The 68,065-nt window shown below is 60.7% G+C and overlaps 3 protein-coding genes across 3 annotated transcripts; all 3 read right to left on the bottom strand.

Moving 5' to 3' along the window:
• Positions 1-26,753: 26,753 nt before the first annotated feature.
• On the bottom strand, positions 26,754-50,578 carry ZSWIM4 (zinc finger SWIM-type containing 4). The gene is made up of 14 exons (XM_044995675.1): positions 50,210-50,578; positions 46,452-46,653; positions 37,119-37,475; positions 36,545-36,693; positions 36,067-36,217; positions 35,574-35,753; positions 35,011-35,325; positions 34,634-34,771; positions 33,307-33,573; positions 32,982-33,117; positions 31,873-32,030; positions 30,774-30,937; positions 30,237-30,318; positions 26,754-29,444 (listed from the first exon to the last, which is right to left on the bottom strand). Exons 1-14 carry the CDS (start codon positions 50,366-50,368, stop codon positions 28,579-28,581), a joined length of 3,324 nt encoding a protein of 1,107 aa, XP_044851610.1. The 5' UTR covers positions 50,369-50,578; the 3' UTR covers positions 26,754-28,578.
• A 6,336-nt stretch (positions 50,579-56,914) lies between these two features.
• On the bottom strand, positions 56,915-62,120 carry C20H19orf53 (chromosome 20 C19orf53 homolog). The gene is made up of 3 exons (XM_044994346.1): positions 61,960-62,120; positions 61,573-61,628; positions 56,915-57,808 (listed from the first exon to the last, which is right to left on the bottom strand). Exons 1-3 carry the CDS (start codon positions 62,051-62,053, stop codon positions 57,665-57,667), a joined length of 294 nt encoding a protein of 97 aa, XP_044850281.1. The 5' UTR covers positions 62,054-62,120; the 3' UTR covers positions 56,915-57,664.
• A 693-nt stretch (positions 62,121-62,813) lies between these two features.
• MRI1 (methylthioribose-1-phosphate isomerase 1) lies at positions 62,814-66,435 on the bottom strand. Its single transcript, XM_044995089.1, has 6 exons — positions 66,129-66,435; positions 65,150-65,391; positions 64,903-65,072; positions 64,329-64,505; positions 63,269-63,493; positions 62,814-63,101 (listed from the first exon to the last, which is right to left on the bottom strand). Exons 1-6 carry the CDS (start codon positions 66,258-66,260, stop codon positions 62,968-62,970), a joined length of 1,080 nt encoding a protein of 359 aa, XP_044851024.1. The 5' UTR covers positions 66,261-66,435; the 3' UTR covers positions 62,814-62,967.
• Between the last annotated feature and the right edge of the window lie 1,630 nt (positions 66,436-68,065).

The raw sequence follows: 68,065 nt of genomic DNA, 5'->3' as shown, positions 1-68,065 counted from the left end.
CATTGACACTGATGGGAGCTGGAGGACAAGCCTCTGTGGCCGCCCTGTTATCATCCTGGTCACAAATGCATCTTCAAACGAATTAGGGGGTTTGTCCCCACAGCCCATTCCTTGCAACCAGTTCCCCCGGTCTGACCCTGCCGCCTTGAAGGAAGCCACCTTCCCCCCAAGTCCCCACCCCTCACCGTCGCCGAGAACGTTCAGCGCAGGTACGACCTGCTGGCTGGGCCGATCGAGGGTTTGCACTCGACCGACCGAAGCTTGCCGTGGGGAGAGGCGGGTTCTGCAGAGCGCCTCACCCCACCCAGTGGTCGTCCCATGGCAGTTTCACTATCCTGGCTACCAGCCACTTCTCCAGCCAGTGAAGCCGGGGCAGACGCAGATCTGAGACCCGAACGGAAAATCTGTCCCCTCATTTTTAAATAGTTTTTGGGGAAATAACACAGCAAAGAAACAGTTCAACCAGTGACATCATCCCTGAGAGAGCTTCATGATGACAATCAGATGCACCTATCTACTGTGGAGTGAGTGTCACCACCACAGGACTGCACTCTGCAATCATCTAACGCCTTACAGGGCTCAGAAACCAGTGACCGGGGTGGGAGAAAAGGTTATTTAATCCTTAAAAGCTCCATCCCGCCAGTCTCCCCTGAGATAGGTCAGGATTATCCCCATTTTACAGGTGGGGAAAACTGAGGCATAAGCTGGGCAGTGAGTTGCTGCATGAAGAGGTGGATCAGGGGATCCCGATGGTCAGCCCCCTTATTCTAACTCACTAAATTGCCTCCCCTCCCAAAGCTGGGGGCAGACCCAGGAGTCCTGACTCCCAGTCCCCACTGCACTAGCCACTAGAAACCACTCCCCTCCTAGACGCCTGCAGTTCTGACTCCCAGCCCTCCGTTCCAACCAGTAGGCCTCACTCCCTTTGCCAAGGCTAGGGATAGAACCCAGGAGTCCTGGTTTCCGCTCCTAGGCTCGAGCTCGCCCTGTTCCAGTCCCGCTGGCGTTTCAAGGGAGCACACACAGGTTTTCCCAAACAAGAGGCAATAAAACTTTTATAGCCCCCCCGGGCACCATCAAACATTTTGTTTAAGCAGCTGAGTTTGTTCATTGTTTATCCATGTTTCTTCGGTCTCCTTCCACCCTTTCCCCTTCAAAGTACGTTAGTTACTATGGATACAGTGATGTCACTGGGGAGGGAGGAGCTTAACTAGATCCAGAATGGCAGGCTAACATCGATCTGGGCCACATGACACGTTTCTTCCAGGAGCTTCTGCAACTGATGTGTAGACAGGATCAGGCAGTGGTTAGCGCAAAGGGCTGGGAGTCAAGACTCCTGGATTCTGTTCATTACTGTGGAAGGGAGCTTGGCCTAGTGATTAGAGGTGCAGCGAATCCGGACTCTTGGGTTCTGTTCATACTTTTTCCAGTGACTCACTGTGTGACCTTGGGCAAGTCACTTCCCTGCTCTGTGCCTCAGTTTCCCTGTCTGCAAAACAGGGCTATTGGCACAGACCCACCTCTGCAAAGAGGTTGGAAGTCTCCTGATAAAATATACCGCGTGAGCAAACACTAGGGCAACCACATCGCCTGTACACGTGAGGCTGTGCTCCCTCTCCATGCGTGTCAAAAGTTAATAAAATGACATTTCTAAGGGCAAAAAACAACCAAAAAAACCCTCTTTTCACTTTATACTCAAACACAGCGGACCCAGTTTTGCTCAGAGTTTCCAAAACAATTCACCCCCCTCGCAGAAGCTTGAGGTGGAAGGATTTAGCCTGAAGGTGAAAGTTATAAGCAGTTGGAAAAGATCCTTTAGAATGGAGTCACTTAGGCAACCTTAACTAATACTTCGCTCTTACTTAGCGCTTTCCAGCAGTGTATCGTGAAGCCCTTTACAAAGGAGGTCAGTATTGTTATCCATGTTATACAGATGGGGAAACTGAGGCTCAGAGATGTGAAGAGACTTGCCAAAGGGCACCCAGCAGGCCAGTGGTAGAGCCGGAAACCAGGTTTCCTAAATCCCAGTCCCGTGCTCTTTCCACTAGGCTGCACTGTCTCCTATAGAGGTAGCTGTGCACTATATGTATTATGTGAGTGTGTGTACCATATACCCGGGTCAGGGCTGTCTACACAATCTGGTATCAATAGTATATGGACCAGGACTGTGTATATATACCCATATATGGGACAGGATTTACTATAGTTGACTAAAGATTTTGAGGGGCCAATCTGAGATGCCTTAAAGGGACCTGATTTTCAGAAAGTACAAAAGGCCTCTGAAAATCATCAGCCTCCTTAAAGGTGTCTCCATTTGGACACACTAAATTGTGGCATGCAAAATCAGTCGTCACTTTTGAAAACCATGGCCCTGCTAAACACCCTCCCCCCACACACATTTGTGTATATATAACAACAAAACACCCCTGCCACATGAAGACACGTGCATGATAAATACCAGCCCATGCAATTATGTACTTGTGCTTTGTTGATCATGTTCCTCTAGCTGAAAAATACTAAGGCAACATCCCTGGTTATTAAGGCCTCGACTCAGCATGTGCTTATGTGCTCTGCTGAATCAGGGCCTAGGGGAAGAGATCCCCAGTCCTCTTTAGAAGCTGTAGCTTCTGGCGTATATAAATTGGTTGTAATAATTCCTGCTTAGCTCCTACATCTACACCGTTAGATTGTCAGTCCCACATAATCTGCAATGCAGTGAAATCTCTAGTAGCGGAGACATTTGCCGCTTCCGTTGGCTGATCCCTTCTCTTGCAGTGTTGGTGGACTTGACTTTTCGTTGACTTGGGAGAGTGGAAACAGTCAAAGATCCTTGAAGTTCCATTTCTCCAAAGTGCCATCAGTTCTGGGGTGCTGGAGGTGAGGAAACCTTGCCCCTGATTTGCAGAATGCTCTCAGCACCTGCAGCTCCCACCGGTTTCAGCTGGAGCCGCAGCGCTCAGCCCTTTGCTTAAGCTGAGTCTCGAGTTGGGGCACCCAATAGCAACAGACACATTTGCAAATGTTGGGCCCAAACCTCCCAGCCTGCAAGCCGAGCCTTATATGGGTGATTGGCCTCTTAATAATGTCGTTCGCTTGGGTACTGTTCAGCGAGGGATTCCAAAGCACTTCACAAAGGAGGTCAGTAGCATTATCCCTGGTTTACAGATGGGGAAACTGAGGCCCGGAGCAGGGCAGTAACTTGCCTAAGGTCCCAAGGCGGGTCACTGGCATTGGTGATACCTTTGTCTCTCCCAGTGACACACAGTTTAGTTTTCTGAGGCCTGAAATGGGTTCAGCCTAACTAAAGTTTTTGGGCTCAATATCTGGATAAAAATGAAGGCCTGGAGGTGCGCACAGGCTTGGCAGAATTTGATTTTTTAGACATATATAATGGGGGGGGGTAACTGATGTTTATTTTTAAGTATTTTTTTCAGGTTTGGGCTATTTACATTTTAACACTTGTGCAAAATTCTGGATTTGAAGCTTTTTTTATTTTTATCCATTTCAGTTTTTACAGTTGTGGGAAATTCTGGGGGTCAGCCAATAATAACGTAATGACAGGAGGCGTTTGAGATTCAAAGAGTGGAAGCTTTAGAACTGTTACAACACAAATAGTCGACATCACGTCAAAATATAGAAAGTAAATAGCCTCCAGTCAATCTCTAGTTCGCAAGCAGCATTTTTCCTTCTTTGCCGGTCTGTAAATTTCAGTTATAATCCATGGGAAAATTTTCCTATTGGTTTGTGTGTGCATGGTGAAATTGCCATTTACCAATACAAATCGAATCCTTCCAAGCCTAGTTCTAGAGGAGGTCAACCTCGCCGATCTAAAGGTCGTTTCCGGCTTTAAACTTAAACTAGGAACAAAGCCCAGAGTCCTGGATCTACTGTTCAGGAACCTCAGATAAGAGAGAGTCAGAATGTCTCTCAGAAGGAAATTGATAAGGGTTTCAAGGTTGTTCAGGTTGTGAATAGAACTGGTGGAAAAATCCAATGTTATTTCTTTGAATTGATTTGAGAGAAACTATGCTGATCAAAATTTTTGACTGCAATATCCATTGATTTTTTTTTCAAGAGAAACATTCAAAATGAAACTTTTGTGCCAATTTGTTTTGAATGGAAATTTTGCTTTTTGAAATCTGACAAATGTCAGTTTGGAGACCTGGGGGCATTTTTATGCCTTTAAAAAAGAAACATTTTCCCCCTTTTTTTGACTGAAAAAGGGAGAGACAATAGAAGTCGGGGTCCAGAAAATGGATTTTTTTTCCTGGTTTTTGCAAACCCAAATGAAATGAAAATATCAATTTAGGACTGAGATGCAAATTCCAGTTTCATTTTGTTTTGATTTTTTTTAATCAAAAAATTGGAATTGAACCTTTTCAACTGAGACAAAAAACTTCATTTTCAGATGGGGGGAAAAATGCTTCTTTGAAAAACTTCAACCAGGTCCAGTTGCAAGAAAGACCTTGAAAAGCCAAGGAACCAAGGGGGTCAGATTTCCAGGATCTAGGTAAGAAGTTGGGTTGCAAATCTAAAATTCAGACTAAAGTTTGCAAACCCCCAGTGTCAGGGAATCCTGAAGATCTTGTTAAGTCTCGGATGGGGGTTTTCTTAGATAAATCAGGTTAAAACACAACAGATTCCATTGAGTTTTGCTTTGATTGTTCGAAAGATCAGGGACCGAGTGAGTCAAGGGGAGTGAGGCGCTATCTCCCTTTGAGGACCCGGACGTAAGGTCCCCCAGGAGATCTGTGGCAGAGCGGGGAAGGGGATTGTGCTGTTCCTCCGCTCTCATTCATTTGGGTTTGCAGATCCCTGTGGAAATCTCACTCTCTCCCTCCCGCCTACCCGGGGCTAAGCTTTATCTGGCCAGTGAGACTAGAAAGCACAATTCTGATCAGATTTCTAGCAGTGTCGCTCCACTGACTTCCCTGGAGTTACTCCACATTTACAGGTCAGAATCTGGCCCGTACCCTTCAAACAGGAACATGCTTTCAGGCGAAGGGCCCGCTTCTGATCTTGGTATAAATGTGGTGGAGTCGCCGCAGATTTATACCAGCGTGACCCAGATCGGCAGTCGTGAGTCAATATTTGTAGAAGCGATTTCCTCTGAAACAGATCGTCCACACTCGCGCTGCGAAGGATCGGGCGAGGCCTGGCGTCCGGAGAACAATCCTCCTCCGGCTTTGTCATGGCTACAATAAATAACACTGCAGTTGCTAAGTCATCACCTTCTGTCACTCTCGTCCCCCAAAGGCCAATTATTATTTAATCAAAAATTGCTCCTCCTAGTGGACAGAGATGTAACTGCCGCTAAAAAAAATCCTCGCAGGTGAATGAAAGTTGTAACAAACTTTGCCTTGCTCCTGAGCGGGAGTATCCAAGGCATGTTCCCCATAGACTGGCACCTTCAGGTGATCTGCCTGAGCCCTCAGTGCACGCAGCTTTGGTCGTGCCTCTTTCTGAAGCTGGCCCATTAGCCCTGGGTTCCCCCAGAGGCCAGGGGTGTACAGAACGGGGTGCTGCTCATTGGCTCAAACGGCCGCCTTCCATCCAGAAAGAACCATTGTTTGCTCCGGACTCGGCCACGTTTTCTCATCTCTTTAATTTACCTGCTTGCTCATTTTTGGCAGCTCTGCTTTGGGGGAAGGATATCGAGGGGTTCCCCCTGTCACAGCCATGGCTGTTATCTTCTCAGCTGTCTCTGCAAAGGCACACTCCGCGGCAGGAGCAGAAAGAGAACCCAGGAGTCCTGAGTCACAGCCCGCCCTGCTCTCCTCACTTGAGCCAGCTCCCCTCTCCAAGTGAGGAGTAAAACCCTGGAGTCCTAGGTCCCAAAACCCCCCCGCTAATGCACTAGACCCCACTCCCCTCCCACAGCTGGGACGAGAACCCAGGAGCCCTGACGCCCACCCAGCGCTAACCACACAACCGTGCCACATGGCAGAGCTTCGACCCCGGGCGAGGCGTTCCCTGTGGTGTCAGTGTACCATGCCGCGCACTGTAGCTCTGCCCGTCTCCTCCTGTTAGCTCTTTGCTGCTTGAGGCGGGAGGGCAGGTTTCACAGTGGAGCTGACTTTGCATTCCTGCCCCATCGTGTATTTCCCAGCGGTATCGTTCCCCCGCTGGCTTCCCGGCTGGCCTGGCCCCAGACTGCGGCTCTGGCGGGAGCTGCACGCTCGAGCCCCCAGCCCTACGATTTTGGGCCCAGGCAATGCAAGGTAACACCCCGCAAGGCTACGCCCGTTCACAGAGCAGGGCTGGTGGGGGTGGGCTGGAGACTGGCAGGACTGGATCCCCTGCCGGGGGCCAGATCTCTGCATAATGAGACGGGGGAGCAGACTGAGCCTCTCCACGAACAGGGGGAGAGGGACCCCACCCCCCCGTGCAGCTGCGTGAGGCCAGCCGCCTGCCAGGGAAGGCCAAGGGGCTGGCAGCCGTGGGCCGAGCCTTGAGGGAAGGCGGGCTGGAGAGCAGCTTCATGCATTCTCGACACCACGTGGCGCGAGGCCGGCCTGGGGTTATTTTTACTAGGGCTCCGTTAGTACCGTACAAGGGGCGGCCCCGATATAGACACGCTGGGGCCCGGAGGGAGCCGTCAGGCTATGACCCGGCCTGACTTGGCTGCTGTGTGAAGGCACATGCAGGCCTGGGAAAGCAGGGCCAGCGCAGGAGATCCAGAAATACCAGCAGTCTCAGCTGTGTGTTGCCTGCCCCCTACGTGGCCACCCGAAGAGAGGGGTCTTCTGATCAACAGCCATGACGGGGCTGTGCAGCTGGGTAAGAGCTTCCAAGCCAGGCCAAAGCCAGGGGTAGAACCCAGGAGTCCTGGCTCCCAGCTCCCCCACTCTAACCGTTAGCTCCCACTCCCCTGCCAGCTCTACCCCCAAGGATTTCCCCCGCACAGCAGCTAAGGGTGGTGCCCGGCAGCGCGGAGGTGCAAGGAGCCACCTGGCAGGGCTTTGCCAGTGCTTGGGGAGCAGCCCCTGCTGCTCATGGTCCCAGCCCTGCCAGCCTGTGGAGAGGCCGTTTTCCCGACAGAAGCTGGAGCAGAGGATAAAGAGGCTGGATCCCCACTGGGATCGGAGGGGAGGAATTGAAGGCACCAGATCCCTTAAGAGTATAAATCGCAGACCCCATGTGCACTGACTGGAGATTGCTGGGCAGGGCTGGCTCCAGGCACCAGCACGCCAAGCGCGTGCCTGGGGCGGCATGCCGCGGGGGGCGCTCTGCCGGTTGCCGGGAGAGCGGCAGGCGGCTCCGGTGGACCTCCCGCAGGCGTGCCCCGGGACCAGCGGACCCTCCGCAGGGATGCCTGCAGGAGGGCCACCGGAGCCGCGGGACTGGCGAGCGGCAGAGCGCCCCCCTTGGCGTGCCGCCGTGCTTGGGGCGGCGAAATTGCTAGAGCTGGCCCTGCTGCTGGGTATGCTCCCTCCCACAGCAGGGAATAGGGGACTGAGAATCAGGGCTCCGGGGTCGGCCCAGTGCTGGGGCAGTAACTGGGCTGGTGTGAACCGGGATTCTGAGCGCCGGGGAGGCGAGTGGGCTGGTGTGAACCGGGATTCCCAGCGCCGGGGAGGCGAACGGGCTGGTGTGAACCGGGATTCCGAGCGCCGGGGAGGCGAACGGGCTGGTGTGAACCGGGATTCCGAGCGCCGGGGAGGCGAACGGGCTGGTGTGAACCGGCATTCCGAGCGCCGGGGAGGCGAACGGGCTGGTGTGAACCGGCATTCCGAGCGCCGGGGAGGCGAACGGGCTGGTGTGAACCGGGATTCCGAGCGCCGGGGAGGCGAGTGGGCTGGTGTGAACCGGGATTCCGAGCGCCGGGGAGGCGAACGGGCTGGTGTGAACCGGGATTCCGAGCGCCGGGGAGGCGAACGGGCTGGTGTGAACCGGGATTCCCAGCGCCGGGGAGGCGAACGGGCTGGTGTGAACCGGGATTCCCAGCGCCGGGGAGGCGAACGGGCTGGTGTGAACCGGGATTCCGAGCGCCGGGGAGGCGAACGGGCTGGTGTGAACCGGGATTCCGAGCGCCGGGGAGGCGAACGGGCTGGTGTGAACTGGGATTCCGAGCGCCGGGGAGGCGAACGGGCTGGTGTGAACCAGAACTCTCGGGTTCTATCCCTAGATCTCCCACTTTGAGGCTGTTTAACTCCAGGTGAGGAATTCTCAGGCCCGTTTGCCCAGCGTCCTGTTTCTGACAGTGGCCACAACCAGTGGAAGGGGCATCCTAATATATTGTTCTTTAGTAGGTGTATTACGGTAGAGCCTAGGAGCGTCCCGTCCCAGAGGAGGACCCCGTTGTGCCAGGCGCGGTACAGACAGAACAATTCCTGATACTTACAGACTGGCTCTAGTCCTGAAGCGTGAGGTTTAACCTCCCTTCCAAAAGGCCTGCTTGCATTAACTCTTATAACCCTGGTTAACCTTACCCTCCATTTCTATCTCCAGTCCCTCTTGGAACCTGGCTGAGTTCTCGGCTTCAGGGCCATCCTGTTGCAGGGAGTTCCACAGTCCAAGAGTGCGTCGGGTGAGCAAGGGAATTCCTGCATTGGTTTTGAATTTGCTCAGGGACTAGAGATCAGGGTGATGGGTGTAAATAGAGCAGGTTGGCTCTGGGGCGTAGTTGGGGGAAGGCAATTTCTTTGCACCTCTGGCAGGACTAGAAAGGCGCTCTCCCTCTCGGTGTGTGTCTGTGCACGTCTCTCACTCTTCTCTCTGCCGCTGCCTCTGCCTCTGGGAAGCTTCCCCTATTTATACAGCAGGATTCACTCCCTTCCCCACCCCCGCTTGTGACTAGCACCTTCCAAAGAAATAGCAGAAGCAGAAAATAGCTGGGTTTTATTTGCAAGTGCTTTGCACGCAACCGGCAGGAGCCCAGTTTCATCTGGGAGCTGAAAGGGGATGTCGGATCCAGTCCAACCCCCCTTGCACTCCGCTACTTTCTATGTGCACTCTCAGCTCAAAACCTCGCTGGTCCCCTCCCCACCCACCCGATGATCATCTCCTTCCCATCAAGAGCCAAGTCACTCCAGGGGACTGAAATTGCAGCCAGCCGCCCCGGGTGAAATCCCTCTTCATGGGAGTAAATTTCACAGCTCCTGCTGGATCACAGCTTAAAGCCCTCTGTGGATTTTAATCCAGCAACCTCCCAGAACTTGAAATCCTGTGGCCCCCCGACCCCCCACCCCCCGGGAAGCCTGCAGCTCAGCCATAACCCCCCCACCTCTGATGGGACTTGACCGCCAGGCTCCTCTGCTCTGGATCATGATGATGAAACCCATAGAGCGCCCAGATGCTCCCCATTGTGGCATGGAGAGATGGGATGGGGGAAGCAAAGTCCTCTAAACTCTGCCCACGCAAGTTGCCAAAATGAGGTGCTGATCATGGTAGATTGCGCAGCTATTTGGATGTGATCCTACTCCACGGGCTGTTCCTCGGTGGGGCTTGAGCTTGTCCGTGGGCTCAGTTCTTTCCTGCCTGGAGAAAAGAAATCAGCGGTGGCATCTCCCAAATGACACCCACTGTTGGCACCAAAATGAGAGGTGGTTCTCGGTGAACGGGGCCGATCTGCCAGCCCCCCTACAGGAGGGATGAAATAGTGAGCAGTTGTTGACTTTTAGCACTGTGGCATCGGCGTTCCTCTCTCCCTGAGTGGAATGGGGCAGTTCACATCTCTCCGAACTCCCATTCCAGGCTCTCGGCAGACTCAGGCAGACATTGCTTCCACTTGAGTCACATTCCTGAGGTTTTCTTTGTGACCACGACCTCTGCTTTTTAAAAAAAAAATGAAAAGGGAGATTTTGGAGAACAAGAGAAATGCCAGCGTGCCATGTGGGTGGGTTTCTGAGCCCTGGAGCCAGCTCCCCAAACGTTTCTCCGCTCCTTCCCCATCGCTGTAACACAAACAATAAACATTTTTGAAATGAAAGCTGAGATTAGCACAGGGGTCGGCAGTCTTTCAGAAGTGGGGCGCCGAGTCTTCATTGATTCACCCTAATTTAAGGCTCCGCGTGCCAGTCATACATTTGAACGTTTTTAGAAGGTTTTTAAAATGTTTAAGAAGCTTCATTTAAAATTAAATTCAAATGCAGAGCCCCCCGGACCGGTGGCCAGGACCCGGGCAGTGTGAGTGCCACTGAAAATCAGCTTGCGTGCCACCTTTGGCAGCCGTGACATAGGTTGCCTACCCCTGGATTAGCACATGACTCCAGGAGCTGGGGCTTGAAGTAAAACACCCCATAGCATGAGAATCGGCAAGGCCACACCTCTCCCCTCCCGGCTCCCCATCTCGTTGCCCATCGTCCCTTGGAGCTGGTTTTCTGTCCCGCTCGGGGGTCGTTCTCCCTCCATGAGCGTTTCTGTCTGAGGCCGTTGGACGGGATTAGGGGGAGGGGTATTGTGGGACAAAATGAAGCTCTGCTTGTAACCGTTGTTACTTTGGGACAGATTGTTCCAAGATGGCTCAACAAGCTCCGGGGCTGAGGACAATTTGGCCATAGGAGACACAACCCTCACGGGGCCTGGGCTGCAGCTGGAAAATCCAAACCTCATGCAGGCCCTAAGACAGCAGCCGGGTATTTGGGGATAAATGGCCCTTGAGACCCTGGGAAATCCTGACTTGAAGAGTAGTAATCCCTAGCGCTGGGTTCTATTACTGGCCTCACCACTGGCCTGCTGGGTCCCTTGGGCACGTGACTGCCCCGCTTCGTGCCTCAGTTTCCCCATAGGTATGCTGGGGGTGATGATGGTGAACTCCCTTGTAAAGCACTTTGAGATCTGGGGTTGGAAAGTGCTAGCTATTGTCATATTTTTCAAATACAGAGAAGGAAATCAGGTCCGTGATAGAGCAGGGGGTAGAACCCAGGAGTCCCCAGGGAAATTCCAGCCGGGAGGAAGGACCCCCTGGAAGTTCAATTTTAAAACAACTTGAGATGAATTGGCTCCATATGGAACTGCCTAAATCCCCACCCCTTGAATCCAGGCTGGCGGCGCTTAGTCACCTGCCTGCGGTAGCAGCACCTGTGCTTGTGATGAGCTCACTTCTCACGCGTTCAAACAGAGCCAGGGCCGACTGGTACTTGAATGGGTGAAACCTTCCTGGAAAAGCCAGCGGGGAGTCCGTGGTGCGTGGGAACTCAGCAAGGGGCACTCTCAGTGAGCAAATCCAGCGCCCAGCGGCACCCAGGGGACCCGGGGCTGCAGGAGATGCATCCCTTGGGTGATGCCAACTTTAGTAAAATATCCTGTTGTCCAAAGTCGGACCCCGCTAATCACGTTCTGACCCCTCGCGTTTTCAGTCGGATACAGATTCTTTTTCACTTCCTGTCCCATTCCTGTGCCCTGCAGTATTGCTGTGTGGCAGTCAAACAGCTGCCATTTTCCGTCCCAGAGACGGCTGCATCTTAGTGCTGAATTGGCAATCCCTGTGCAGCAGCCTTGCCGCGGCGCTGGTTAAAAAACTGTTGTGCCCCACCTCCGAGGTAGCTACATTTTGGTGCTGGGTGTACAGTCCTTTTGTAACATGGCTGTGCAGTTTTTAAACTGCTCCACCTCAGAGGTGGCTGCATCTTAGTGCTGGGTGAAAAAATTTATATTCAGCAGGCCGCTTACTAAATCAGACAGGCTGGAAGTTGCTATAAAAAGACTTTTTTTATATGAAATTTAATTAATTCTGGGCATTCGTTTCCTGCTGTTTTCCTTTTAAAGGAATCACCAATTTCCAAGTGGTGGAAAAGAATGCTCTGAATGGTGGAGAATTTGGTCATTTTAAATTATTGTTATTATTTCATTGTCTCTCAGTTTACATTGTTTTTCTCCAGAACCCCTGGAGATGGTTGGAAAACACACAAAACGATCTGATATTTTCCAGCCCCGGGGAAGTGATGGAAAATGTTTCAGAAAGAGCTTAAATAACTTACTGGAGGATCTTCCTGTTCTCAGATCTATCGCTGAAGCCTAGTGAAAGGCCATTGTTTGAGAGGGGAGTAACGTTTTCCTGGTATAACCTCTTCCAAGCAACATTGGATCCATTCTCCCTCAGCGCCGATATTTACGAATTCGAAGTCGGGCTGAGGATGCGCTGCTTCCATGTTCGGATAGCTGCTCATTTGGTCACATGGAGCCGTTTCTGCTTCCTCGCTGGTTGACTCGCTAACACCACGACCCCACTGGCTGCTGTACTTTGGTTATTATGGATTCACTGCTGCGCCCTCGGGCCTGTTGCCTCTTCACGCCCCCTAGAACTGGATGCCCGCTGGGAAGTCTGATCCATGTGAGTTTGGGTTTAAAACCAGATGATGCCATCGGAATGCAATAGTGTGGTCTAGTGGGTAGCGCAGCATACGGGGAGACAGGACACCCGGGTTCTAATCCGAGTGGGAAGCTGAGTGAGCGGGGCCTCAGTTTTCTCCCACCATGGGGGAGTTTAGATTGTAAACTCTGTGGGGCAGAGACTGCCTCCGACCCCACACAACGGGGGCACCGATGCAGCGCCTGCCATAATGGGGGCCGAGTTCTCGGTTAGGATCTCCAGCAGCATTGTAATGGCTAGAATACCGACCACTGGCAATGCCAATGTAATAGATAGACAATAACCCCACGAGGGGATGGGAGCCAGCTGGACCGATGTACTGGGTTCTGGCAGGGGCATGTGACCAGCCCTGTGGGGAAGGAGCTCCTTCTTAACTCAGGGGTCTGTGCTGAAATGTCCCCAGGTGGCTGGCGCAAGAGTGTCACCTTGCTGATTAATTATTAGGTGTTTTACGGTAGCACCCAGGAGCCCAAACATGGAGCCACAGTCCTCCAAATGCCGTTAAGCTGAGTCCGGATCCTGCTCTGTTCTCCTCCGTAGGGATCATTAGTTACGATCCGTCCATGTCCCTGTTCGGCTGGAGAGTCCCTGTTATTGCAGCCCGCCCAGGTCACACTCACCGGCCTGTGAGATGCCCCCGGGTTGACCCGAGGTGTCATGTGCTCTGGGGCGGGTTCCCGCCAGCATGCTCACCTCTGGCCATGTGGTCAAGAGAGAGGCACCCCACACGCACCCTGGGCTGGGGGAGGACACAGGCAGGTGAAGGAAGGGGGCCTGGCAGCGTGGCCTAGTTGGGGGTGGGGCTGGAAGCCAGGACGCCTGGGTTCTATTAGCAATGGAATCGGTGCACCCTGCTCTTACAGGCATTTTCGGTGCCCCATCAGCGTAGGATTGAGTCACCGTTCTGCTGCTCAGCTGTTGAGTCACAGACGCCTCTCACTCCTGACCCCCAGCTCCCCATTATTCCCCCCCTGGACACCCCAAACACACAGTTCTGCCGGTGCCCCTCACTCCCGACCCGCAGCCCCCTGCTAGCCCCGCCCTGGGCTCCCGCAGCCCCCCCCTCTGCCAGTGCCCCTCACTCCCGACCCGCAGCCCCCTGCTAGCCCCGCCCTGGGCTCCCACAGCCCCCCAGCTCTGCCGGTGCCCCTCACTCCCAACCTGCAGCCCCCTGCTATCCCCGCCCTGGGCTCCCACAGCCCCCGCTCTGCCAGTGCCCCTCACTCCCAGCCCCCTGCTATCCCCACTCTGGGCTCCCACAGCCCCCCAGCTCTGCCGGTGCCCCTCACTCCCAACCTGCAGCCCCCTGCTATCCCCACTCTGGGCTCCCACAGCCCCCCAGCTCTGCTGGTGCCCCTCACTCCCAACCCGCAGCCCCCTGCTATCCCCGCCCTGGGCTCCCACAGCCCCCGCTCTGCCAGTGCCCCTCACTCCCAGCCCCCTGCTATCCCCACTCTGGGCTCCCACAGCCCCCCAGCTCTGCTGGTGCCCCTCACTCCCGACCCGCAGCCCCCTGCTATCCCCGCCCTGGGCTCCCACAGCCCCCTAGCTTTGCTGGTGCCCCTCACTCCCAACCCGCAGCCCCCTGCTATCCCCAACCTGGGCTCCCACAGCCCCCCCTCTGCCAGTGCCCCTCACTCCCAGCCCCCTGCTATCCCCACTCTGGGCTCCCACAGCCCCCCAGCTCTGCTGGTGCCCCTCACTCCCAACCCGCAGCCCCCTGCTATCCCCACCCTGGGCTCCCGCAGCCCCCCAGCTCTGCCGGTGCCCCTCACTCCCGACCCACAGCCCCCTGCTAGCCCTGCCCTGGGCCTCCTGAACAGAGACAGCCCATCTTGCCCTACTCTGACCTTCGCTCTGTTCAGTTTCCCATTCATCCTTCGCTGCAGCCAGGCAGCATTTGGAGCAGACCAGGGCTCTAGAGCAGAGAGTGGTGGGGGAAGAGGATGCCCCAGCGCTGGGCTTCGGCGCCGATCCTGGTTCGGGGCCCAGTCAGGCCATCGCAGGCCCAGCTGGGAGGGGCCCCGGGAGCTCGTCCTGTTTGATACATACGAATAAGAACTAGCTCTGACAGGATGGCTGGAAACAGCCGAACGCCCAGGGCCCCACCCTGCTGAGACAGGGTTTCCGGAGCTGCCACTTAATCTCAGCGCTTTCTAAAATCTATTTTTAGGGTCGTCTTTAACTGCTCCAGAATCAAGAGGCCGGCAGTTCTGGGGGCCGAGGGGCAGGGGAGGGCTGGGTCCAGGGGGTGGCTTGGAGGGCGAAGCGTCAGGTTTGGCTCTCCGAGCTCCTGGTCTCAGAGCAGACTCAGCTCCAGGGGAATCTTCCCAAGGAGGCTGGGGTTTAGGTGGGGGGGCTTGGGATGATGTGTGGGGGGTGCTGATCAGCTGGGGTCTCTGATTGGATGGAGCAGGAGGGGGGTCTCTGTTCAGATGGGGGTCTCTGATTGGATGGAGCAGCAGAGAGATCTCTGATCAGGTGGGGGTCTCTAATTGGATGGGGTCTCTGGTTGGAGCAGGAGGGTTCTCTGATCTGATGGGGCTCTCCGGTTGGAGCAGGAGGGGGTTCTCTGATTGGATGGGGATCTCCGGTTGGAGCCGGTGAGGGTCTCTGATTGGATGGGGTCTCCGGTTGGAGCAGGTGGGGGGTCTCTGATTGGATGGGGGTCTCCGGTTGGAGCAGATGGCGGTTCTCTGATTGGATGGGGGTCTCTTATTGGATGGAGCAGGAGGGGGTTCTCTGATTGGATGGGGTCTCCGGTTGGAGCAGATGGCGGTTCTCTGATTGGATGGGGTCTCCGGTTGGAGCAGGTGGGGGGGTCTCTGATTGGATGGGGGTCTCTGATTGGATGGAGCAGGAGAGAGGTCTCTGATCGGGGGGGGTCTCTGATGGGATGATGGGGCTGGGGAGAGTCCCTGATCAGATGGGCTGCCGCTCACCTTGCCTTCCCTTCCTCCCAGCAGGTGTAGGTGGATCTGCCCCCTGGGGACCTGACCTGACGCGGTGAATCCAGAAGAGACTGGGCCCCCCCTGCCCCTCCAGACAGCGTCCATGTCCCTGTTCGGCTGGTGAGTCCCGGTCAATGCATCCCTGCTCCGCCAGGTCACACCCACTGGCCTTTGAGATGCAGGCTGGGTGCAGCCAGTGCCGCTCCTCTAACTAGTCCCGGGGCGGGGGGAGCGATGCTGAAAGGGCTGCTGCCTGGCCTGGGGCCTGAGCTGCCCGGGGCCTGAGTAGCTGAGACTGGGACTTGTACCCAGCTCCCCCATGTAGCAAATCCCTCCCTCCTGTCTCCGTAGGCACCAGGAACAGGGAAACAACTGCCCCCGGGTGGGATGAGCAACCCCCAGGCAGCATTGCTGCGTTGTGATGAAAACAGCTGCCATGCCCTACCCCAGAGGCAGCTGCATCTCGGCACGGGGGCGAGGGATCCCTGTGTACCCAGCCCCCGCGCCGCACCCCAGAGGTGGCTGCGTTTCTGTGGCGGGTGCGTGTTCGCTGCGTACAGAAAGAACAGGAGTCCGGGTGGCACCTTAGAGACCAACAAACTGACGGTGAGAGGCTTTGGGGGGAAGCACTTCCCCACCCCCAGCGGAGACGTGGCCAGGCTGCGGATTTGCGTGGCTGGCGGAGTGAGCTGGGGGGTGGCAAGGCAGGATGCTGGCCGACGTGTCTGTGCCTGGAGAGGGAGAGGGTTAAGCCCGCAGCACTGCCGGGCAGAGGGGGATGGGCTTGTGGTTTGACGGGCGGGCGCCGGCTTCTAGGAAACAGCGTCAGCCCAGCGCAGCGGGCGCAAAGTCACTTCCTCACGGTGGGCACAACTGCGAACTTCCCCTTGGCGCCCGGCCCAGCCGGGTCACGGGGCCGGCCGGGCCTGCAGTGGGGACGGGGCAGGGTCCCAGCCCCGCCGCGATGCTGGCGAATGCTGGGGCCAGCCCCCACTGCCCGTTCCCTCTGCTCAGCGTCCGTACCCGCTGTGCCCGCCAGCCGGCCCCCCCCCACTGGCCATGGCCACGGGGCCGTGTGTGAGAGCGCGCGTGCCACGCTGCGAGGGAACGTGTGTGTGCGAGACGACACGCAGGTGTGAGCCTGTGTGCCCGTCTGAGCGAGTGTGGGGGCTATTTCCGCGTGTGCGGCTGGGAGCTGCCTGGGGGGCGGCGGGTTTGGCTGGATGCACCTGGGGCAGTGTGACGAGCGTGGGGGTGGCTGGGATCTGCCTGGGGGGCGGCGGGTTTGGCTGGATGCACCTGGGGCAGTGTGACGAGCGTGGGGGCGGCTGGGATCTGCCTGGGGGGCGGCGGGTTTGGCTGGATGCACCTGGGGCAGTGTGACGAGCGTGGGGGCGGCTGGGATCTGCCTGGGGGCGGCGGGTTTGGTGTGGGGGGGTGTGGGGCAGTGTGACGAGCGTGAGGGTGTGTGTGCCCGTCTGAGCGAGTGTGGGTGCGATTTCCACGTGTGCGGCTGGGATCTGCCTGGGGGGCGGCGGGTTTGGCTGGATGCACCTGGGGCAGTGTGAGGAGCGTGGGGGCGACTGGGATCTGCCTGGGGGGCGGCGGGTTTGGCTGGATGCACCTGGAGCAGTGTGACGAGCATGGGGGCGGCTGGGATCTGCCTGGGGGGCAGCGGGTTTGGCTGGAAGCACCTGGGGCAGTGTGACGAGCGTGGGGGCGACTGGGATCTGCCTGGGGGGCGGCGGGTTTGGCTGGATGCACCTGGGGCAGTGTGACGAGCGTGGGGGCGGCTGGGATCTGTCTGGGGGGCGGCGGGTTTGGCGTGGGTGTGGTTTCTGTATGCGTGTGCATGTCACGAAGCGCAGGTGTGACGTGTGTGTGTGTGTGCGTGTGTGTGTGTGTGTGTGTGTGTGTGTGTGCGTGTGTGTGTGTGTGTGTGTGTACGAGGAAGCCCGGTGCAGTCACCAGCAAGCCGCCGGAGAGCCGTGGTGTGCAGCAGCGCCCCGTGCCCCAGGCCTGCAGCACTCGCTGCTCTCTGGCCTCGCAATCCGGGGCAGCTTGGTCGGGGGCCCCTCGAGCCCCCCCTTCCCACTCTAGCGGGCCCTGGGCGTTTCCCGCCTCCCTGGGGCTGCCTGGTGACCGAGACCCTCTTGCGTTTGCTCGCCCCACCCCAGGGTGCTCAGACACAAGCCCCCCCCCCTGCAGCGGAGGCTCAGAGGCCCAGCTGGTGCAGGACCCAAAACCAGCAGCAGCCTCCTCTTTACGCTCCTTGGTCCCTCCTCTCCCGCCCCCCAGGCACTGCAGCGGGTCTGGGCCCCTGGGAGGGAGGGGCAGGGAGAGGGGCGCAATTTTCCAGCCAAGAGAGATGCCGACCTGGCCTGGGGCCTGACTGGCTCCATCCCCACGGCTGAGGCAGGAGGAGATGGGGAGGGAGAAACTTGGAGCCACCTTTTTGCCCCCAATATCCTGGGGGATCTTGCCCGGCCCCTGGGGTAAGTCAGAGCAGCCTTGGGGCTGCTGGAACTTACGTTCTGCCCCCCATGGCCCCTGGGAGGTGGAGAAGGGCCAGAGTTCACCGGCCCTGTCCCCAGGCCTGTCTGCAGCCGGCGCGGGGAGGCCCCTGGCCAAAGGGGTTCGCAGGGGGCTGGTTCCCCTGAATTTAAGCTGTAAGACATGCGCCTCGCGGTCAGCACTGGCCCCAGTGCTGCACTAGGGGGCGCTGTGCTGCATGGAGGTGGGCCAGCTGAGGGATCCCTGTATGAAAAGCCCCCACCCCAGAGCCAGCTGCATCTCAGCTCTGGGCGAGGGATCCCTGTGTAAACAGCCCTCGTGCCCCATCCCACAGGCAGAGCAGGTGAGGGATCCCCGTGCCCCACCCCAGAGGTGACCGCATCTCAGCATAGGGCGCAGTGCTGGGGGATGGAAGGTGCTATGGAACTGTGTGTCTGCCCTGCTCTTTGCTCAGCAATCACCAGAGACCCCAGGACACCTCCCCAGATGCTGACTCCTTCCTCTCTTGTCTTTTCAGCAGCTGGATGGGGCGTGGGGTCCCCCCAGACTCTCCCACCCAGCGGGGACAGCAGCCAGGGCGGCTTCTCCTGCCCCTGCCAGCTGGGGTTCCTGGTGATGCGATTTTTATCCTACCACCCAAAATCACATTGCCAGGGATTTCCAACGGGCAGCGGGCCACAGCGCCCAGGAGACCGACTGGCTAAGGGGGTGGGGGGCCCACCCCGCCCTCTGCTGCCAGCTGCACGAGCCCCGCGCTGGAGAGGAGCAGCGCACCCCCTCACGGTAACTCAGCCCAGAGCCAGGTACGGGGGGCGGTTCGGGGACGGGACGGGGAGCTGAGGGCAAGCAGGGGGGCCAGGGCGAAGGAGCGGTGGAAAGGGGGCCGCAGAAGTGGGGAGGGAGCTGAGGCTGGGGGGTGTAGCCAAGCCCGGAGCTGCCCCCCCAGCACTGCCCGGCGCTCGCCCGACCCCGGGGTGCAGGGCTTAGCTCACCTGTGAACAGAGTTCGCACCCGTATCGTGTTCACAGTGGCTAAGTTCCGCCCCCCTGGAGTCCATCCCTTGGGGCTCGGGGAGTCAGGACTCCTGGGTTCCGTCCCCAGCGCTGCTGCTGTCTCCCGGGGGCCCTGCGTGCCGCGCTCCCGGGCTCTGCCTCCTGTGCCTACTGAGCTGATACTCAGTTGCTTTGGTTAAACTGGCTCAGTTCAGCAGGAACAGGAGTCCGGCTCCAGCCTCGCGCCGGCCAGGAGCCCCCGCTGCCGAGAGAGGGGAGCCCCGAGCCTCGGGGGGGAGCCCTGCGCCGGGCCGGAGAGCACCGGGACCAGCTCATTCTTCCACGGCCAAGGGGCTCATCCTTCCTGGGGGGCAGGGGAATCCTGGGCCCCACCCCTGTTCCCACCCCTCCTCTGCGCCTTCTCCATTCCCTCCTTCCACCCCTCCTCTGCGCCTTCCCCATTCCCTCCTTCCACTTCCTCTGCGCCTTCCCCATTCCCTCCTTCCACCCCTCCTCTGCGCCTTCCCCATTCCCTCCTTCCACTTCCTCTGCGCCTTCCCCATTCCCTCCTTCCACTCCTCCTCTGCGCCTTCCCCATTCCCTCCTTCCACCCCTCCTCTGCGCCTTCCTCATTCCCTCCTTCCACTTCCTCTGCGCCTTCCCCATTCCCTCCTTCCACCCCTCCTCTGCACCTTCCCCATTCCCTCCCTCCACTCCTCCTCTGCGCCTTCCCCATTCCCTCCTTCCACCCCTCCTCTGCACCTTCCCCATTCCCTCCTTCCACCCCTCCTCTGCACCTTCCCCATTCCCTCCTTCCACCCCTCCTCTGCGCCTTCCCCATTCCCTCCTTCCACCCCTCCTCTGCGCCTTCCCCATTCCCTCCTTCCACCCCTCCTCTGTGCCTTCCCCATTCCCTCCTTCCACTCCTGCTCTGCGCCTTCCTCATTCCCTCCTTCCACCCCTCCTCTGCGCCTTCCCCATTCCCTCCTTCCACCCCTCCTCTGCACCTTCTCCATTCCCTCCTTCCACTCCTGCTCTGCGCCTTCCTCATTCCCTCCTTCCACTCCTCCTCTGCGCCTTCCTCATTCCCTCCTTCCACCCCTCCTCTGCGCCTTCCCCATTCCCTCCTTCCACCCCTCCTCTGCGCCTTCCTCATTCCCTCCTTCCACCCCTCCTCTGCGCCTTCCCCATTCCCTCCTTCCACCCCTCCTCTGCACCTTCCCCATTCCCTCCTTCCACTCCTCCTCTGCGCCTTCCCCATTCCCTCCTTCCACCCCTCCTCTGCGCCTTCTCCATTCCCTCCTTCCACTCCTGCTCTGCGCCTTCCTCATTCCCTCCTTCCACTCCTCCTCTGCGCCTTCCCCATTCCCTCCTTCCACTCCTCCTCTGCGCCTTCCCCATTCCCTCCTTCCACCCCTCCTCTGCGCCTTCCCCATTCCCTCCTTCCACTCCTCCTCTGCGCCTTCTCCATTCCCTCCCTCCACTCCTCCTCTGCGCCTTCCCCATTCCCTCCTTCCACTCCTCCTCTGCGCCTTCCTCATTCCCTCCTTCCACCCCTCCTCTGCGCCTTCCCCATTCCCTCCCTCCACTCCTCCTCTGCGCCTTCTCCATTCCCTCCCTCCACTCCTCCTCTACGCCTTCCCCATTCCCTCCTTCCACCCCTCCTCTGCGCCTTCCCCATTCCCTCCCTCCACTCCGCTGTTGCTCCCAGTGTGCCCGGGCGACCCCGTGGAATTGGCGTCAGTGGGGTGAAGTACCCGGAGTGGGGGTGGGGGGGGTTGTGTTGCTGGACGCTTTGAGCCCAGCCCGGTGCTCCTGGAATAAACGCTGCTGACCAGTCGGAGCCTCCGAGCCATTTCTTGCGGGAGGTCCTGGGGGGCGGGGGGCGGGAGAGTGGTGGAAGTGTCATGTGACCTCGTGGGTTGGGTGGGGAGGGGCTGGGAGCCAGGACTCCTGGGTTCTGGTCCCAGGAGAAGGTAGGGCCTAGTGGTTAGATTGGGGGGGGGAGGGGAGGCCTGGCTTCTGGTCCCATCTCAGGAATGGGAGTAGAGCCTAGTGGTTAGAACAGAGGTGGTGGGGGGATGGGAGTCAGGCCACCTGGGTTCTGTCCCAGTTCTGCCCTGATTCTTTGTTCAGCAGAGCCGGGGGGGGCGGGGGGAAAGGCCCCCGGCCCGACCGCCCAGCCAGCCGCAGAGTTTAACTGGCGGGGAGCTCCCCTCCCTGCCAGGCAGCCGGGGCTGGAGGGTTGGTGCTTACAGGGACACCCACTGGGGGCTCTCTGCTGTCAGGGGGATGGGACCCAGCTGCCCCCCCCGCGTGGCTGGGACAGCCCCTGCTCAGAGCTCGGCACACGGCTCGCCACCCCCACGGCCTTAGCAGAACACTGCCCAAGCCAAAGCTGTGGGGGGCTCTCCCCTGGCAGCCAGTGCCAGGCCCCAGGGTGGCATTAGGGGGTGCTGTGCTGCGGAGGGAGGGCGGGGGGGGCGCTCAATCGGGGTGCTCTGCCCTCTGAATCAATGCTAACCCGGGTGCCCAACCACACGTTTTACAGCAGGGATGAAAGAGTTAACAACGTGGCCATTTAAATGAGCCTCTGAGTCCATCCCTCCCTGAGCTGAAGGCAGCAGGTCCCACCTCTCTGGGCCAGGCTCAGGCTCTCTGCAAACTCAGGCAGACCTGGGGGCCTTTGTGAGGTCGTCTCCGCGAGCGGCGCAGCGGGAGGCTCCTTCCTGTTACTACGTTTGTGAGGCAAGCTGAGGTTCTGGAGAACAAGCCGGCAGCTTGAGCCGGACCCCGGCGCGCGGGGTCTCCGTGGGCTGACCCAGTCTGAGCGGTGGCTGCAGACCTTGTCCGTGCAGCCGAGCCGCGTGGGTTGGGAATCCGATTCCCCACCTGAGCTCCAGGCCATCCAGCTGGGCCGGAGGCTGCGCCCATGGAGACCCAGCCCTCCCGTTGGGTGTTTCTCCAGCACCTTCTCCCTCGGATCTGGGCAGAGGGGAGCCACGGGAGGGCTGGGTTCCCTCTGCCCTGGGGCAGGATGAGGCGGGGAGGAGGGGAATCGCTGGGGATCCCCAGAGACCCGCCTGCCACTGGCCCAGCATGGCACTGGAATTGCTTGCCAGCCATCCTGCTCTTCCCAGCTGCCCAGGATAACGAGAAGGAATTGAGGGGTGTTTCCCACGTCCCCCGGCAGGCCCTCAGCAGCGCAGCAAAGCCACAGCCCGGCAGTACGGCCTCAGCCCTGCATCCCGGGGGCGGCAGGGGGTGGGGTGGGGTGGGGTGGGGGGTATCGGTTCCTCCTTTACAGCGCTGTTAAGAAACCAAGTGGTGGGAGGAAATGTGCGGTGGCCATGTCCTTCTCCACCCTCCACATGGAGCCTGATCAGAGGAGACCGTTGGGAGACCCACAGGCTTCCTGGAGTGGCCTCTTACAGGAACGCGGAGCCGCAGGGCTATTGTGACACAGGGAGAAGGGACGGGCAGCACCCGTGGGATTGGGGGGGGGCTCAAAGGGGGTAGGGCCCAGTCCCCAGCACCAAGATGCAGCCTTCTCGGGGGGCGGGGGGGAGAACACGGCAGATGTTCAGCTGTCACTTCATGCTGCAGGAGGAGCGCTCACCTGGCACTGAAATGTAGGATGCAGCCACCTCTGGGGGCAGGTACAGGGGCTCTTTACACAAGGATTGCTCACCCAGCGCTGAGCTGCAGCCACCTCTGGGGCAGGGGCATGGTAGCTGCGCTGCTGCATAGCTCTTTAGGACAGGAAGTGAAGGACAAATCAGTCACCTCATGGGAGGCAGAGCAGGTATTAGGCAAGGCTGCTGCAGCTAACACACTGACCATGTGACCTTGGGGGGGCAGTCACACATCTCCCTCCTTTTGTGCCTCAGTTTCCCCCTCTGTAAAACAGGGGTGATGATTCTGCGCCCGCTCAGCTGGCAAGCACTAGGGGCAGGGTGGCCACCACTCAGCTGCAGGAATGCTCGACTCCCCGTGGGCTCTGCCGCTGAACAACGTGACGCCCGTGATTGCAGGCGTGCGAAACAAGCCAGGACAGGGTGTTGCACTGAACGAGACACATGCCGCTGAGCCCGGTACCCGCCCTCCCGGCTCAGCCCCGGCCCACGCAGTCCCTCCGGGGCAGCCCAGGGGCGAATTCCTGGCCCAGCGCAGCGCAAAGCAACATTTCTCAGCAAGTCGAGGCCTCATGGGCAATTAGCGGCTTAAGGGGAGCGGATCCCACCCACTCTGAGTCACTGGCTGGTTGGCGCCTCGACGAGTCTGGCCTGCCCCCCACGCCGCGCGAGGCAGGAGGTGGCAGGGCTGGAATGCTCATGCACAGGGTGGCGATGCAACGGGTGGGTGGGGGGCACATGCCAGGCCAGCAGATGCCCATGTGGCCTCGCCCGGTAACACGCGGTGCCGTGGCTAGCTGGCGGGGGCGGGGGGGGGGGGGGAGCGGGGTATGGAACCCGTCTGGGTCCCAGGCTTGCTAGCCCTGCCTGGCTGGTTGCTGCCCCCTCTGCCCTGCATGGGGTGAGTTTGAGGGGGCTCGGCATAACCCCTAGCAGGACACGTGCCCACGTTATAAAGCCAGGGAGGGAGTGTGGCCGGCGGGGGGGCGGGGGGGAGGGGGGCGTGGGGCGCTTGCAGAGCTGTGCCTGAGACACCCGCTCCGGTTTGCTACAGCGGAGCCTGAATTCAATCACTCTTGGTGCTGCCTGAGAACTGTGCTTGGGCGAAGGCAACAGCCCCACCGACACAGGGGAAACTGAGGCATGGCAAGCAGGGACTTCCAGGCGGCCTGACTCCCACGTCCCTCCCAGACCTGGGACTGGGCCTAGGCCCCAGGTGTCCAGACACTCAGCCCCTCCCCACCCTGCTCTAAGGACTAGACCCAATGCCCAAAGCTGGGGCTAGAACCCAGGAGTCCTGCCTCTTAGACGCCACGGCCCTGCGCCCACTCGAGCCCCGTCCCGCCCAAATCTGTCACCCGAGGCCTCCGCACTGCATCTGCACCCACCCGCTTCCTGCCCGGCTGGGTTCCTGTCCACCACCCCTCCCCCAGCCCACCCACCGGGGGGGCACTCAGTTAGAAAGGGGTGTTTGAGCTTGTGCCAAGTACTAGCTACAACACACACCCACACACAGACACACACACACACACACAGACGCACATGCACCCAGACACACCCACACACGCATACACACACAGACACACACACACACAGCTGGTCGGTTGGGGAAGCTGAGTGGGGGGGCTGCGGGGTCACCCTCCAGCCGTTGATAAAGGCCTGTCAGGAAGTCGTTGTCTGTCTGGGCCGCTTTGATCTGAAATGTCAGCTAGAAATAGCCCCAAAGGAAATGGAGCCATCCTGAAACTGTATCCTGGTCAGCCCCCCACGCCCGCCCGGTCTCCAAGCCCACGGCCTGCGCCTGCCAAGAGCCCATGGCCTGGGTGATGGGGGGAGGGGGGGTGTAGGGATGGGCCTGGATGCCTGGGGGCTATTCCCAGCTCTAGGAAGCGGGCGGGGGGGGCGGCTAGAGGAGAGGATCTGGGAGTCAGGCCTCTGGGTGAGACGCTCTGGCCTGTGTCTACAGCAGGTCCGACTGGCTGAGCATTATAATCCCGGTCTCACTTTACCGGCTAGGAAAAGTTCTCCGGCATCTCCCAGCACAGACAAGGCTGGAATAGCCCTTTGGGGGTGTGTGGGGGGGTGCATCAAAACCAGCCCCAGCCCTACTAGCCCCCCAGCCTCACCCCCTCCCACACACACACACACCCCCCTCCATGGCGCACACATGCCATTTTGGGTCAGGCGCATTTAGAGGCCTCTGCCTGGGCGGAGCCGCGCCCGTGCAAAGCCGCCAGGGGAAAACCCTGCTTAAACCCTGGCATGGCTGCTGCCTTGCAGGGCTGGGGTGGACACTGCTCCAGCCACTGGCCCGTCGGAGCCAGCCCCAGCCAGACAGCATCAGGCTGCCCCCCCGCCCCCGCATCTAATCCATCTGCCCAGGCAAGGGGGGGGTGCTCAATGCCTAGTATTAGGTATATTACGGTAGCACCGAGCAGGCCCCCCCCCCACACCAGGCAGGGCACAGACCCTGCCTGATGCCCCATTGCGCCAGGCGAGTCCCTCCCGCGCGCACACCAGACAATGGAAGGCTCATTAGCTCCACTGTACAGGTGGGGAAACTGAGGCACGGAATGTGCATGCCCACGAGGCCATGAGTTGCTCGGGCTCACCCACGGCCACACCCATGCACCCCTCCCCCACCCCCACTCCCGGCACTGACTCACTCAAGCCCCAGGCGCCCAACCCCCCCCTGCCCTCGCCCCCGGTAATTACAGGCCGGGCCGGGCAGCCGGGCCGGCCGCGCTGGGTTACGCCTCTTCCCATGAGGCTGCCACAGGAATCGGTCACGTGCCCCTCCTGCCGCCTCGTGGCGTTTCTGGCCCTGTCGCCGGCTCCCCGGGTTGGCAGCGGCCGCACGTGGGCCGGAGGGGGAAACTGAGGCACGGGGCCGGGGTGGGGTGGGAAGGGCAGCGCCAGAACCCAGGCGTCCCGGCTCCCAGCCCTAGGCCGGGGCGGGGCCTGGCAGGGCCGCGTGGGCCGGCGGTGCAGGCTCCGGGAACAGCCCCGGAGCGAAGCCCGGCCGCCGCCGCACGTAGCTCACGGGACTGGGCGCTGCCGGGCGCCCGCGGGCTGGTCGGTGGGCGGCGGGCGCCCCCTAGCGGCGCACGCGGGGAAGGAGCCGCTCGGCTTTGCGAGCGGGCAGGGCCCGGGCTGAGCGGGGCGAGGCGCAGGCGGCAGCGGGGCGGGGCGGGGCGGGGCGGGGCAGAGGCGGCCGCGGCCAGGCTCACAGGAGGCTACACCGGCCGGCACAGAACCCAGGCGTCCTGACCCCCCCCACAGCTGGGCATAGAACCCAGGCGTCCTGACCCCTCCCCCATCTAACCCCTACGCCCCACAGCTGGGCATAGAACCCAGGTGTCCTGATTCCCAGCCCTCCCCTCACCCCCCCACAGCTGGGCATAGAACCCAGGTGTCCTGATTCCCAGCCCTCCCCTCACCCCCCCACAGCAGGGCATAGAACCCAGGAATCCTGACCCCCCCATCTAACCCTTACCCCCCACAGCTGGGCATAGAACCCAGGTGTCCTGACCCCTCCCCCCATCTAACCCCTACCCCCCACAGCTGGGTATAGAACCCAGGCATCCTGACCCCTGCATCTAACCCTTACCCCCCCTCCTCCCACAGCTGGGCATAGAACCCAGGCATCCTGACTCCCAGCTCTCCCCACCCCCCAGCTGGGCACAGAACCCAGGAGTCCTGACCCTCTCCTCCACCCAAGCAGCAGTGGGAAACCACGGGGCCCTGCTGCCCGGCTACAGCCAGCCACAGCAGGGTCCTGGGGGAAGGTCACGGGGTCTCCAAGCCGGTTCTATCCCCAGCTCTGCCCGGGGACGTCGCTTCCTCGGCCCGTGTTCCTGGGGGCAGGTGATTCAGTTCTTTAGCACCACAGCTGTTAGCGACCCCCCAGGCTGGGTCAGGGCTGGGCCCTGCTCAAGGGGCAGCAGGTGCCGCAGGCTAATGCCACATGGGTGAGAAATGTTTTTCCTTTGATCCGTTTTGAAGTTGCCCCCCCCCGTTTCCTTCACCAGCCCTGCCCCATATGGAGGCCGGGACACCCCTGCCCCATGATCCCTGCAGCGGGCCCAGGCCTCTGCACGTCCTTGTCCCTGTGCCAGGCAGCCACGGTGTAACCAGCACCCGTGGCTAAGCTCAGCCTGGCCCCACTGCTCCTAGCAGAAGCTGGGCCTGGGCCTATGCCACATTTGTCCCGCCCCCCCCCGGCCAGAGAAAACCCTTCTTCTAAATTTCCATCCTCCAGTGCCCCCAGCCGCAGCTTGGCCGCGCCGTGAAAAGACTCAGCCGCCCCCACCGCTGGCACCCCGAAGAAACCAAAAAAGTCGTTTTTTTAATGTTAAAACTTTTACAAAAAATACAATACAATAAACAATTCAATAAATAGAAAAAAATTACAAAATTACAGGATTTTTTTTTTTTTTTTTTTGTAATATAGGCAGGGAAACAAACCAAACCGACAAACGACCCAACAATGACCGGGAAGTACAAACCAGAGCAGGAGGGCTCCTCACCAGAGCTGTGCAATATAGAACAATAGCGGCTGCCCCTCCGCGGCTCTCAAGGGACATGGAGCATTAGAGCCAAACAGCCCCCACCCCCCCACGTCATTTCAGACCCTCTCTTCATATATATTAATTTCTTTTAGATTCTCTCATCTTCACAAGAATCGAGTTTGTAACATGCCCGGGCGTCTTTCCTGAGTAGAATTTAGCCAGAGGAAAATGGAGTTTTGGAGAGGGGGGGGGCACACCCTCTGCTGGAGACTGAGAAATTACCCTCCCCCCCACCAGGGGAGAAAAAGAAACAAAAACCCTCCAGTCTCCTAAGTCTTGTTCTGGCCTGAAGCAGGGTGAGGGTTGAGGTATGAAACAAGCACTGCTACGAGCCAGGAAAGCTCCCGGCCCCCCCGAGCCTGGCGCTGGGAGAGACCAGATTAGGAATCCTTCACTTGGGGGTGTCTGCAGAACAGATCACACCCCCAGCCCCACAGGGGTGCAACACAGGCTGGATCAGGGTCCCCCCCCCTTTCTTTGCTGGGATCGATTTAGCCCCCCAACCCCTTGCAACTGGGTCCTGGATTCATCTACATCTTCCCTCCCTCCCGGGGTCAGAGCAGAAATACTGGAGGTGGGGGGAAGACAGGACCAGAGATAACGGGGGGGTTGGTCCCTAAATATTCAACTGGAAAGAACCCCCCTCCCCCGGCTGGAAAAGAACTGGAGAACCACAGGAAATCCACCAGGCCTGCGGCTGGGAGCACCAGACTGGCAGGCAGGCACTGGTGCCCCTTGCCCGGCTGCCCCGTGCTGGGAGAGAGGCAGCCCCAGAGGTCGGAGGTTGCAGGGGCCAGGCCCAGGGATCAGGGCCGGAGCCGCCCGTTCCTGGAGATGGTTTTGGGAGGTAGCAGGGGAACGGCCAGGCTAGAAACAAGAGCAGACGAGCCCTGCAGCTGGGGCTCCCCCGGCCTCTCCCAGATCTGGACGACGGCTGGTCCAGTTCCCTTCTGAGGGTGGAGCCAGGACAGGTGGGGGCGGCGGCCGTCACAGGTTCAAATTCCCAAAGGGGAATTTATGGGCAAAAATGGTCCAGAGAGCCGGGGTGGAGACAGGGCTGATTTCCAACAATTACGGATCCCCCACCTGGCTCAGAGCAGCAGGAAGCCAGCAGTGCCTCCCCTCCGAGGGGCTGGCTAAAACCAGGTGCATCTCACAGCTGCTCCAAGCGCAGGCCCAGCCCCTCCTGCCCGAGGATCGGGCCCCCACCCCCTCCCCATCAAACCCAGGCTGGCCCCACCGCCAGCTGCTTCTGCCCAGCTCCGACCCCTGGGCTCGGCTCTCAGAGATGATCCTTCAAGGCAGGTAGCCGCAGCCAGGCTGCAGTAATACTGAAATCTGCAACTCCTACCACCCCACCATGAGTCTGCCCCCCCAACTATAAATTAAACACTGGAGAGAAACAGGGTCCTTCAAGAGGGTACAGAGCCCCCCCCCATTGACCAGGTCCTGGCCCAGGGCCCCCCAGTCAGATGGGTCCATGTCAAACCAGCCCCACCCTCCAGGGGCAGTGATGTGGGGGTTCCCCAGCTGAATCCATAGACCCCCAACTGACCCAATCGGGGGGGTGGGGGGAGAAGGATCAGCCCGTGGCCCGGCCCCCTAGCCAAATCGCTCCCGCACCAGGAGCATGAGTTTCTTCTTGCCCTTGTAGGTCTGTTTGAGGTTGTCGAGGAACTGGCCGAACTGCAGGTGCCCGTCGGGGGCCAGCAGGAAGGTCTCGCGGGCCTTGCACAGGAACTCGATGAACTCGCTGTAGTGCCGGGGGCTGATGTGGGTGAGGCGGGAGTGGGTGGTGCTGACGTAGGCGGCGATGGCCGCCTCCAGCAGCTGGCCGAGGGGGGCTTTGTCCAGGCCGGGGGGCTTGGGGGGGTGGCGGCGGCCCGAGAGGGCGGCCAGGCCCGGCGGCGGCAGGCTCCAGCGCCGCAGGATGTCGGAGAGCATGGGGGCGCACTGCACGCTCTGGATGATGAGCGGCACGATGGCCGCGAGCTGGCTCTTGCCCAGCGAGTGGCTGAGCGAGCAGGCCCACAGCACGTCGTTCACGGCCGGGTGCGTGTCCTGGTTGAAGGCGATGCTGAGGTGGGAGAAGGCCAGGGTGGCCAGTTTGTAGGCGCGGAGGGGCAGCCCCCGGTGCTCCATGTACCGGGCCACGGTGAAGAGGTGGGAGTGGCCCATGCCGGCCGCGGCGGCCGAGTCCAGCACGATCTGGTAGGCGGCCTCGAAGGCGGCGTGGTCCTTCTCGCACAGGGTCAGGGCCGGCAGCGAGCAGTTCTGCGGGTCCTTCATGGCGCACTGCAAGGCCACGGCCCGGGCCCGGGCACACAGCTCGTCCCGCTGCCCAAAGGCCAGGCTGAGGCGCAGCAGGGTGGCCGGGGTGGTGCCCGTCACGGCCACGATGGTGGTGGCTTCGATGGGGGTGAAGAGGCTATACCAGTTCTGCATGATGTTCATCAGCGCCTGCACGCCTGGGGGGAGGGGAGGGGCGGGGCGGGGTCAGTGCAGCTCATGGGTCTCCGCCCGCCCGCCGAGCCTGCGAACCCCCCAGCGGGCAGGGATCGGCCCCATCCAAAGAGACAGCAACTTGCTCAACTCCAGCCGGGACGAGAACCCAGGAGTCCAGGGGCTCTACCGGTCCCCTGCTCTCACCACTAGACCCCACTCCCCTCCCAGGGCTGGGATGAGAACCCAGGAGTCCGGGGGCCCTACCGGTCCCCTGCTCTCACCACTAGACCCCACTCCCCTCCCAGGGCTGGGACGAGAACCCAGGAGTCCGGGGGCCCTACCGGTCCCCTGCTCTCACCACTAGACCCCACTCCCCTCCCAGGGCTGGGACAAGAACCCAGGAGTCCGGGGGCCCTACCGGTCCCCTGCTCTCACCACTAGACCCCACTCCCCTCCCTGGGCTGGGACAAGAACCCAGGAGTCCGGGGGCCCTACCGGTCCCCTGCTCTCACCACTAGACCCCACTCCCCTCCCAGGGCAGGGACGAGAACCCAGGAGTCCAGGGGCCCTACCCGTCCCCTGCTCTCACCCCTAGACCCCACTCCCCTCCCAGGGCTGGGACGAGAACCCAGGAGTCCTGGCTCCCAGCCATGCTGGGTTGGTAGATTCATGCTAGGAGCCGGGAGCACCAGGTGCCATGTTAGAGGGGTGGGGACAAGCGGGATAGGGTGGAGGGTTGGCTGGGCCGAGGGCCATTCATGGGTATCACTACGGGGGGAGGGTGTCCATGCCCCCCCCCCGGCTCCCCCACTCACCGATCTCAGTGGCACAGCTCACCAACCAGCGCACCATCTCCCTCCGGCGCCACGTCATGGTATTCAGAGTCATCCGCATCACCTGTGGGGTGGGGGGGGGACACAGCTCGTGACAGTGGCCAGACCACGGCCCCCGTAAGACAGAGCCCCCACGGCGGGGAGCCCATCTACAGCTGCCGTGCGCTTGGATTAGAGCCGTTACGGAGCCTTGCACCAGAGGGGCTGAGAGCACACGGGGAGGAGTCACTGAACAGAAAGGGAAACTGAGGCACAACGGGGGAAGGGACTGGCCCAAGGTCTCTCAGTGAAACTGTGGTAGAGCTGGGAGAAGAACCCAGGAGTCCTGACTCCTAGCCCACTCCCACTCTCACCACTAGAGGCCACCCCCTTCCCACTGCGTGCTGTTCAGCAGTTGCTGCGCCTCACCCCAGAGGTGGCTGCATGTCAGTGCCGGGCAAGTGACCACAGCGATAGGGTCTGTCAAGATCTTGACCCTCCTCCAGTGGGGACGCAGCCGTGGTTCCCCCCGCCCCCTACCTGCAGGCCGAGCTCCAGGGAGATGTTGAGCAGCGTGGCATCCGGTGGGGCGCTGGCCGGTGTCGCAGTCTTACAGGCATCCTGGGCCAGTTTGAACAGGAGGGCAGGGGAGTGGATGTTCTGCTGGATGGACCCCAGCACCGTGTGCAGCCACTTGGGGTCTCCTAGACCAGGGATGGGGGGCAGAGATTAGCCCCAGGGACGGCTGGGATGCCCAGGGGGAGAGGATCTGCAAAGCTGCAGGGCTAGGAACCGGGGGAGCCCAACGCGAGCCCCCAGGGCCTGGTTCCCAGAGGGGCCGACGCCCGCAGCTCCCAGCGATCACAGGGGCCGCAGGAAGGGGCTACAAAGACTTCCCCCTGTAGGGGGCGCCAGCTCCCATCTGGCAGCAGGGCGGGGACTGGCTGGCCCAGGGGGGCGGGGAATGGGGCTGGGGCCTGTCCCCTCTAGGGGGCGCCGGCTCCCATCCAGCCCCCGGCTGTGATCTCACGTCCTTTCCCCCGCGAAGGGGATCGGGGAGGGGGGGCCCCCTGCCTGGCCCAGAGGAACAAGCGTCTATCACAGATGCTCAGGGGTCTCCGGGGTCTCCTCGTCCTCCCATGGGATCAGCGTGGGGCCGTGTGAGGGACTTGACCTGGGCACTCAGTCAGTGGCAGAGGAGGGATTAGATCCCTAGAGACCCAGTGCCCAACTCTACCCCTCTGCACTGTGACGATTAGACCCCACTCCCCTCCCAGAGCCGGGGCAGAACCCCGGAGTCCTGGCTCCCAGCCTCCTGCTCTAACCACAGGGCCCCACTCCCCTCCCAGAGCCGGGGCAGAACCCCGGAGTCCTGGCTCCCAGCCTCCTGCTCTAACCACAGGGTCCCACTCCCCTCCCAGAGCCGGGGCAGAACCCCGGAGTCCTGGCTCCCAGCCTCACCGTCCCGCTCTAACCACAGGGCCTCACTCCCCTCCCAGAGCCGGGGCAGAACCCCGGAGTCCTGGCTCCCAGCCTCACCGCCCCGCTCTAACCACAGGGCCCCACTCCCCACCCAGAGCCGGGGCAGAACCCCGGAGTCCTGGCTCCCAGGCCCGACTGGCCCAGCGTCTGGCTTCACCTTTGGCTGCGGTGAGCATGGCCGATGCCAGCTCGCACTGGCGCGTCTCCAGGTGGCCCAGGATGAACCAGCGGGGAAAGCGATTGGCCATCATGGAGTCCAGCGGGTTCTGGTGGAGGATGTCCCCGGCCGGCATCACCGTCTCCAGCACAGGGAGCCTGCGGATGGGAGAAGGGGCTGGTCAGGGGAGCTCCCCAAAGCCTGGGCTCAGCAGGACAGGCAGCTCCCAGACCCCCCGGCTCTGAGCTGGCGAAGGCCAGGACTGTAACAGGGCTTACGAGAACTGGATCAATTCATGGAGGTGACGTCCGTTAATGGCTGTTAGCCAGGCTGGGTAAGGAACGGGGTCCCCAGCTGCTGTCTGTCACAGGGTGGAGATGGATGGCAGGGGAGAGATCACCTGTTCGGGTCACTCCCTCTGGGGCGCCAGGCATTGGCCGCTGTCGGCAGACAGGACACTGGGCTGGACGGGCCTTTGGTCTGACCCGGTCTGGCCGTTCTGATGTCAACCACCAGACCCCACCCCCCTCCCCGAGCCAGGGAGAGAACCAAGGAGTCCCAGCCCCTCCCTGGTCCCAAAGGCAACAGGACGGGAGACACTGGATATCGCCCCCTCGACATCCCCTAGGGGGGCGGCTCATTCGGGGGGGGGGTGGATGGGCCCCTCCCCACATGTCCCTGTGCCCCCGGCCGGGTGGCTCACAGGCATGGGGTTGGGGGGGGGGGGTGTACCTGCCTGGGCTCTCCTCAGGCCCCTAGGAGCTGGTTTGGGGGGAGGCAGCACCTCAGACCCAGAGAGGGCAGGGGAGGAATAGCTGGGCAACATGGGCGGGGGGGGGGGGGAGCGGTTGGGGGTACCCAGGCTGCACTTCAGGGCAGGGGGGAGGTGGCTCAGAGAGCTGGGGGGTGGGGGAGCGGCTGAGGGTACCCAGGCTGCGCTGCGGGGGGGGGGAGGTGGCTCAGAGAGCTGGGGGGTGGGGGAGCGGCTGAGGGTACCCAGGCTGCGCTGCGGGGGGGGGGGGGGTGACCACCAAGGCAGGGAGTGGGGCAGCCCGTCAGGCAGCGGATGCCAGGGCCGGCTGGCGGGCAGAGCCCCCCCGGGTACATACCTCATGGCTCTGAGCGCCAGGCGATAGGCCAGGTCGGCGTCGTGGGGCAGCAGGGCGGAGAAGAGGTAGCGGGCGAAGGTGTGCATGGGCAGGCTCTCCCGGAACACCACCTCCCCGAAGCCGCTGAACGGGCCGCCTGGCAGGGGACAGACGCCAGGGTGAGGGGCTGGCCGGGCACAGCTGGGCAGCGCATCAGCCAATCGCAGCACAGCCTCCCCCTCCCGACGGAGCCCAGCCCCTCTCCTCGCAGGGTCCCTCCCTAGCCGGCGATGGGGCCCTGGATCCCAGCCCCCCAGGGTGCCGCAGGCCCTCCCCAGCCTGGTACCTTCCAGCAGCAGCGCCGCCTGCTTGCGCAGCACCTGCACCAGCCTCTCGTCCGGCTCCATCTCGTCCAGCAGGGCGATGAGCTGCTCCTCGCTCCGCACCACCTTGTCCTGGGCATAGAGCCCCTCGGGCATGGCCCGCTGCTGCCCCAGCCCCGCCAGCGCCACCTCCAGCGCCAGCACCAGGTACGACTCGCCCGAGCCGGGGCTGGAGGGGACGGGCACGTGCTGGTGCAGCACCTTCTTCTTCCCCTCCGCCACCGCCGCATCTGCAAAGGGGGGGGGGGGTCAGCCACGGGCGGTGTGCCCCCCCCGGTGTGGGAGGAGATGGGGGAGGGTCAGCTACGGGCAGTGTGCCCCCCCCGGTGCGGGAGGAGATGGGGGGGTCAGCCACGGGCAGTGTGCCCCCCCTCAGTGTGGGAGGAGATGGGGGGGTCAGCCATGGGCAGTGTGCCCCCCCCTCGGTGTGGGAGGAGATGCGGGGGGTCAGCCATGGGCAGTGTGCCCCCCCTCAGTGTGGGAGGAGATGCGGGGGGTCAGCCATGGGCGGTGTGCCCCCCCCCTCGGTGTGGGAGAAGATGGGGGAGGGTCAGCCACGGGCAGTGTGGCCCCCCGTGGTGTGGGAGGAGATGGGGGAGGGTCAGCCACGGGCAGTGTGGCCCCCCGTGGTGTGGGAGGAGATGGGGGAGGGTCAGCCACGGGCAGTGTGCCCCCCCCCCCGGTGTGGGAGGAGATGCGGGGGGTCAGCCATGGGCGGTGTGCCCCCCTCCGGTGCGGGAGGAGATGGGGAGCCCTGGACTGAGCCAGGAGTACAGACACTGATGCAGACCCCCCCAGTCTGTGCCAGCACCTCCCCCTCCATTGCCAAGGGGGGGGGGGGTCACCAGGATCTCTGCTTGCAACCCCCCCTCCCCGTCACAGAGCGTGGTACATCCCACCCCATCCTCCTCCCCCTGTCACAGAGCGTGGTACATCCCCCCCCCATCCCCCCCCCGTCAGAGCGTGGTACATCCCGCCCCATCCTCCTCCCACTGTCACAGAGCGTGGTACATCCCGCCCCCCCCCCCACAATCACAGAGCATGGTACATCCCACCCCATCCTCCTCTCCCCGTCTGGTACATCCCCCCCCCGTCGTCCCCCCCCCCGTCACAGAGCGTGGTACATCCCGCCCCATCCTCCTCCCACTGTCACAGAGCGTGGTACATCCCGCCCCCCCCCCCACAATCACAGAGCATGGTACATCCTGCCCCCCATCACAGAGCGTGGTACTTCCCGCCCCATCCTCCTCCCCCCCCCGGTCACAGAGCGTGGTACATCCCGCCCCATACCTGGATAGAGCGACAGCCCCTCCTGGTCCGTGCGGCAGGGCTCCAGGAGGGTCCGGCACAGGCAGCCGATGGGGTCCAGGGGGTGGCCCACCCAGCCCTCCAGGTTGGTGATGGACGTGCTGCCCTTGTGCAATATCTCTGTGGGGAGGGGGAAGGCCCATGAGACGCTGGCTCAGCTCCCACCCCAGCTGAGACCGGCCACGCTCGCCGCACGGGAGCCCTCCCGGCCCAGAGCCCCCGGCTGGGGCTGACACGTCCATCTCCCACGAGCAGAGCAAAGAACCCAGGCGTCCTGGCTTCCAGCTGGCTCCACCCACTAGACCTCCCCCTCCCATCCCCCCAGGACTGGGAATAGAACCCAGGTGTCCTGCCCCCACCTTTCTTCTGCTGCTTGTAGCTCTCGAGCTGGTGGCGGCGCTGCAGGCGCACGGTGGTGGCCAGGGCGGTGGCCAGGCGCAGGGCCTCGCGGGGGTAGCCGTGGGAGCGCAGGGCGTCCACGCGGGCACAGGCCGTGGGGAAGGGGTCGCCCAGCCAGAGCGGGCGGCCCTGGGGGTCGAAGCAGAGCTTGTCGCCGCCTGTCTTCATGCCCAGGCCGTAGCAGTCGCTGCCCAGGATCTTCTGCAGGTGGCAGTCGCCCCAGCGCAGCTCCCCGGCCTTGATGGCGCGGCCGAAGACGGTCTGGCGGGCGCCGGCTGAGGGGGGAAAAGCCGGAGTCAGGGGAGGGCAGCCAGAGCCTGAGCCTGTCCCCACTAGGGGGCACCAGCTCTGATCCGGCCCCAGGGCAGGGGCCTGGCTGGCTCGGGGGTGGGGAATGGGGTTCGGGTCCCCCTGAGATGTGAGCCATGGGGAGCAGACCCTCCCCACGCTGCCCTGCTCCCAGCTCCATCCAGCCTATCCCCTGCATCTCCACTCCTGTCCCCCGCACGGGGCCCCCCCGTACCTGCGCTGGGGACTGAGGGGAGCTGCAGGGCCGCGGTGGCTCCAGGCACATCGAAGGAATAGTTCCCCTCCTCCAAGGGGCAGACATCCAGCTTGTTCCACTTCTTCAGCAGCGCCAGCCACAGGGCGCGCTCCTCAGGCTTGCAATGGGGGTTCAGGACCACACACACCCACAGGGCCCCTGCAGCAGGGAGAAGGGGGTGACGCAGGGGTCAGGCAAACCAGGCTGCAGGTGCTGCAGGTTGGGAGTGAGGGGCACAAGCAGAGCTGGGGGTGGAAGGCCCCGGGCTGGGACAGCAGGGGGCTGCAGATCGGGAGTGGGGGCAACAGAGGTGGGGGTCCACGGCTGGGATAGCCGGGGCTGCAGGTCGGGAGTGAGGGGCACCGGCAGGGCTGTGAGCCCAGGGCTGGCATAGCAGGGGCTGCAGGTCGGGAGTGAGGGGCATCAGCAGATTAGCCTGGGAGATGCTAGTCCAAGCGGCTCCCTCCCTTACCCAGCTCGTCCCACAGCTGCCGGCACTTGTCCGTCATGCCGGCTCCCTGCTGCCTCCACAGGGCCAGGCGCGGGTCCTCCAGGAACTGCTCCGTCATCAGGATCAGCATTCGGGCACCGTTGGAGTCCCGCATCCGCAGCATCTCGCGTACCTGGGGGGGGCGGGAGCGACTCAGTGAGGGGGGCTTGCAACCGCTGCGGCCCGAGGCAGATGGAGCCGGAGCCTGGGGGGATGGGAGGAGGGAGGCCAGGAGGCCCCCAGCCAGGGATGCTACAGCAGAGACCCCCGCACTGCAGGGCAAAAGGGGGCAGGGGGGCCTGGGGAGAGTGATCAGCAGGGACCCTGTTCTGGGGGAAGCCATGGGGGGGACGGGACCCCAGCTTGGGGGGCGGAAGGGAGGGGACACAGGCAGGCCGGGGGCAGGGAGGTTGTGGCCCTGCTGAGGCTGGGGGGGGCACGGAGGGGGGGCGGGAGTTACCTTGTTGAACATGGACTGCAGCTGCTTGCTGGCTCCGTAGTACCCGCCGTTGGACAGGAGCTGCCTGACCTGCTCCTGGATCTGCTCCTCGTCCAGGTGCCAGCAATTGGCGTCCTCGATGCCGGCGCCAGCCGTGGGGTCTGGGGCGCCTGGAGGGGGCGGGGGAAACACAGTCAGCTGGACAGAACCCCTGGCTCCCCTGGGACTCCACCTCCCCTCTTGGGCACAGGGCTGGGGGAGGGCGTGACAGAGGCCCCTGCGCTGCAGCCAACCAGGGGCAGGGCCTGGGCTCTAGAGCAATTTAGGGGCCCCACCCAGCAGCCAATGGTGGGGGAGGCAGTTCCCAGATTCTCCAGCAACCCAGGGGTCCCCCCACTCTGGAGCCAATGGGAGGCGGATCCCAGGGCCGAGAGCGACCCAGGGGCGGAGCCAATGGGAGGCGGATCCCAGGGCCGAGAGCGACCCAGGGCCCCCCCCCCCCCCCACTCCGGAGCCAATGGGAGGCGGATCCCAGGGCCGAGAGCGACTCAGGGCCCCCCCACTCCGGAGCCAATGGCAGGTGCTCCCCCCGTACCGTGCACGCGGTTGATCTCCGAGCCCAGCAGCAGGATCTCGTCGGCCAGCCGCTGGGCAGTGGGCAGCACCTCGGTGTGGTGGGCGCTGATCAGGTACTGGACGAACTTCTGCAGCTGGTCGCGGTTCATCTGGGAGAGGGTCTCGGAGATGGGCAGACGCAGCTCCACCTGCCGGGCGTTGCGGATGCGGTACAGCGACAGTGCCACCACGTGGGCGCAGTAGAAGATGTCCCGGTTGTCGCAGGCGCAGCTCACCGACGTGATCTTGCAACGGTCAAAGCTGATGGAGACGTGGAAGCTCGGCTCCGGCTCGCTGGGGCCAGCCGGCTCCGTCACGGTCCCACTCAGGTGGAAGCCTGGGGACAGGAGGGGACAGGGTTGCTGTGAGAAGGGGGAGGTGGTTCGCTGCTCCAGCCATTAGACCCCACTCCCCTCCCAGAGCCAGGGGTAGAACCCAGGAGTTATGGGTCCCAGACCCCCCCTGCTCTAACCACTAGACCCCACTCCCCTCCCAGAGCCAGGGGTAGAACCTAGGAGTTATGGGTCCCAGACCCCCCTGCTCTAACCACTAGACCCCACTCCCCTCCCAGAGCCGGGGGTAGAACCCAGGAGTTATGGGTCCCAGACCCCCCTGCTCCAGCCATTAGACCCCCACTCCCCTCCCAGAGCCGGGGGTAGAACCCAGGAGTTATGGGTCCCAGACCCCCCTGCTCCAGCCATTAGACCCCACTCCCCTCCCAGAGCCAGGGCTAGAACCCAGGAGTTATGGGTCCCAGACCCCCTGCTCTAACCACTAGACACCTCCTGCCCATTGCCTATGGAGACTGGGAGCTCTCTGGGGGAGGGCCCATCTCTCCCCGTGTGTCTGGGCAGCACCCGGCGCGGTGGGGCCCCCGATCTCGGGCGGAGCCTGCCGGGGGGCATCTGTGCAGCGCTCGGCCCGACGAAGGCCCCAATCTCAGCCGAGGTCTCTAGGTGCTGCCAGGGAGTCAGCCCTGGGCTCCCCCCTCAGCTTCTCTGGCACAGAATCACCAGGTTGGTCGGGAAGCCGCCTCATGAGGTCACCACCTCCCGCTCCCTGTGCTGGGGCAGGGCCACGGAAACCTCGAGTGGCTCTGAAAGCCTCCAGGGACAGGGATCCCGCAGCCCCCCGGGACGCCTGGCCCGGAGAGTTAGACGGTTCCCCTAATATCCAGCCAAAACCTCCCCTGCTGCAGGTGAAGCTCAGGGCTTCTTGTCCTGCCTCCAGCGGCCCCGGAGAACAATCCGTCCCGGTCGTCTGGTAACCGAGTTCCAGCCTGCAGGAGGCCAGGAGCTCCAGGGCACGGGACAAATCCACGCCGGTATCCTCGCAGGCCAACGCTCTCCTCCGCACTCTCCCCAACTGCCCCACGTCTGCCCTCCAGCACGGCCCCCCCAGCCCCGACCTCCCGGGCCAGACACCCGCCCCCCACCTTGTGCAACCACATCCCATTGTGGGCCCATGTTTAATGTGTGAGCCACTGTCACCCCAGGTCCTTTATTCCCCCTTCAGAGCCACCGCTTGGGTACGGCGAATCGGGGCGATCGCCCTGGGCCCCGCGCTTTGGGGGGCCGCCCCGCGCGGCTATAAAATCGTGAGGAGGCGGCGGGAAGCAGGCAGGGGGGGTGAGGAGGTGAATGGGGAGGCAAGCAGCATGCAGGCGAGGGGGGGCAAAGAGGACCCCCCCCACCAGAACATCCCCCTCCCCCCAGGGCCTCCTGCCCACCCGTGGGCCCTGCCGATCAGCGTCTCCCCCTCTGCGCCTACCACGGATCAGCTGTTTCGTGGGGGCAGGAGGCGCGGGGGCAGGGGGGGACAGGGGAGAGGTGTGAGGGCACAGAGCACTGGTGGGGCAGAGGCAGGGTGGGGCCTTGGAGAAGGGGTTGACTGGGGGTGGGGCCTGGGCAGAGCCGGGGGAGGGGAAGGACCCCCCTGGCAGATTAGAAACTCTGCACCTCTGTCCCGGGCCCGCACTCCCTGGGGCCGGCCCTGGCCCCGGCTTGTAGCTTTGCCTTGTGCTTTTTCCTTCCTTCCTCAGCGCGAGCTTTTCCTCTGCTCTGTACTGAATTGCATCTTGCTGATTTCAGACCCATTCTCTGATCTGTCGCCGCCGTCCTGAATTCGAATCCTGCCTCCAAAGCGCGCCCCGCCCCTCGGTGCCACCCGCAGATTTCATCAGCGTCCCCTCCCTCAGCCGCGTCATTAACGAAACCGGCCACTGGTGCCGGACCCGGGACTCAGCCCTGTGGGACCCCACCAGATACGTCCTCCCCGCTGGAGGCCAAACCCCGGAGAACGATTCTGAGAAGAGTCCTTCAAGCCGCTGTGCACTCACCGTATCGTAATTCCATCTAGACCACATCCCCCTGTCTGCTCAGGAGAGCGGCACGTGGGCCTGGGTCAAAAGCCTGCATAAAATCACCCCCCCGCAGGAACGTGGTCAAAGGAGGCCATTAGCGTGGGCTGCCCTTGACAGAAGCCGGCCACCCCTTATCGACGGTCTGTCTGTTCCAGTATCTTTCCTGCTAGCAGGGGCGAGCTGACTGGTCTCAAGTTGCCAGACCTCGTCCTTCCCCTTTTTAAGAGACACGTTTGCCCGGCTCCGGCCCTCTGGGCCCTCACCCGGCCTCCAGGAGCTCTCCAAGGGGCGACATTGCTTCAGCCAGTTCCGCACGTACCTCGGACGAATGCGCCGGGCCCTGCCGACTCGCTAATTGCGCCCAGGCTCCTTGCGCCTTTCGTGTTAGCATGAACGGCGCTGAGCTCCCGGTCGCCATTCACCGCTGTAGCGATGACGGAAGCCAAACAGGCGCTAAAGGCCTCTGCCCTCGCGAGGTCACCGGCGACTGGCTCCCCGGCCCCGCTGAGCAGCGGCCCGGCTCGTCCCTTCGCCTTTCTCTTGCTCCTGCTGCTTTTAAGGAATCGCTTGGTATTGCGGCTCGTGTCCCTCGCCCGGGTAAACTCGCTTTGTGCCTTAGCCGTTCTCAGGGCCGGTGCAACCATTTAGGCGACCGCCCGCTGGCATTGGGGGGCACCATTTTCTTTGGCAGCGACCACGGCGGCTGGATTTTTGGCCGCCCCGGTCGCCACCGGCATTTAGGTGGAGGGAGCTGGGGCAGGGCTGCCTGCAGCACGTAAGGGGGGGGCAGCACGCAGGGGAACGCCCCGCCCCGGCTCACCCCTGCCCCGCCTCCTCCCCGAGCACACCGGGGCTGCCTCACTTCTCCCGCCTCCCCGGCTTGCAGCACCTAAGCTGATCGGCGCCGCAAGCCGGGGAGGCGGGAGAAATGAAGCAGCCCCAGCGTGCTCGGGGAGAAGGCGGGGCAGGGGGGGCGCCTCAGGGCGGGGGGGGAGCTGCCGTGGGGGGGGGAGGCCTCAGGGTGGGGGCGCTGGGGGGGGGAGGGGAGGGCGCACGGTGGAAGCTTTGCCTAGGACACAAAACATCCTTGCACCGGCCCTGGCCGTTCTCAGTCGGTCCCTGCCAGCCCGGGCTCCTCCTCGGCACTTGTTCCCACTTTTGGCAGGAGCCAGTGATTAAAAGCCCTTCCCCTCCCCGGGTCACCTGCAGTCCCTCCCCCGGCCGGGGGCAGGTGTTTGCGGGAGGAGGAATCCCGGGAGGCTGGGCTGACGAGCGCTGGCTTGCCCGGGGGGAGGGGCAGGGGAGGTCAGCCCGCGTGGCACGCGGGTGAATCACACGGGTGAGCCGGGTACTGGGGAGGTGGGAGGGGGTGACACAGACACCCTGATGGAACCAGTCCGCGGCAGGCACGGGTGGCAGGTGCTGACGTCTGACCGAGACTGGCCCGGGGCCAGCCGGTGACTCACAGTGGCGCAGCTGGGGGTGGAACCCGTGGCTGCCGGCGCATGTCCCCGCACCCGCAGGCTGGACTGGAGCCAGCGGCACACAGGGGAGGGGCTAGACCCAGAAAGAGGAGCAGGCGGTGGGAACGGCGGGTGCCGGGACACAGAAGCCACCCAGGCCACCCTCCCCTGACTGAGACGGCGGGGAGCAGACAGACAGTTACCGCCCAGGGACTGTGCTTCAGCCCGGCTGGAGTCCCCACAACCCAGAGGCGCCCTGTCACCCCCCAGGCCAGAGAGAAATCCAGGCACTTCACCCACCCACCCCGGAGAAAGACACCACCCCCAGTCCTGGGCTGGGGTCCCCCGTGGCTGGCTCGGAAGGCCGGGCGGGGTGGTGGTGAAGGAGGTGGGCTCGGGGAGATCCACGTTCAGTTCCCAGCTCTGCCAAACTCTGGGTGTTGTCCAGCAAGTCAGTGTCAATCTGTGCCTCAGTTTCCCCCCTCCCCCCAAATCTACAAGGAGGGGCTAATAATCCTCTACTGGGAGTGAGAGCTCTGTGGGGCAGGGACAGTCTCCCCCTAAGGCGTGGGGAGAGGGGGGCTGCAGCACGCAGAACCCCAGGGAGCCCTAGCACAGAGAACCAGAAACCACAGTGGGGAACAAGCTTATAACCTTCACTGGGCTGCAGGATTCTTCACTTCCTGTCTGAAACGGGGCTGTGGCTTGTACACAGCTGCTGCATTTCAGTGCCGGGTGGGGGGGATCCCTGTACAAACAGCCCCCGCGTCCGATCCCAGAGGCAGCTGCAGCTTGGTCAAGGGCCTCTAACCACCGCCATTATATAGACAAATGGCAAAAACTTTCCAGCTCTGTTCAACAATCCCCACTGGCCCTCAGAGCCCTGGGCTCCACCAGCCAGCAGCCGCTAACGAAGTTCCTGCCTCAGAGAGGGCGGCGTGAACCCCGGCGTTCGGGCTGGATTCGGACGGGCAGTTGCACTGCGATGGCCGCTCTCAGGCTGTTTGGGTACGATCCTCCTCCCGCCCCCAATGGAGCGGCGCCGCTTTGCTCCACCCCAGAAGAGGCTGCACCTCAGGGGCAGGTGAGATTTAGACGGTGGGGTCCTTACAGACGAAACACAGAACCAGACCCGACAAGCTTCCATCCTGAATACGGAAACTCCCCCCGAGCCTGTGACCCTGGACTGTGTTTCAAACCCTGTAAACGCCACGGCCCCTGCTCTGAGATCTCGGGGGCAGGGAAGCATTACAATCCAGGGAGCACGAAGGGGGTTAGAAATACACAGCCCTGGCTGTAGGAGCCAGCCAAGCAGCTACAACCAGGCGGATTTCAGTGACTATTAGGGATATTACGGTGGCCCTACTCAAGACTGAGGCCCCATTGTGCCAGGTGCTGCACAGACAGCGAGTCCCTGCCTTGAAGAGCTCACAGTCCAAAGAGACACAGGGTGGGAGGGGGAAACTGAGGCACGGGGCAGGGATGTGCCCAAGCTCACATGGCAGAGCCAGGAAAAGAACCCCGGCGTCCTGACTCCCAGCCTGGTGCTTGGGCCAAGCTGCCTCTAGTTCCACTCCAGAGGCGGCGTCAGATCAGCGGTGGGAGTCGCATCTCGGCTCCAGGCGCACTCAAAGCCACCCTGCCTCCGGCTTGGAGCAGGGGAGCGGGACAAGCCGAGATCTGGCTTTTACCCCGGGGGCCCTGCCCACCCCCCTCGCACGAGGTGAGCACCCAGGGGCTGCTCCCCCCACCCCGGGACAGGACGCCCACAAATCCCCAGCACCCACGGGAGCTCTGGGGCAAGCAGTCGACTGAGGCTAGTCCTCCACCCCCCCCAAACACACAACCCCTTCCCGGCTCTCCAGCCCACTTCCCATCTCTGCGGCTCCGTGCCCCCTTGGAAATCGGCCACCGTTCCCCTCCCAGCCCAAGGGGGAGCCACTCACCCCTTTGCACCTCCAAGAGTGCCCGGCCCCACCCCAAACTGGGCCTGCGTTTATCACCCCGCGGACGAGCTCCCGGGGGGCCTGGCGGCTGCGCCAGCCCCAGCCCCAGCGCGGACGTGTTTCTAACCCAGCTGCTCTAGGAACCAGCGGGCGCTGAGCCACGCAGGCTGGCCTGGGAACCAACGCTGCCCAGGGCGTCGCCAGCCTGCTCGGGCGGCAAAGGGCCAGGAGCTCGAGGAGCCGACTTCGTCCCAGCGCCTGGACGCTAGGGAGGCTCTGGAGTTCGAAGGGGAACAGGGACTGGCCGCCCGGATCAGGGCAGACCCAGCTGTCCACCTCCCGCTGCTTCTGGGCGCAGTGCACCCAGCCCGCAGCAGCCCCCCGAGGGATAGCCTGCCCCCGCATGAGGTCTCCCCCAGGGCATCCACACTGCAGCGTAAGCCTGGGTCTACAACGGCTGGACCCAGGGGGCGCTGACGCCTCTGCGCTGCACCCTCTTCTGCCCCGAGTCTGCACCTTGCCCCGAGTCCACACTGCGAAATGACAGGGCTCGGACCGGAGCCGCAGCAGGGCTTGGGCCGAGACACACCCCCCGAGCAGGGTCTCAGGACCGGTGCCTGACCGGAGTCAGACTGACGTGTGCTGGGCCTAATGCTGAGAGTCAGAGCCCAGGCTTACACTGTAGTGTAGACAATACTCTTCTACTCAGAAGAAAGAGGTCGTCCATCTCTTCCTAGATGGCTGCGAGCAGTAACTGTTGTTACCCATGTAAAACATCCAATCCCTCTGACCCTTGCTAAATTCTCAGCCCCGCTGCCATCCAGTGGCCGGGGGTTCCACAGGCTAACACAATGGTCAGACAGTCGTTCCTTCGAGCGGTTTGGAAGAAGATGCATTTTCATTTCACCAGTGTCCCCTTGATCTCGTGCTGCAAGACAGAGTCCCCGCAGCCAAACACTCTTCAGCTCAGACATCTGCTAGCATCTTTCCTTCCCTCCGTGAGCTTTTACACCAAGAACACACGAGCTTAAGCCACCCCATTGGCCCCAGCAGTAACTCTGCAGAACGAGGACACAGCAGCGTCCTAGAGACAGGCAGGAGGGCTCTGGCCTCAGCTTTGCAAATTCAGCTAGTGGAGAAGGTGCTGGTGGCCCCCACCTGGACATTTCACAGCAGCAATCCTGCCTTGAAGGGAGGCAGGGGCCGCATTCAGAAGAGCTGGAGATGAAGGGCGGGCGAGCCCTGCAGGTCCAGCTGCGTCCAGGTAGCTGGCTCCACGTGGCTTCCCGGACACAGCTCTGTAATAGCGACGGGGCCACCTGAGCAGATCAGGGCTGGAGCACAGCCCAGAGACATGGCTAGGACGGTCCACACAAAATCACAACCGGGGGTTGGAAATGGATCCTCTGCCAAGGTGGCTGTATCAGCCTGTGTTTCTACCCCCAGTTCAGTGACCCTCAGCAGTACGTCTCCACGCACTTCACGAACAAGGTCGGAATTATGTCCCTGTTTTACATGTGGGGAAACTGAGGCACGGAGACAGGCCCTGACTTGCCCATTGTCACCCACCAGGCCAACGGCAGAGCTGGGAACAGAACCCAGGACTCCTGCTTCCCCATCCAATGCTCTAGCCATGAGGTCACACTGCCACCCCATTCAGCACCTCCCATACTGCATTCCCGCATGTACGACGCCTACCAAATAAATGGGCCTTTCCATTAGTAGCTCAGAGATGCTGGACACACAATCGGGCCCTAATACAAAGCAGTGTCGGGAGTGAAACCTGGAGCCGGCTCCCTGCACGCAGCTGCACATACAGGCTCACAAGGGCTTAATTCCCAGGTCTGCCTGGGCCTTTCCCTGTCAGAGGGCTGCTGGCGTGAAATAGCCAAGCGAGTGCCAGACCCGACACCTTCCCGGGAGCTGAATTTGCAAAGCTGGGTGCTGGAGATGCTGCTGTGTCCTCATTCCATGGGAGTTACTTCTGGGAGGGGGGGGGGGGGGCACGAAAGCTTGCAGCCCCGTGGCACGCAAGCCCCCAGCGAGAGACGTCAGAGCAAGACAGAGCTCCTTATGTCCATGGGGTCTCTCACTGCAGGAACCCCCGAGGGCATCCACTTGGACAACAATGGGACTCTGTTGAGCATTTTCAGACCCTCAGATCCAGTGAGGAGCAAATTTCAAGTCCACCCACAGGAGTGTGATTCTCGACACACACAAAGCAAAGCCGCGTTGCGGGTAACGCTTGTCTGTACCAGCCCTTCCCTCAGCCAGTTTGAGAGTTTATTCCCGGGCACTTCCCCCGGGGCAAGGGGAAATCTTTGAGGTTATTTTCCCCACTGGGATCGTAGTTTTTACCAGGGTCAGGGAGAAGAACCTGATTTCACACAACACCGGCCCCAACTGGAACCACGTTTGAAAGAGACAAACAGACTTTTGTTGCCTAAATGAGAAGGGGACGGGAAGCCCTGGAAGTTGGTTGATGAGTTGCTAGCGCAGACACACAGACCCCCCCCGCCCCCCCGCCCCCCAGCTGCCTACAGTTTCTCCTGTAGCGCCTGGAGCAGCCCTTGCGGGGCAGGATAGAGTTGAATGGGGAGAGAGCTCAGACAAAGGCAAAGCAAGTGTTTTGGGCTAAGCAGCCAGGACCAGGGAGACAGCCTGACACACCACACTAGAGCCAGGGAGTGGTGGGTCCCCAGGACATGGGGCTTCTCCCAGGGGCCCGGCCGCTGCTGACCGGAAGGTGCTCGTGTGGGACGGCAAAGGGCCAGGGGACGCTGCAAGCGGGACGGGACCCAGCCCTGGGGAACAGGACCCAGAGAGCAATAGTGGCTGGGGGACAGGCCTGGATCCCTGGGCGTGGGCCTGTCCCATCTCAGCAGCAGAGATTCAGCCTGGTTCTTAGGGCAGCAACTGTCCACGTCACAAACCCCAGGAGCGATCAGCCCCAGAGTCCCATCCCCGCCCCCCCGACTGCTGGGGGTCCCCGTTGTACCAGGCGCTGCGCACTCATAATCCTTGATCACAATGACCTGTTCTGGGGGCCGCACAGACACCCCTGACGTAGGGTCCCTGTCATTCTGGGTGCCACATGGAGCCCCCCGTCCATGACTGGGGGCCCCCCCGTCATGCCAAATGCCACACAGGGGCACTCCACAGCCACGATCCGGGCCCCTCGCGCCAGGGACCACACAGATCCTCCCCCCTCCAGCTGGCATGGGCTGCACAGACACAGAGTGACAGCTAAATGGAGACGACAGAGGAAGGATCGGCCCGTTTTAGATCTGTGGAAACGGAGGCCCAGAGAGACGCCGCGACTTGCCCAAGGAGTCTGTGGCAGAGCCAGGCAGTGAAACTCCGGTCCCAATCCTGTGCCAATTCCTCTCTCTCAGGCAGGCGCAGCAGGGGGACCGAGGGGTTCCCTGCCGATGCCCTCGCAGCGAGGATCTACCTATGCAGTAGCTTTCGCCAGCCCCAACTGCCCTCTGTCCCGGCCCCAACCCTGCCCCGCTCCCAAGCCCCCAGCAGGCGACACTCACCCACTTGCAGCACCCGGTCGACGGCCCCCGATTGCAGCAGGTGCAGGCCGCGGTTGAAAGGCACCCGGGAGTCTCGCTCGCCTTCGGGGGGGTGGCAGCCGAGGGACGAGTACATGCAGATCTCGCGCTCGCTGCGCGGGAAGGACCAGAACACGATGCGCTTCTGCACAGGCTCCGGGACGCGGGAGAATCGCTCCTCCACCTGCAGCGCACGGGGCCAGGGGAGGAAGGGACACGGCATCAGTCACCCACCTGGTCTCTGCCAGCGACTCGAGCTCTTCCTCCCCTAGGCAGGCAAAGGCCTGTGGAAACTTATAGGCCAACAATCTTCCAAGTGGCACCCGAGCAGCAGGGATGTTCCAGTCACTGGCCCAGCCCGGCCGCTGGCTAGGATGAGCCTGCACCTGGGAGCCAAGGCTGATGCGATGACCCCTTGGGGAGCCAGTTTAGTCGAGCAGGGAGGCAGCTCGGCTGCTGTTCCGAGACACCCTCCAGAGCGAGGTGCACACGGGGCAGCTCTGAAGCGTTCTCCCTAGAGCATGATGGGAGGGAAGCGGGGTCTAGTGGCTAGAGCAGGGGACGACTCAGATCCTGTGGAATGCTCCCCATCACCACAAGCCCGACCCAGTGGCCGCTGGCTAAAAACGGCCACCGGGGCTCTGCTGGCTTGGAAGACTCAACGGGGAACGGAGACAAGGTGTGCGGGGAGCAAGGACCACGACAACCACCCAGGCCCTGGAGACACACCAGGCCAGGGACCCTCCATTTCCTCTCGGTGAGATTTTCCAATCTGACCCCTGACCCGCGTTCTCGTAGCCGGGCTGTGAAGGCCCCTCCCTGCCCCACACAACAGACACACGAGGGAAGGATCATGCCCCCCCCCCCACTTCACAGAGGAGGGAAACAGAACCGCAGAGAGGGGCAGTAACTTGTCTGAGGCCACACAGGGGGAGGCTGGGTCCAGCACGAGGCTCACACAGCCCCTAGACTCAACCCCCCCCCCCCCCCCGTGATCAAGGAGCTCGTTTCTCACTGTGGGGCCCATTCCCTTAAACAGGCAAAGCTCCTGGGAGCGTCCCCCAAGCGAGAGGTGCAGGATCAGGGCTCCTTGCGACCAGCAAATCGGAAGGCTGGGCTACGCAATTACATTCAAGCCCCAGAGGGAGTTATTTTCGAGGACCGCCTGCGGCCTATTTCCCCCTCACCAGGGAAATGTCAGGGGGGCAGAAATTAATTACAGCGGAGGTTCAAAAAGGCAGATTTAGGTCTCCATGACGCAGGGGCTCAGAGCAAAGAGAGAAAAAAAAAAAGCCACTGTCAGTTTCACCACAGAAAAAAACAGGCCGCCCTCGTTTGCATGTTTTCCTCTGTCAACCCCCTCAAAGCGGAGCGATCGGTGACGGGGGGAGGGGGCAGCGGGGGGCTGGATTCAGCTGAGTGGCCCCCGCAAACAAGGAGCCAGCCAGTGTTAAGAAGCAGAGACTTGAACAAGAAGGTGCTTGCAACTTCAAAATAAACCGTGTTACAGCCGAGGAGCATCCGGGCCACCACACAGACAGAAAGAGCCCCAACAGATTCATTAGACACCAGCACGGAGACGCGAGGTGTGAACTATACCCCGGGGAAGGGGGTGGCTATTTTATGTGAGGGCCTCACAATCTTTACTGTATTTATCCACCCCCCTCCCCTGTGAGACAGGGCAGAGCTAGCACCCCCAAGAGACAGAGGGGAAACCGAGGCACAGAGCAGCGCTGGAACTTCTTCCCGGCAAGGGGCATCGGTGGCAGAGCAAGGAATTGACCCTGGCTCTTGGCTCGTGCACTAACCACTTTCCTCTCCCTCCGCACGCAGCCCCCAAGCTGGGCAGGCCGCCTGGGTCTGGGGCTAGGAGGAATGGGGCAAGAGGCGCATTTAGGATCTCGCAGTGAGGTGTGGACTCTCCATTTACAGCTGGACCCTCAGCGTCAAAAGAAAAGAGGGTTGCACCTTTCCAGGGCCATCCCAGCGCTGCCGAGACCCCAGGATCTCTATCTCTGCAACCAGCCCCTTGCCACCTTCAGCCCCTCCCCCAGCAACGGGGAAGGGCATGACATGGCACCTAGGATAAGAACGGATGATCTAAGGGCTGTAGGGACCAATTCTCTGCAGGGCAAAATCTCACCCCCTTGTGGGTCTTTGCAGCACGGCCTCAGCGCAGCCCCTCTCCAGCAGAAGGGTAAGAACACAGCTGAGCTCTGAGCAGCCTTTATTTTTAGCAGGTCCTGTAAGCCCCCTGCTGAATGAGTCTCTGGGGCCGATCCTGGGATGAAAGGAAGCTGCCCCTTTTTAAAGCCGCCTCTCGCACATGTCCCAGAGCAGGAAGCCTCAGCACGTCCTGGCGGCGGGGGCTAGCGGGGAAGGGTTCATCCATCTCGGGGAGGGGTGTCATGACAGGAGACTCCCGTTTGACAAGTTTCCCAGCCTGACCGAAACCAAATCCCTTCCCTGGGAGAGAATCGGCCCAGCAGCCTGGATTCTCAGGGGGCGGGGGGGGGGAGAAAGGGGGGTTAAACACTGGTTTGGAGGGTGGGGGGAGTCAGGCCCACATTCAGACAAGCAGGGAGACGGGGAGACACACCCCAAGTCTGGTCCCCACCCCCCTGCCCAGCCGTTTGCCAAGGCTCCCTCCGGGGTCACGTCTCCAGGGTTTTGCCCGGACTAGTTTAGAAGTCCCGAGCGATGGGGCAGGCGCCCGTCGGTTCCCAGCTCTCGCTCTCAGCACATAGTTTCCCTGGTACCCAGCTCGAAGGCAGGAATCCAGGGGCCTCCTGGGTCATTGCCTCCAGTCCCAGAGGCAACCCCTGAAACTCCCCTTTGCTCAGCTGCCGTCCTCCCCAATAGACGAACACCCCCCTCCCCACCAGTGCTCCCCGCTGGGGCAGCCAAGCTGGGGAAGCCGGACGAGGGGCTGGCCAGGATTGCCCGTCACCCCAAAAGGAGGTCAAAGAGCCGCCCCGCAATTTAAAGAGGGCTGGTCTGTCCTGGGTGTGAGTAACCACTTCCTGTGACCCCAGCCAGTCTCACCCTGCCCGCAAGCAGGCACCCGCCGGGGGGCAGGGGAGGAGGCGTGGGTGGCAGCCAGCGGGGTGCGGGGGCTGATGCTGGCACAGAGGCCACAGGGGGTGAGAAGGTCAGTAGGGGGGTTGCCCCAATGGCTGACACCTGCTGTAGGAGCCTCCCACGGCAGGGCGAGAAGGGACATGGGGCTGGGGAAGAGGAGCAGGTGGAGCCACCCCAAGGGAAGAGATTGGGGGAAATGCCCCGGTGGGGTTATAGGAGCAGCGCTCAGAACCCAGGGGGTGACAGGACATGTGGGGGGGGAATAGGGGATAGAAAAAAATGGGTGGACACTAGGGTACCCCCAAGAGGGCAGACACGGGGTGCGGGAGGGGAGGACGACGGGGGGCACCCCCAAGAGGGCAGACACGGGGTGCGGGAGGGGAGGACGACGGGGGGCACCCCCAAGAGGGCAGACACGGGGTGCGGGAGGGGAGGGAGGACGGGGGGCACCCCGGGCTCCCCCAGGAGGGCTGACACGGGGGGGAGGAAGGGGGACACCCCGGGCTCCCCCAGGAGGGCTGACACGGGGGGGAGGAAGGGGGACACCCCGGGCTCCCCCAGGAGGGCTGACACGGGGGGGAGGAAGGGGGACACCCCCAGGGGACCCCCCCGGGGACACGTGGCGGGCCGGGGATCCCCGCCGGGGCCGCCCCCCTCACCTGCTCGAAGGCCCACGTCTCCGCCACCCGCTTGGCGCTGAGATCCAGCAGCGTCTCGGCCCGGCCGCCTCCTCCGGCCTCCGCGGCGGCCCCGGGCTCCTCGGGCCCCCGCCCGCCGCCGGGGGGGGCGCAGCGCCGCTTGGCGGCCGGGTGCTCCATGGGCTCGGGCGGCCTCGGGCTCCCCCGCGGCCCAGCGCTCGGGCTCGATCCCCGGGCTCGCCCGGGCGCCTCCCCGGGTCCCGGCCGCCGGGTCCGGAGCTCGGCGGCTCCCGCGCTCGGGGAGTGGGGGCGGGGACGGGGTCTCCCTCGGGCCGGGCCGCTCTCGCCGCGCGGATCCCCCGCCGCCTCCTCCGGCCCCGCGATGCGGCCCCTTTAAGAAGCTCCACAACAATGAGCTCGACGGCTGCTTGATCCCCGGCTTCCCCTCCCCTTGCCTGGCCCGCATTGGCCGCCGGGCGGCAGCCCCTGCTTGCCAATGGCTGTCCCCGCTGTCAATCAGCGGCTGGGCCCCCTCCCCCACGTGGGAAGTCTGGGGAGAGCCGTCAATCAGGGCGGGAGGTCCACCAATCAGGGAGCGCGGGACCGGGAGGTGGTGCCCATATATGGGGAAGGTGGGCGTGGCCGCCGAGCCTTCATTCACAACATTCGAAAGAGGCTGGAAATGGCAACAATGTAGCAACCGGGAGGTTGCGGTGGGTTCCGGCCCAGGACTCAGGAGGCAGGCTCCGCCCCCTCTCCGCCCAGGTACCCCCAGCTCCTCCCCCTTCATCTATCAGTCCCTTCCAGGGACCCCCCCAGGCTAGCTCCTCCCCCCTCCGTCTCCCAGCCCAGGAACCCCCCCAGCTCGCTCCTCCTCCCCCCTGCGTCTCCCAGCCCAGGGACCCCCCCCCAGCTCCTCCTCCCCCCTGTGTCTCCCAGCCCAGGGACCCCCCAATTATCCCCCCCACACATCTCCCAGCCCAGGGACCCCCCCCAGCTCTTCCCCCGCCCTGCGTCTCCCAGCCCAGGGACACCCCCCCCCCCAGTTTCTCCTCCTCCCGCATGCCCCACACCATGGACATCCCCTTGGCTCTTCCTCCTCCTACTTCATCTTCCAGACTAGAGGATCCCTCGGCCCCAGCGGGATCCTCCTGCTGCAGTTCCCACTTCTAGCTAAGCAACTCTCCTATTCCTCCTGCTGCAAGCAGATCACCCACCCCATGTGCAGGTTCCACCCAGGACCACGTACCTCCCATCCCAGGGCAGCACGTTCCCATCTGTCTCCCATCCCATGCAAACCAGAGCGATGCATGCAAATCCCCTTCCCCTGTGGAAGGACCCAAAAGGGCTCCGGTTAATTTTACAGGACTGCTGGGGAGGGATGGATAATATCCAGAGCCTATGAAGACGAAAGAGGGAGGGATGCTAGTCAATGAGGCAGGGCAGCATCCCTAAGAGCAGGGGTTTGCTCAAGTGTCCCCCGCCTTTCTCTGTTACTATCCGCTGTCACCCCCCTCCCCAGAGGTGGCTGCATTTCAGTAGGTTTCAGACAAGAGGAGGCTCTTTGTGATTCTGCTGGCATAGGGCAGAAACTTGGGGAAACCCAGAATGAGTTTCGGAAGCCCAGGTAGCCATTCCCCTTAGGGGCAACACATTTTATATTGGGAGGTGTCTGAGGCAGAGTTAGAGGCACCACTTCATGCACAGGACATCTGAGCGCTGCCACTTCCTGGAGAGAGGGTACATACGGCCCGTTCCACGCCATGCTCTGCGGTGGGGGTAACAATTGGGGGTTCAGCTGGGTACAGGTGTTGGTTATCCCACCCTTTCCATACCTTGCCAGGGGAGGTTATAGCAGATAGGGATCCCTGATCTGACAAGAGCTGGCTTCTCACCAGAAGATCTTCCTGCTTTGTAGAAAAGGCCAGTGTCATTATCTCCTTCTGTAGATGGGGAAACTGAGGTACGGCGGAGGTGTGACTTACTCGAGGTCTCCAGTCAGAGCTAAGAATAGAACCCAAGTCTCCTGGGCCCATGCTCTCACCTCCTTCATTTACAGGGTGCTACTGAATGAACAGGACAAGCGATGAGTGTGGAACTCTGTCACACTGACTATGTAACAGCTTAAATTCAGACTTGGATTACTTAGTGATGATTAATGATTGCTTGCAGGAGAGTAGCCAACTGCAATACAATTTTGCATTGTATTAAACATCTCATTTTGCATTTCTAAGACCCAGTCAGGAGCCAGATAATCAGGAACCGTGTTCAAAGGAGTTCTTGCTAAAACTTGTTCCAAATCTCAATGCTTGTTGGGTTTGAGCCTGTTAAGAAACCACAGTGCAGCCTAGATTCAAGGTAGGATTTGGAAGCGTCAGTGCCTTTCGTGAACAAGCAGGTACTTGTGTACAGGGGACACTGGCTATGAGGTGATTGTCCCACTGACTCCCCCCCCGCCGCCCTAAAAATGATTAAAAAGCAACTTGGTTTCTCTTCAGAGCCATGTGGTAGCGGATAAAGCACTGGACAGGGACTTGGGAGACCAGCATTTTATTCCTAGGTCTGCTACTGGGTTACGTTGGGCAAGTCACTTTGCCTTTCTTTGCCTCAGTTTCCCCCTCTGTAAAATGGGGATAAGGATGCCGACCTCCTTTGTAAAGTGCTTTGAGAGCTGCTGATGCAAAGCGGTAGATAGGAACTAGGGATTGTTATTAATCTATTGCAGTGAAGATGCAACTAAGGCGTGTGCTCCAGAATGAGCTGGAAACCCAGACCTGATTCAGGTGTGACTCGTAGCTGTAGCAAGTTGTCTCCCATTGTAAGAGCCAGGGGCGTGCTCCTGCAGTGACACAGCTGGCATGCTCTGCCGGGATGCCAAGAAGGGATCCAGGCACTCTTCATTCCAATGGCGGCTCTCCCCAAAGTGCAATAATGATGGTACCTTGGTGTGTCCCCAGCTCTCTTGGGGAATCTCGTTATGAGTGGAGCCTCACAATCCTGCCAAGCAGTGGGCGGTAACATTAGCCCCATTGTACAGGTAGGGAGAGTGAGGCACGGGGGGAAGTGACTTGCTCAAGGTCACCCAGCAAGTCAGTGGCAGGGCTGGGAATAGAAGCCAGGAGTCTTGGCCTCCCCATCTCTATCTCCTCTAACCACTAGGCCACAGACCATCTAGAGCCGGGAGTGGATTCCAGATCACCTGGATCCCATCCTTTTGCTTTGACCATTGGACCATTCTTCAAGCGACACCAATAAGGTTGCAGTGAGGGGGCAGGGGCCTGGGAGAGGAGATACGCCCCCCTGCTCAATCTCCAGGGCTGGAAGGCCGGAGTCTCTCACCAACATGAAACATCTTGTGCACAGACATCTCCTTGAGCTGCCCTTTTTGCATCTGAGGTGTCCAGCAATCCTGGCCACACCCGCACCCCCTCCGACTCCCACCTCCTTCCCCGTTCAGCATCTGGGGAGCTGTGGTTCCAGCTCTGACCTCAACCGAATCCACCAACCCCCTTGCTGCTGCTGGGGGCTCCTAGGAGCCGGGAGGAACTAACACCCTGGGACGAGGCGAGGCGCATAAAGAGGCAGAGGCTGGGCTAGAGTCTCTGGCACCTTGGGATCTCAAAGCACTTGGTGAACATTGAGCCACCGGCCCTGGAGGCACAGGCCTGCGGTATCTCTGCTTTACAGAATGAGAAGCTGAGGCCCAGATGGAGGAAGCGATCGGGTCCGAGGTCACGGAAACAGGCAGAAGTGGAGCCAGGAACAGAATCCAGATCCCCCGATCTGCTGCTTTAGCCACTAGGCCACATTCCCCTGCCAGAGCTCAGAATAGAACCCAGGAGTCCTGCTGCAGCCACAAGACCCCACTCCCTTTCTGGAACCAGGAGTAGAACCCAGGAGTCCTGGCTCCAGTGCCCCTCTTCTAGCCACTAGCCTGCGCTTTCCCCCAGGGCTAATCCACTGTCTAAATAAAGCCCCCGAAAGAGGTTAAAGCTGCTCCCCCGGCTGTGAGGTCTGGGAGCTGGGTTAGCAGGGCAGACAGCATGGGGGTCCCTCCTTTCGGTCGCTGCCAGCGTTCAGAACAGCCTTGAACTGGCCCCTGCGGAATCCCCATTGTTCCCTGCAGACAATTGGGGGCTGATGGGGTCCCCCAGCCCAGGCTAATCCCCCTTCCCTTTGGAGGCAGCCCACTGCCTGGGGCAAGGGGTCTCTTACTTCAAACAGAGCCGGCTTCGGAGATCACTTGGAATCCACATCCCCCCTGGGAACCTGGAGGTTCCTCCCACACGTGAAGTGTTAGCACAGGAAAGATGGGACCTTGCTGAATGCCCCACAGGCTTGGCACAGGTAGGGAATTGTCTGTGCTAAACGATGGAGCATCGAGAAATAACAGAGTGGGACCCAGTGGTTAGAGCAGGCGGATGGGTCCAGGACTCCTGGGTTCTACCCCCAGATCTGTCTATCCTCAACTCCCCCCACCCCCCATGTGTCTTTGCTCAATTTGCTTCTAATCTGTTCCTCAGTTTCCTCCTCTGCTCCCCAGAGAACTGGGCTGGGAGTCACCAAACACATTGCAGCCAGGCCCCCGGAGAAGTACCAGAGGGGAGGAGATTGGAATTTCAGCTCCTGCTGCAAAGGGCTCCATCCCCATCACCCCTCCTGCCCGCCCCAGATGCCAGTGGCTGCCCCATCCGATTAGAAACCAGGCCCAGGCTTAGCAGAGCCGATTAGCCGCAGGGAAGGGGGCTGACACGGCTCCAACAGACCAAAGACCAGGGCAGGTCCAGCAGGAGCAGATGAAAACCTCCTTCCTTCCCAGCACTGGGCTGTTAGCACGTGTGTGACAAAGGCTGGCAGAGGAGGATTCATCACACTGGGACCCAGCGTTTTTAGTCTCTATTCATTCTACCCCCTTCTAATCCCTCTGTCCCACTTCCTGGGAAGCTGCTTTGATCTGTCTCCCTCAATCCCCCCCCCCCGCCCCAGCTCACTGCGCCTCCCCCCATGACCTCCGGCAGCCAGGATTATCTCCCCCATGCCCCTGAACCGAAAACACTTCATCACCAGTCGCCTCAATGGGAGTTAATCAGGTTAAGGAGCTGAGCTGGGCCTCCGAGAGTGTGAACAGGCCAGTCTAGCACCTGGGCGGGGGCGCCAGCACCAGGAAATGCACAAGCCACATCTACACTGCCGCCGTCTGGTGCACAGCTCTGGCCAGCGGGGGCACAAAGAGGTGTGATCCCTGTCCGACAGCCAGCAGAAGAGCCTAGCGTAGCTGGTTTCACTCGTGAGCCAGACCCGTACACAGCACGGCTCTGCCAGCGCCCACGCTCGGCCGGCTCTCTTGGCGTAGCATAGCGGGACAGTGCTCATCGACATGGAAAAGTTAAATCAACACAGGTGTGAAAATCCCCCCCACCCGCAAAGCGCCAGGGGCGTGTGGACAGAACTCCCAGCACAGACACAGATATGTCAATGGCAAAACGTTGCCGTCGCTTGGGGTGGTGGAGTTCCTACATCAGCAGAAACAGCTTCCTGCAGCTCAGGCCCTCCCGTCGCTGAGGGGTTATGCCGGCACAGCTACGGCAAGCTCGCTAGTCCGGTATCGTGTAGACACAGCCTTAGTGTGGACCAGGCCTCGGCAGGGCGGAATCCGTGCCCCAAGGTTTGAGCGCCGGCATTCACATGGGAGCACAGTCATCGTTTAAGGCTGAAGGGGCTATTGCGATCATCCGGCTCAGGCAGAACACAAGCCGGAGAATCCCCCCCATCAGCCCAAAGCTCATGGCTGAGATAGACCACAGCCTTACCCAAAGATGCCCCCCTTGATGAAGACTCTACTGTACCCTTAATTCCCCCTGTGAGGGCCACCGCAGGTAGGATGGCCCAATGGTTAGGGCAATAACCTGGGAATTGGGATCTCTGGGGTCCATTCCCAGCTCCTCTGAGGCATTAGGGGCATCCCGAGTTCCCTGGGAGTTCGGTGCCTAACTGCTCTGAGGGTCTGGATCTCAGCGCCTCAGGCCCTCCTGCTTCTGAAGTGGGGCATTAGCCCCATGCTGCCTGACAGAGACAGCATGTGAGGTGCTCAGACATCATGGTGATGGGGCCAGATGAGGACATGAGATAGAACCATACAGGGACTCACAAACGCAGATCCCGGACTGGGTGGAAGTCCTGCAGGGACCAGATTTCACACAACGCAGTGTTTTTCTCACAACACAGTTAACCTGTGGAACTCCTTGCCAGAGGATGTTGTGAAGGCCAAGACTATAAAAGGGTTCAAAAAAGAACTAGATAAATTCATGGAGGATAGGTCCATCAATGGCTATTAGCCAAGATGGGCAGGGAGGGTGCCCCTAGCCTCTGTTTGCCAGAAGCTGGGAATAGGCAGCAGGGGACGGCTCACTGGATAATCCCCTGTTCTGTTCATTCCCTCTGGGGCACCTGGCACTGGCCACTGTCGGAAGACAGGATACTGGGCTAGATGGTTCTTTGGTCTGACCCAGTAGGGCCCCTTCTTATGTTGAGATCCACCACAGACCCCCTGCTGGCCAAGCCAAGGGGAACCGCCCCCAGGCTGTCCCGTGCACAGAAGGCTCTAGGAGTGGTTAGCTCACAAGGACCAAGTGGATCCTGTATCCAAGCCCCAACGGCAGGAGCCTTCAGCTATCCTAATTTTACAGTCCCCAAGGAGGTGGAACAGAGGAGTTACAGGAGAGGACGTTCCCCCCAGTACATTTTATTAAAGCACCGGAGGATGGTCAGGGCAGGGAGACACCCCAGCAGCACGTCCCTTCCCCCAGGCACTTTCAGAGACCAATCTGCGCGGCTGGAGTCAGCCAAGGGCGCTGGTAAGAGAACATGAGATTTAGCATCTCAGCTCCACAGGCCCAAGCTGCTCCCCTTCCACTCACAGCAAATGAGTTTAGCCCCAGGTGCGTAATTCACACAGGCAGGTTTTCCTAGGTGCTGCCACAAACTCCAACAGGGCTCCCAGGCTTGGGAGGAGGGGCCCACAGCCAGCAATTCGCCAGCCAAAAGCCTTGAGACTGTTCTCGCTAACTCTTCCGTGGCTGCACCCGCTGCCGCCTGAGGAAACACCCTTCCTGACTCTGCAGTGGGAGCGCAGGCCTCAGTCACTTTCCTGCCACAGGGAAGGGACAGAGCATCCCTCGCATGGGGCCTGGCTGAGAACTACCGATTTGCCCTGCCCCGTTCAGCCTCGGCGTCCTTCCAGGTGACAAGACGGGCTTCGCTTGTGCCATTTGTGGCACGAGGCAGGTGAACCGCATAGGGTTAAGCCATCCCCCACCCCCAGCTACAAGGCATGGAACAGGCCCTGGGGGAATATGAACCACGGGAGACATTAGAGCAGGAAGTCCAAGTCCAAGGAGGTTGCTGCAAAAGCACTTGTGTTCAGGGACACACAGCTGCCCCCGGCCCTCCACAGGGCTCCAAGCTGGGCAGCTCAGGTTACAGGGGAGACTTGCTGGACTGGCCCTTCTTCTTGGCTCCCTTCTCTGGTGCTTTGACCACGGTCAGCTTCTTGGCCATGCTGGTGCTGGCTTTCATCATCACCTCGTGCTCAATCTTCTTCCGGATGCCGACTTCCAAGTTCTGGGGAGGAAGGAGGATGTGAGGCAAATTAACCCAGCGGCCGCCATCTAAGCAGGGGCCTCCTGGGGAGGAGCTGGGGGCTAAATGGGAGCCCCCTAGTCCCTGCCCAGAACCCGCCTCTCACCTCCCTTCACCACTCTACCTGAGTGCAATTTGAACAGGTCTCTGCCTGAGCAGGTGACACCCCTTTGGAAATCACAGAACTGGAAGGGACCTCGAGAGGTCGTCTAGTCCACTGCCTGACACTCCTGACAGGAGTGAGTATTTAGACCATCCCTGACAGGGGTTTATCTAACCCACTCTTAAAAATCTCCAGTGATGGAGATTCCACAACCACGGTCTGCACACAGAGAGCAGAACTCGAATTGTGTTCCCACACAGGGTTCCAGGCTAACATTACCCATGTCCATGTCTAGCATGGTTCCAGTCATGTTTTTGTTAGGGCTGCCAAGCGATTAAAACAATCCATCATCAGCACAGAAGCATGTCCTCTGGAATGGGGCCGAGGCATACAAATGTTTAGCATATCTGGTATTTAATACCTTGCAATGCCGGCTACAAAAGTACCATGCGAATGCCTGTTCTCACTTTCAGGTGACATTGTAAATAAGCATTATCTCCCGTAAATGTAAACAAACTTGTTTGTCTGAGCGATTGGCTGAACAAGACGTAGGACTGAGTGGACTTGTAGGCCCTAAAGTTTTACATTGTTTTGTTATTGAGTGCAGTTATGTAGCAAAAAAAAAATAGACATTTGTAAGTTGCACTTACACGCTAAAGAGATTGCACTACAGTACTTGTATGAGTTGAACTGAAAAATACTATTTAGTCATTTTTACAATGCAAATATTTGTAATCAAAAGTAATATAGTGAGCACTGTATACTTTGTATTCTGTTATAATTGAAATCAATATATTTGAAAATGTAGAAAAATATTTAAATAAATGGCATTCTATTGTTTAACAGTGTGATTAAAACTGCGATTAATTTCTTTAATTGCAATTAATTTTTTTGGGTTAATTGCATGAGTTAACTGTGATTAAATCAACAGCCCTTGTTTTTATTGGTTAGCTGTATTCAAGTAGTGGCTAGGAGCTCCTGTCGCAGACCAGGACCCCGCTGAGCTAAGTGACATACAAACACAGAACAGACAGTTTTCACTGTCGCAGAATTTACTATCAAAGGCAAGAGACAACAGATGATACAGGCTGACTGACAGATGAGCACAAGGAAACAGTGGTGCAGTCTGTTTGGGTAGGGTGGTGTGGTAGATGTACACGCTGCTCTGTGTTTACACCGGAGGATCAGGTTGGGGCTTTGTAAAACTGACAAGCAGCCGTCCTATTACCCCTGGAGAGGAACCTTTCCACCAGGGCGGCCAAACTTACTGATCCTCCAAGCCATGTACAATAATATTCAGGAGCTCGAGAGCCGCACAACCTTTACAGGTGCATTTTTTTTTTTTTAAAAACACCCCACTTACTGTATTCTGGATAATTACTGCTAGAGCTAGAGGCCTTTTGGGTCTCCATCCCGGCTGTAAGTCTTTGGAAATCCAGTTGTCAAGGCGGTACAGAGGAGCTCGGTCAGATGTTGATTTGTAAGGACTGATTTTACCAACTTCGTCAGGGAGTACAGCAAAAATTGGATGAGTCGCACACTAGTCTTCGTCAGTTGAGGATACTTTGTTCCTGGCACTTGCTTCCAGAACTTGATTGCAGACTGTGATTTATGCACCATCTTTAGAGCCTGGTCCTCCTGGAGTTCCATTGCTATAGTGTTTCCGTAACCATGGTTTTGGGAATTGGACAGCCATCGCTGATCACATCAATCATGAATGGGGTTACAAGAAAGGCGAAGCAGGATCTCAACTTCTGCAAGTCTTCAAACCTGGCCAGAAAGTCATCAAGCCGTCCTTGTAATTTACCTCTGCATTCCTCAACTTCGTGATCTTCCACTTTGATTTCGGGGAATGTGTTCACCCTATTCTTGAGATGGGGAAAGTGGTTGAAGTCTCTTGACACTATGTCTCTTTGCAGAAGCTGTAACTTGCTCTGGAAGCTGAAGACTGTCTGAGTAAGGTCAGAAATAATTTTAACCTTCCATGGAATCGTAGCAAACAAATATCGCTATTTGCGATTTATCTTGTATATCTGTGGATTTGTCAAGAGCTAGGCTGAATGCTAGAGAATTCTTTAGATCGTTTTGCATCTTGCTTGCAACATCAGCATTGATCTAGGAAGATACGCATCTCCATAGTGTGGCACAAAATTGGAATTTGTTTTATTAGTCGTTGAAGTTGTGTGTTATTTGGATCTAAAATTGCAACCACTTCCACAATATTCTTCATCAGAATATGGATGTTTAGCACGAGCGATATTCCATGACATAATAAAACTAGCTTCAGTCCTGAATGCAGAAAGCAGCGTCTGTTAACTGTTTAGGCATAATTTTAGTGTGGCTAGCTTGTTTTTCCTTAATTCTGATTCAGGAGGGTATTTAGATGAAAAGTTATTGTGATTTGTTTCACAATGATGTTTCAAGTTGCTCGCTTCATAGTGAATGAGCGATGCATTGCGGATAAGGCACAGAGGTTTGCCACCTTTAACAGTAAATGCAAACTCTTCCTCCCATTCTGGCTTAAAAAACTTCGGTTTTCTTCTTCATACATGTATTTCTGACAATTTGAAGAAATTGTCATTCATTAAATTAACGTAGGTTAACACTTAAACCTAAAAACTATTCAAATGCAACTTATGAACCATAAACAGAGCTTGTATTCTGCAGAATGCAGGAGATCGCGAACACACCAGGTCCACACAGAACAAAGTCTAAATACAGAAAGACAAAATTTCCTGAAGTTTCCCTGCACTTTAACTGTATAAGGACTGCACTGTGGCTCACCAGCTGCTGTTTGGCCAAGCCTGCTCTATAACCAGGTCTCTACCAAATTCATGGTCCATTTTGGTCAATTTCACGGCTATAGGATTTTAAAAATGGTAAATATCATGATTTCAACCATTTAAATCTAAAATTTCATGGTGTTATAATTGTAGGGATCCTGACCCAAAAAAGGAATTTTGGAGGGTCACAAGGATTTTTTTTTTTTTGCTATCAACCTGAAGGTCGCGTCGCCAGGTATTTCTTGGGCGGCCTCTTTTCCGCTTGCCTTGGGGGTTCCACCGCAGTGCCTGTCTGGTGATGTTGGTTGGCTGCTTGCGTAGTGTATGTCCTATCCAGCCCCACCTTCTCCTTCTAATTTCTTCCTCTGCTGGGAGTTGACGGGTCCTCTCCAAGAGGTGGATGTTACTGATGGTGGAACCAGCTAGAGCGAATGGCCCAGGATAGAAGACTCTGGAGATCTGTGGTTGGCGGCCCACACCCCGGTTGGGGTGACGGGCATGAATGAATGAATGATGACAAGGATATTGTTGGGGGGGGGGGGTACTGCTACCCTTACTTCTGCGCCGCTGCTGGTGGTTCTGCCTTCAGAGCTGGGTGCCCGGCCAACAAGCTTTGAAGGCAGTATAGAAATAAGGGTGGCAATACTGCAACCCCCCCCCACAACTTCCTTTTGGGTGAGGACCCCCAATTTGAGACAAACTGGTCTCCCCTGTGAAATCTGTACAGTGCAGGGCAAAGGGACACACAAGGCCAGATGTCACGGTGGCCATGACTTCGGCAGGGGCCCATCTGTAACAAACTGGGATACAAACGCTGCCACTGCTGCTGGGGGCGGTTTGTTTCTCACCCCCCACCTCACCTTTTTCAGTTTCTGCTGCTGGATCACCCGAGCTTTCTTGGGAGCAATTGTCCGGCCTGGAGGAGAGACGTGGGAGAGGGGAGATAAGTATTTGGACCCCGGGAAGCAGAACTCGGTGCCAGCAGCGGAACGGCCCCAGGGTGGGGATCCCTGAGAGGGGCCTGGGGGACAGGAGTGGGGGGGGGGTAACAGCCTCTCCCTGGGGATTGCAGGGGGATGGGGCTGCTGGGGCCCTCTGAAGTGCGGAGGGCTAAGGGGTCACTTACCCCCCCGTGCCCGCCATGGCCCCGCCCCCCCCGGGAGCCGGGGCCCCGCTAACCGCGCCCCCCCCCCGGCCGTGCCCTGCACAGGCTCAGCTGGGCCTAGCCCCGCCCCCAGGCCGCTCACCTCCCTTCCGGGGTCCCCGGACCCCCTGGGCCGCCGCCGGCTTCTTCCCCCCGCCCGGCTTCTGCGCCTGGAACTTCTGCTTCCCCTGAGCCATGAGGCGGCCTCCACATCCGGCAGAACCCCAGTGCACGCCGGGATACAGAGGGGCGGGGGGGAAACGTCACTTCCGCTGCATGACCGGATACAGAAAGGCACGCCACGCGCCCAGTGCATGCCGGGATACAGAGGGGCGGGGAAAACGTCGCTGCCGCTGCTTGCCGGGATACAGATGGGCACGCCACGCGCCCAGTGCATGCCGGGATACAGAGGGGCGGGGGGAAACGTCACTTCCGCTGCATGCCGGGATACAGAAGGGCACGCCACGTGCCCAGTGCATGTCGGGATACAGAGGGGCGGGTGCAAACCACGCTCCCAGGGCAATCTTGCCAGGCTAGAGAGAGGCACGCTAACCCCAGTGCATGCCGGGATACCGAACGCCCTGGGGAGCAGTGAGATACCCTCATCTCCTCCCCCCACCCCCCATTCAAAGCTCTGAGCATGGCCGGGGCCTCCTGGGGAAGCTCCCTCTGCCCCCCCTTTGCTCTGGTATCAGTGAGTCAGGAGGAGCCGCCGGGGCAGGTTCTGCCAGGCCCCGTGGGCACTTCCCCCTGCTGCCATTCAGGACATCACGTGAGCCCAAAGCACAAACCCCAGCCACAGGAGCGAAGGGAGAATCTCCTGTGGCAGTAGAGGGGCTATGACACACAGGGAGGGAGGGAGGGAGGTAGTCAGACTCCATCCAGTAGAGGACACCCAGCTCCTTAAAGCCCTGCTAATTTAGACAAGCTACAGGCATCAGCCCACGCAGACAAGTGGTGGTCAAAGGCGATGGGGATTTATTAACAGCGTGTAAAACAGAGCCAGGCAGGGGGTGTATTACCCCCGCGCACACAGAGTCTGGTCTCTGCAGAGGGAAAGCCGGGTCTCTCTCCCGCAGCCCGAGTCAGGGCAGTTATTAGCCCAAGGGGTTCATTCTCCTTTCACTGCTCGGGTGAGGGCCTCTCGGAGCTCTTCAGGGCGGAAGACACCAAGCTCCGTGACGATGCCCCCAGTGATGAGCTCATGTGGCGTGACGTCGAAGGCCGGGTTCCAAACGCCGATCCCTGGGCAGGAGAAAAACAGAGACACCGTGAGCCACTCAGCAACGTGACAAATACCCAATCAAGAATTCCCCCACTGGCCCCTTTGGCCCAATACTGCCACCTCCTCTTGCACCAGGATAGCCCACTGGTCCGCAATACTGTTCGGGGATGCGCCCACACTGCAGTACCTGGCGCTGCGATCCTCACTCCATTGACGTCCGTCAGCTCCTGGCTCGGCCGCTCCTCGATCACGATTTCAGCCCCTTCTGCCAAGCTCAGGTCACATGAGGTGCTAGGCGCCGCCACGTAGAAGGGGATCCCATGATGCTTTGCAGCGATGGCCAGCTGGTAGGTGCCCACTTTGTTGGCGGTGTCGCCGTTGGCCACCACCCGGTCGGCTCCCACGACGACAGCTGGGTGAGGGAATGCAACGCTTAAAGTCCTGGAGGGGCGATTCCCGTGCCACGCGACCGCCAAGGAGTCAGCATTGAGATGGCCACCTTAGCATTCGTGAGATCCTACCGCGGTCCCCTCCTCCTGCCCCCTTCCTGCCGCTGGTCAGCCTTGTGTCTGGCAGACCCCAATCCTCCCGCATCCCCCAGGGACTGCACAGGGCCCCAAGAAAGCAGCTCTATGGAGCACCCAGCATGATTCTCCGAGAGGCAGTGATGTCCAGGGGAAAGGACCCCGTGCTGGGAGAACACCGGGATTCTATTCCTGGCTATGCCCAGAGACACCCAGCAGAGCAGTTGCAAGCCATCACCCCTCTCTACGCCTCAGCATGTCCACCCCGCTCACAGACGGGGGACAGTGCTACTAATACACTGGGGATGAAGTGCCCTACATTGAGAAATAGGTGTTACTGTCTCAGCCATGCGCAAGGCAGCACTGGTGCTGGCTCCTGTTGGTGTCATACTGGGTTAGAGGGATCTACTGATGTCTTGATTCCTGTGAGACTCAACCAAGATGGGTCCCCGTCGCACTGGGCACGGCACAGACGTCTCCCCCCCCCCATCATCACCATCGTGCGTGATGCTGCACAGACCCCGGCCGAGATCGGGGCCTCCTCGTGCCGCTTTGCAGATGCCCACCCTTGACTGAGATCAGGGCTCTACCATGCCAGACTCCAGGACGGTCCCTGCCTTGAAGAGCTCACCAGCTTAACAAGCCCTAGGATCCACAGCTCCTTCTAACAAGGCCAGCTGGCGCCTGTGGCGGTGGGGTCAGGCTGCCGTGTCTCCCACTCACCCGACACGCCCTTCTCCTTCATGGCCACAGAGACCATGCTATCCGCAATGAGCGTGGCCGGGATGTGCTCGTACACCAGCTCGTAGGCCGTCAGCCGCGCCCCCTGGTTGTACGGCCGCGTCTCCGTGCAGTAGACGTGCGCCAGACAACCCAGGGCGTGCAAAGAGCGGATGACCCCTGCAAGGCGAGAGGGGAATCGTGAATGAGGGGAGGGAGAGGAGGAGGGCAAGAGGTTAGTGAGTTGGAGAGCGCAGGTTAGTGGGCAGAGCATGGTAGCAGGACCCCTGGGGTGAATTCACCCTGACCTGGGAGGGAAATGGGGTCTAGTGCTTAGAACAAAGGTTGGGAGTCAGGACTCCTGGGTTCTACTCCCTGGGTCTAAGTAGGCGGGTGGAGGGTGGACTAGCGGTTAAAGCAGAGGGAACTGGAAGTCAGGACTCCTGGGTTCTCTGGCTCTGGGAGGGCAGAGGGGCCTAGTAGTAAGACCCGACTCTACTTTGCAGACCTGGCGGAACCCCCCTCTTCCTCCAACCCAATGTTTACAGGCATTGTGGCTCCCCCCAGCCCCACTTACCCAGCGCGGTGCCATAGCCGGCGGTGGCCAGGGAGCCGGTGTTGCAGTGGGTCAGCACCGTCACCTTGTCCTGCGGTGACGCCTGGAGCAGGTGGCGCGCCCCGTGCTCCCCGATGCTCCTGTTGTCCCGCAGATCCTTCTCTAGCATGGCCTCCGCCCACTGGATGACGCTGCGGGGTGGGGGGAAGGTTAGGGCACGGCTCCCTCGACCCCGAGGAAGGGAAAGGGCCGTGGGCCTAGCTCTCACCTCTCCCGCAGGCTCTCAGCTGTGGCCTCCTCACGCTGGGCCTCCTGGGAAGTGAAAGCCCCCAGCTCCTCGGCTGCCCGCGCCATGTTCACAGCCGTGGGGCGCGCAGTCACCAGGTAGCGGAGGGAGTCGTGGATGAAGGTCTCCAGGCCAGCCTTGCCCTGCCCCATGCCGGCCCCACCATGCAGCTCCACCGCCAGGCTCAGGCACCCCACGATGGCAATGGCAGGGGCGCCCCGCACCTGGGGGACAGGGGGCACCGTCAGGGTGGAGTGGGATCCAAGGACCATATGGGAAGCTTTAGGGGGTGGGGTGGAGAGATACTGCAGGGGAGGAGCTGCCACCCCAAGTCAGAGCAAGAGCCCAGCTAGGCCTGTCCCCAGGGCAGCCCAGACCCGGTCCCCACCCCATGTCTCCATGCCCATATCCAGCCCTGCACCCGCCTCTCCGCACCTCCCAGCCCTGCACCTCCCACCTCTCCGCGCCCAGCCCTGCACCCTCGCTCCTCTGCACCCAGCCCTGCACCCCCACCCCTCTGCGCCCAGCCCCACACCTCCTTCATGCTCAGCCCTGCACCTCCACCTCTCCGCGCCCAGCCCTGCACCCCCTCCATGCCCAGCCCTGCACCCCCACCCCTCCGCGCCCAGCCCTGCACCCCCTCCATACCCAGCCCCGCACTCCCACCCCTCTGCGCCCAGCCCTGCACCCCCTCCATACCCAGCCACGCACCCCCACCCCTCTGCGCCCAGCCCTGCACCCCCTTCCATACCCAGCCACGCACCCCTCCATCACTGCGCGCCCAGCCCCGCACCCCCACCCCTCTGCGCCCAGCCCCGCACCCCCCTCCATACCCAGCCCCGCACCCCCCGCCACCTCTCCGCGCCCAGCCCCGCACCGCTCCCTGCCGCCCCTCGCCCCTGCTCTGAACTCCCCTTCCTGCCCACGGGTGCCGCCTGCCCAGCGCCCCGGGGTGCCCCACCTGCATGGCCCGGATGGCCTCCCAGCCCTGCCGCACGCCGCCGATCGGCTCGTAGCAGCTCCGCTGCGGCAGCAGCAGCTGGTTGAGGACGCGCAGGGAGCCGCGGCGGTAGCGCAGGGACTCCAGGCTCATGGCCCGCGGCCGGGCGGGGGGCGCAGCTCGGCCGGGAGGGACTCGGGCTTCGGGCGCCGCAGCCCCGGACGGACCCGGGCCTCGAGGCTCCACACAGGGAGACCCGCGCTGCGCTGCGGCCCTAGCGCCGTCGAGTGCCGGGCTGGGCTCTGCCTCTGAAACCGGATTATAAACCCGCAAGACCAGAGTTACACCCCACGCGTCTGCCAGCCCCCAATGCCCACCCGGAGCCAGGGAGAGAACCCAGGAGTCCTGGCTCCCGGCCTCCCCGCTCTAACCACCAGCCCCCACTGCCCTCCCAGAGCCAGGGAGAGAACCCAGGAGTCCTGGCTCCCCCCCCCCCCGCTCTAACCACCAGCCCCCACTGCCCGCCCGGATCTGGGGAGAGAACCCAGAGTCCTGGCTCCCAGCCCCTCTGCTATAACCACCAGCCCCTACTGCCCTCCCAGAGCCAGGAGAGAACCCAGGAGTCCTGGCACCCAGCCCCACCCCCACTCTAATCACCAGCCCCCACTGCCCTCCTGGAGCAAGGGAGAGAACCCAGGAGTCCTGGCTCCCAGCCCCTCTGCTATAACCACCAGCCCCCACTGCCCTCCCGGAGCTGGGGAAGAGAACCCAGGAGTCCTGGCACCCAGCCCCACCCCCAACCACCAGCCCCCACTGCCCTCCCCGAGCCGGGGAGAGAACCCAGGATGGAGTCCTGACTCCCAGCCCCTCTGCTATAACCACCAGCCCCCACTGCCCTCCCAAAGCCAGGAGAGAACCCAGGAGTCCTGGTTCCCGGCTGCCTGCGCTAACCACCAGACCCCACTGCCCTTCCAGAGCTGGGGAGAGAACCCAGGCATCCTGGCTCCCAACTAGGGTGACCAGACAGCAAATGTGAAAAATCAGGGTGGGGGGTAATAGGAGCCCATATAAGAAAAAGACCCCAAAATCAGGACTGCATCTGAAGAAGTGGGTATTCACCCACGAAAGCTCATGCTGCAAAACGTCTGTTAGTCTATAAGGTGCCACAGGATTCTTTGCTGCTTTTACAGATCCAGACTAACATGGCTACCCCTCTGATACTTAAAATCAGGACTATCCCTATAAAATCAGGACAGCTGGTCACCCTACTCCCAACCCCCTGCTCTGACCACCAGACCCCACTCCCCTCCCAGAGCTAGGGATAGAACCCAGGCATCCTAGCACACCCACCGTAACCACTAGATCTGCCTGCTCTCCCAGAGCTAGGGTTGACAACACTCCAGAATTGTCCTGTAGTTTCCAGGAAGTAAAAAAATAATCTTTAATTAAAGATTAGTTCATATGATGAAATCTCCAGGAATACATCCAACCCAAACCGACAACCCTAGATAGAAGCCAAGTGCTGACCTCTCCCCCACTGCTCTCCCCGAGCTGGGGCTAGAACCCAGGGGTCCTGACTCCCGACCCCAATCCGCTGCCCATGCTGTCTCTAGAACATAATGGCCACACTGGGTCAGACCAATGGTCCATCTAGCTCAGGATCCCCCGACCGTGGCTGGAACCAGATGCTTCAGATGGAATGAACGGAACAGGGTAATTATTGAGTGATCCAGCCTGTCGTCCAGTCCCAGCTTCTGACAACCAGAACACACAGAGCATGGAGCTGTGTCTCTGCCCATCTTGGCCAATAGCCACTGAGGGCCCTACCCTCCATGAACTTATCTAGTTCTTCTTTGAACCCAGTTATACTTTTGGCCTTCACATATCACATGGCAAGGAGTTCCACAGGTTGACTGTGCACTGGGTGACAAAAGCACAGCCTTGGTTTGTTTTAAACT

The sequence above is a fragment of the Mauremys mutica genome, chromosome 20 (assembly GCF_020497125.1).
Source record: "Mauremys mutica isolate MM-2020 ecotype Southern chromosome 20, ASM2049712v1, whole genome shotgun sequence".
Classification (NCBI taxonomy): Eukaryota; Metazoa; Chordata; order Testudines; family Geoemydidae; genus Mauremys; species Mauremys mutica.
The sequence above is the reverse complement of the archived record's forward strand: the minus strand, read 5'-3'. Positions and strand labels throughout refer to the sequence as shown.

Excerpts from the sequence above, each read along its gene's own strand:
- ZSWIM4 (XM_044995675.1), bottom strand. The coding sequence starts at position 50,368 with ATGGAGCACCCGGCCGCCAAGCGGCGCTGCGCCCCCCCCGGCGGCGGG. Across the intron at positions 34,772-35,010 it reads CTACAAGCAGCAGAAGAAAG|AGATATTGCACAAGGGCAGC; the intron begins GTGGGGGCAGGA and ends CCCTCCCCACAG. Across the intron at positions 32,031-32,981 it reads CTGGCGCTCAGAGCCATGAG|GCTCCCTGTGCTGGAGACGG; the intron begins GTATGTACCCGG and ends TCCCATCCGCAG.
- C20H19orf53 (XM_044994346.1), bottom strand. The coding sequence starts at position 62,053 with ATGGCTCAGGGGAAGCAGAAGTTCCAGGCGCAGAAGCCGGGCGGGGGG. Across the intron at positions 61,629-61,959 it reads CCGGGGACCCCGGAAGGGAG|GCCGGACAATTGCTCCCAAG; the intron begins GTGAGCGGCCTG and ends TCTCTCCTCCAG. Across the intron at positions 57,809-61,572 it reads AGCAGCAGAAACTGAAAAAG|AACTTGGAAGTCGGCATCCG; the intron begins GTGAGGTGGGGG and ends CTTCCTCCCCAG.
- MRI1 (XM_044995089.1), bottom strand. The coding sequence starts at position 66,260 with ATGAGCCTGGAGTCCCTGCGCTACCGCCGCGGCTCCCTGCGCGTCCTC. Across the intron at positions 65,392-66,128 it reads AGGCCATCCGGGCCATGCAG|GTGCGGGGCGCCCCTGCCAT; the intron begins GTGGGGCACCCC and ends CCTGTCCCCCAG. Across the intron at positions 63,102-63,268 it reads AGTGAGGATCGCAGCGCCAG|GGATCGGCGTTTGGAACCCG; the intron begins GTACTGCAGTGT and ends TCTCCTGCCCAG.